We start from the raw sequence: 72089 nt of genomic DNA on the forward strand, positions 1-72089 counted from the left end.
ATGCCTCATAACAGAAAATAGTAAATATGTTTTTAAAGTCACGTTTTCTCGCCATTTTCTGTTTTCAGCAGCTTCTTCACCACCAGTCAGTTCAATGTATTTTCTACTATGTAATGACTTTGGGAAGATTTGTTATGCACCCTGCAAGGGGACTGCTCTGGTCATCAATCAATATGCCCTTTGTACATTGATTTTTGACAAAGCTTGTATAGACAACGCTTTTCCGAATTTTGTCCGTACAGATGTCTGTGCACTGTGAGTGTACGAGAAATGGCAGGAAAAGAGGCCTGCTACGGGCAGGACACCTCCCAGGTATCATGGTAAAAACTGGTCAGGCTTGTAGAACGCTCACAAAACAGAGCACAAATATTGACTACAGTTGTTGGAGTGACGTGCTTTGTAACAAGTCACAGGAGGGAAATAAATACCTTGCTCCATCTACCCACATGCTATTTGCACAAGTGACGTGCTCTTAGACCCTGTAAATGTGAGTCATTTTTTCATGGCAGGTGTGTAATTGTCATGCACATCGATTATGCATTGTCAATGTGCATAGCTTCCTACGTTGCCATGCTGCATGCACACCGCTGTGCATTGCAGAGGTTATTTTATGTGAGTTTTCTCTAATGAATTTCCATATAGTTTCAGTTATTTTCCCCCAATTCTCCATTCTATCACTATCTTTATTCTCTTCAATGGAGTCTCACTCAAGAGGAATAACATCAGTGTTCACATATTGTTTACGGGGCACGCAAATCCATAACATATCTAGCCCCATGCATCTCAAAACTGCCTACGTTTTTCACACTGCTTACTTCAGGAGCCTCGGTGCGGCCTCACTTTTTCACACCACGCCCCTCTTGCACCTCATTGTAGCCTCACAGCTTCACAATCATGGCCTCACACACCGCAACGTGTTCTCACTGCTTGACCAATAATTGGAGGGGTGTCATTCAGCAGAATAGCAACGGTAGTGTAATTGACATCATACAGCTATTGACGTTCGCCAATCGCGTTACAGGAAGTAACATCACACGATCAAGTCTTGTTCGTATAGTGCTTTCCTGAAGCTGAATCCCTATAAGATCGAATTCCTTGCTGACTAACAACGCTGACCATCCTGTTCACCAGACTTGGCCCACTGCTACGAATATTGAGGGCTTCACACCACAGATGACCACCTGCACCAGTTCCCTTGGTTTCTGCATCACAGACAGCTCTCCTTCAAGGAGCACATTGCAATGAAGACAAAAATAGCTTGACACCAACTTGCCCTCCCGTGGAAAATAAAGCTCTTTATCCCAACAAACAATTTCAGATCTGATGTCCAAGCATTGGCCTTCTCTCCCCTGGATGGTGGAAATGCCCTCTTGAAAGATCTTCCTGTGACCACCATGGCACTGAGATGTGCCCTAAATGCTTCAGCAAGACTCATGAAAGACTCTGCAAATTCGACCACATCACCTCAACCCTCATTGAACTGCACTGGCTCCTGCTGCAAGCACGTATCACCATCAAATCCTTTGGCACAGTCTACAAGGTTGTCGCCCTCAGGTCCCCAAGTTATGTCGCTGAGAAGCTCATCATTGCCGGAGGCCTACAAGTCACCAGAAGCAAGGACATGTGCAAACTTGATTTCCACTGGTGCAAGAGGGAAAGAACTAGAAGACAGATCTTCTCTGTCTATGCCCATAGTCTCTGGAACTGTCTCACCGTCAAGAGCAGGCTCATGCCCTTGCTTCTGCATTTCAGGAAGGAGCTCAAGACCCTCCTCTTCAAGGAACAGCTTCTCCCTAACACCTAGGTCTGCATACCCATCCCTGCCCACCTAATTTGAGAGGTGGTGATCTGCTCCCTCCTATTACCTCTCCTGGTTGCTTGTGCATACCTTGGTTCCAAACTGCCTGCCCGCTCCCTTTCCCGATATTAGCGTCCCGCTCCTTATAATACCTTGTAATCTGCCTTCCTCACTGTGTACTTCACCCTATGATTGATTAATAACACCATTGCTTCCCATAGCAAGGTCCACACTCAATAAATATTATAATAATACACATAATAATAATACTAATAATACTAATAATAATAATAATAATAATAATAATAATAATAATAATAATAATAATAATAAGTTAAGCCCAGTGATGGTTCATTGTATGTTTTTTCAACATTGTTTCCTAAACTGTGTGAACCCATCAAGTTCATAAACAACCGACTCCTAAAACTAGCAACAGCTGCAAAACTAGCAACAGCTGCAGGCATGCTCAGTTTGAAGAGATCAGTGGTCGGATTAGTTAAATCACGGGAATTGAAAAGCAGGCCACCTGGATAGCAAGTGGACAGACTGGAGTAGCATTTGCAAACCCTAGTTAGCAGTAAATGATTAATGATTCCCATGTTCGCATTCACCTCAATGGTCTTTCACTCCTTCACTCTGGCCTCATAAACCTCCGTTGGGTCTCACCCTTTAACCAATGTGGCCTCATGCACCTCAGTAGATCCTCACTGATTCATCTCTGCACCTCAGTGGTGTCACACTCATATCCCTTGCTGCTATCATGCACCTTAGTGGAGTCATTGGTCCACACCAACCACAAGCTTCACAGATATCAGGAGGGATCCACTCCTAAGCCCCTCTGGTATCATGCACAGGAGGGCCTCATTTACTTCTCTGGTTTCAGGAACACCTGTGTCTCACTCATTAAGCAAGTTTAATTATGCACCACAGTGGTGTCCGTCATTCAAGTTGTGTACACATCAACAAAGACAATTGTTAGGCTCATCTCAGTAGAGTTTCTTTCATTGACCTCTCTGGACCCACCTAAGTAATTGTCCATTGATTCTCTTATCTTGTATCATGCACCTTAGTGGAGCCTCGCGTATGCACTTTCTTGGTTTTGAACCCCTCAGGTGATTCTCACTTGTTAATATAAGACCATGTCCATCATCATCTCCTAATACCGTTATAAACTCTAAACATGTCCGGGCCTAAATGCTAATATGGCCCTCTGGAGCCCACGACATAACTCCACAACTCTGCCCATTTTCTAGTATGAAATATTAGCACGCTTCATTGGTGAAATTGAGACAGAAACGCACAGAGTGTGACGATGGTCTCAGTTTGAAGGGTCTGCCACCGGGGGCTGCCAGCACTCGTACTAATGCCGGCTGCACAGCTAAATCATACATTATTGATTTCTCAGACGTATTTGCATATAAATGAGCATGATCATTCATACAATCCCTAATGTTGTTGTTCTCCCCTTGGTGTTGTGATCACAGATGAATGAATCCAGTTAGGCACAGCGTGCCGGCGCGCCATTTCGCTGGTGGGGGGCGTAATCTACTGATTTAAAACTACATTTATTGGAGCATGTAAGTGTGACAGCCTATTGCTGAATTTAGGATAATTAGTCGCAAAGACAAGACAAATGAATGCGGAAAGCGATATTGTTGGGGGAAAATGATTTTACCATGCGCCTGAGAGTGCTAGCTTGGGCCTGATGCCTCGAACAATTAAATAGAAATGCAGAATGATGTTGCCATTGTATTTTGAAACACAGGATCTGGTTCACAAATTGACTGGCCACGCTACCCTGCCTTTGCAGTGAATAGGAAATATTGTCTAATTTACAACGTGACATATGGCACATTTGCCCCTGATTCACAGAGTGTGTTCCATGGGATTGCGCCATTATAAAATACTTCTGTGAACCAGCCCCCCAGTGATTTCAATTGGATGGACGCATCCATCCACGAGGTTTGTGTGGCCCAAAGGTCACAGGTGCCACCATTGGAGGTCAATTAAAGTCAAGCTTTCCCTATTTTGTGCACGTTGCTCAAAAAACCTGACTTTGAAACTAGAACATTAATTGATTTGAGGTTGAACAAAACGGGTACCTGGGTAAAGCTGTTAAATGAGACCTAGGTGGAAGTTTAGTTTGCAGTGTGCCTTATATAAAGGGTCAATATTAACACATCACCAGGCTTATTCTGGGCCAATTTTCGGGCACAATCTGCATCAGCCCGTGATAATTATATGTGCCGTGCCCATTCTCTAAATCGAAACAGCAAATCCCAGCATCGCTCCAATGTGACACGTGAGTCTGGACGTGATGGATATGCGTCAAGCGCCCCCTTCCTCTTCCGCTCTCGAGAATGCTGGAGGCAGTGTTAACGCCGAGGAAGCGTTGGCCGCCGACACTTCATTTTAATTCTCTGCAAATTACAGTTGAACACATCCAGAAGTGCCTGTGACAGCCAATGAATAGGAAATGAATTCATTACGATCGGCGCCGTTGCAATGAATAACTAATGAGTCCATAATGAGCGGACACTCTAAACGCCTTCTCGGGCTGCCACCACTGACACGGAGGAGAGTCCCAGAGGGGCTGGCCAGCGCCCAAACCTAGATATCTCCCGACAGCCCGCTCCCTCTGAAAGGTCTATGGGGCTGGGGTCGAGTCAGTCATAATTCTTACATAAACATGTTCTGCTGCGCCGGTCCTAGGTCACTCACACCCAATGGAATACACCTTGAGCGGCGCACTTTCCATGTACATTACTGACCTGATTGCTTACCGGTAATCTTCATTACCCTGAATGACTCTCTTCCTCTTCACAGCTATAAGGGATGGAGTGAACACCTTTCCAAACGAATCATATATGCAGACCCGTTGACTCCCTCGCCCGAGGGTATAAAGTTAGCATTCTTACACAGGGAGCTTAGCTTCCAAGGCAGAGCACAGCGCTACTTCTTTATGCATTGCTATGGGAAGGAAAATGTAGCCACAATCTGGTGTATATGTGTGTCCACTGGATTTTTCGTAGAACCCACCTAGCTGGGAAACAACAGGGGGATGTATTGCATACGTGGATGCTAAAAAGATACAATAGAATGCAATGCTGGAAATGGAAATTCGAGACTGGGGAGACATTTTTTGACGAATCTCAAATCCGGGAAAATTCGGCCCAATGACCACCATTGATAGATGGATAACTTTTAGGCAGAACAATAAGTGTACTGTTAAAGGTATACAAATTTAAGTGTAGGGTGGCTGAGAGGAAATGGAGGGCGTGTTGCTCATCCTCTGACAAGCTGGCCTACCGCCTGCTCCAAAAGCAATACCTACCCTCTGTCCGCACCAAGAAGAGAGTCCACATTCAAGCCCATGTCTCTGCGGCATCTAACAACTTTGGCTGAACTCTTTAAAATCTGAAATGAGCTCTCCAACCCTGCTGCAGTCTTCACCCCTCCTCTCACTTCCCAGGCTCTTTGCAATGCCCTTGCCTCTCACTTTATCTCTAAAACCCAGTACATCCTGTGCACTCTCTCCTCCTCTCCCCCTCCCCTCCCCTCTCCTTCTCTGCTTACTGACACACCTTCAGCTACCCCCTCCCTCTTTTTCCTCCTTTCCTCTTTTTTTACCCCTGATGAGTTCGCTAGACAAGTCTGATCTACGAAAGCCTCATCAAAACAGGTCCATCCCTGTTCCTCTAAAACCTTTAAGGACTACATGGATACCGTTGCTCCAGCCCCTGCCTATTTCTGCAACCTCTCCTTTGCCTCTGGATCTTTCCCCTCCCCTCTGAATCACTCCCTTGCACATCCTCTCTTCAGGAAACCCACAGTTGATCCTTCCTGTCTGCCTACCTATCACCTAATTTCCATCACCCTTTTTGGGTAAACTCCTGGAAAAGCTGCCCATCTCTCAGCTTAGCCTTCATTCTGATTCTGTTGGCTCTCTCCATGACCATCAATCTGGCTTCAGAGATACCAGAAGCACAGAAACGGCTCTCCTGAACATCTGTGAAGACCTGCTCTACAACCTTGACTCTAGCATTCCTTCTGTCCTCATCCTACTTGATCTCTCCTCTGCTTTGGACACAGTCAACCATACCACCCTGCTCAACTGTCTCTGTGACAACCTGGGTATCACTGACCAGGCTCTGGCCTGGCTGACCTCTTTCCTCTCTGATCGACCCTCCCAGGTACAACACCGGTCCTTCCTAACTGCTATCTCCCTCTCTACCTGTGGTGTTCCCCAGGGGATTAACCTCTCGCCCTGGCTTTTCAACCAATACCTGGCAAATCTCACCTACTGCATTTCCATTTTCTGCTCACATTTCCAGTGTTATCCTGATGACACCCAATTGATCTTCAGGCTTCCTTCAGTCACCTCCTCTCCTTCCCTCAACTCTGATTGGCTAATCGCCATTCAAAATTGGTGTGCCACCAATGATCTTTCTCTAAATGCCAACAAGACCGAGATCCTCCTCATTGGTACACCTTCACCAACCTTTCCCCTCACTCTCTGGCCGGCCTCCCTTGGCCCTCTTCCTACCCCCCCTGTGAGGCCAAGAACCTCAGGGTCATCTTTGACTCTACACTGTCCTTCTCCTCACACATCTCTGACGTCTCAAAAAAATCTAACTTCTTACTGCACCTCCTCAGGGGTACTCTGCCTTTCCTCTCCTTCCACCAGAAGCTCATTGTCTCCCAATGTCTAGTACTCTCCAGATTTGGACTACTGTAACAACCTCTTTCTAAATCTAGCTGCCTCCACTCTCCACCCTTTACAACTAATCCAGAACAGGACTGAGAGACAAGCCCTGGGATTGTGTCTCTCCTACTCTGAAATCCCTCCATTGGCTCCCAGTGAATGCAAGGATTACATTTAAAACCCTCTGCATTGTCCACAAGGCTTTCTGGGGCCTGGGTCCAAAATAACTTCAACTATCCCTCGTAAATAGTAAATACCTCCCCTCTCAAGCCCTTCACTCCTCTACTTCTAACTCCCTCAGGGTCAGTCGTTCCTCAAAGAAACATGCTGGGGGTAGATCTCTGTCTTCGGCTGGGCCCTCCCTTTGGAACAGTCTACCTGATACTTTGAAACTTGAGGTGAAACATCTCAGTTTCCGGAAGCATCTCAAGACCTTCCTCTGCCTTTTCCCCTCTTCTGGCCTGCTGATCTGTTCCCTCGTGTGGCCTCGTGCACCTGGCCACCCTCTGTACTTCGGGCCAAGGTACCCGCTTACACTGCCACCCTCCTGCACTGCCTTTGGGGCACCACTTGCACTGGGGTCTATATCTGTAACCATAAAGTCCCCCACCCACTTTTCTTCTGCACTTATCAGATATACACTATCTGACTAACCTAGCACTTGCCACTTGCTGACTGCACTACTGTTAAGACGGATTCCTGAACTCTGTCCTGGAGGCGCAGAGGTTCAGAAGGCCAGCATAGTTTCTTGGAACAGGGTAACCTTTGGACAAGCCAGACCAATCAGGGTAGCGATCGCGGCGGTCAAGACTAGGTCTCAAGAGGGGTGAGGGTGACTGAAAGCCTGCAATGAGCACACAAAGCAAGGACACTTACAAATGACTCCAAACAGGTGTTATATTAAAAATATAGACACATTTATTACAAGGCCTTTGTAACATTGACCATAGCGAATAATCAGGATAAAACTCAAGTAAACCAATACATCACACTCAATACAATATATATACAATACCACAGAGTCTAACGAGAGAGACGCACGAAATATGCAGACCACCAAGATGGGGAGGAAAACAGGCATTGCGAATACAAGTTAGACCCAGTTCGCATTCAGAGACACCTAACTAAAAGGAAGTCCAAGCCCTACGAAGAGTGGAGCCTTGTGCTCAAAAGTACCTTCACATGCTGGTGCCAACGGGCACAAAGGGGAGTCTCTTCGAGGGAATCAGGCAGTTTAGTTCGGTGAACAAATGAAGATGAACAGAGCTCCGCGACTCAAGCGCAGCCTCCACTGTGGGCAGAAGCAGAGCGCGAGTACAGAAAGGCGTGCTGTTTGACACAGCGGGGAAAAGCTATGGGCTCCTGCAGGAGGGCGACCAGTTCCTAGCTATGCTACTCACCGGTCCCCGATGCAAGCAGACACAGGCTTCTCCGTGTCCGTTTCAGTGCTGGCAGGTTCAGATAGGAGCAGGGGACGTCTCGTCGTCGTGTAGATTCCGCAGCAGCTGTAGTTGAGTCGGGGACGTCCCAAACGCAGTGAACCCGCACAGTTTGTTACCACAGCAGGGCAACGGAGCGGCCGTGTGTATTCCAGCCAAATGTACACTCCTCACTTCAGACCTGGGAATGCCAAGTGTACCAATCGTGTGAGAGTGACAAGGACTCGTAATACAACACACCCTGATGGCGGTTACAGAGCAAGACTCCTGGGTAGGCTGGTCAGTCTGCTGGATGGCCCAGAGACACTTCCGAAGGCTTACGTGCAGGAGATGGTGAAGATGCCGAGAATAGTTGTTCCCACTATTCCATGGGTCGAAGTACCAGTACAGGCCTTCTCGTTCGATCCGAGGTAGAAAGGGTTTCGCAAAGCGACAGCAGTGCAGAGGAGCAGTCCTTCCGCGGGTCACCAGCGATTCCTCTGTTCAGCCTCGTGGTTGCAGGATACTTGGCTCCTGTGTTCCTTTGTTCGTGAGAACTCAGGAGATCGACATGGTAGTGGCGTTTCCAGCCCCCTCTTATCCACGGTTCCCTTCGCGCCAAAACGGAGGGGACCCAATCGGAGATCCGCTCATAAAACACTCACACCATCTGTGGACCTCATCATGGACCACGGGGGTCCCAGGCATTCACACCACCCTAGACTCTCTGGCGCCCAGGATGTGTATTGGCACCAGACATCCCAGCCCCCATCCTGGAGGCACACACAGGCCTGTAGAAGCCTGTGAAAGCATCTGTGTTTTGCGGGAAAGTACATGCCCAAATAAGGAAGCCCCCGGGTCGGCTCGACCTGGGGGAGGTGAAGGGGGCAAGACGGTCAGCGGACAGGACAAAGAGCCTCGTGGTCTGGCCATTTTGGGAGCCAGGCCACCATTTTGGGCTAAGTGCGAGAAACGCGCTTAAAATGCCAAAAGGAGCTCAAAAACACAAGAAACGATCGCTGCCACCATCCCCGTCCGTGATTCACTTGCACCGTTCATTTACAATCCAACAAGAGTATCTAGGGCCTGTAGAAGACTAGAAACCCAAGAGAGCAGTAACTTAGCTTACAGTGTATTCTTGTGCCATGTTGCACGAAAGCTGTAACATGATAAAGAAACTACGGAAAACAGCGTTTCCCGGTACTGACTGTCTTAAGGGCATGTCAATTTCCCCGTAAGAATGGAGCGAAAGCCCAGAGGAGTGCGGCAGAAGGCGGCACTTCTCTGGCAAAGTCTAGATCATGGTGAAAACAAGAGCAAAAAGTTTAGGGGTTGCCACATGGAAGGAAAATTAGCCACAATTAAGAAATCTTTCCTAACACTCGCCCCTCCCAGACTATGGACAGGGGGAACTAATCCACCCCTGGATGAGTCTCGTGTTCAGGTCGGTTAAACATTCTGGACAACCCATCAGCATTGCTATGTTGGACACCTGGCCTATGCTCAATAGTGAAGTCGAAGCCTTGTAGACTTATGGACCACCTAAGCAACTTTGGATTCTCTCCCTTCATGTTCATTAGCCACTTTAAGGGCTTATGGTCAGTTTGCACAGTGAAGTGGGTCCCATAGAGGTAGGGCCTCAGCTTCCGTAGGGCCCACACAACAGAGAAACATTCTTTCTCCACTGTGGACCATCTGAGCTCTCTGTCCTTAAGGTGGCGACTAATAAAACCAATAGGGTGTTCCTTACCCTTCTCATCTACTTGCGATAGTACAGCTCCTATCCCAGTGTCAGAGGCATCCGTCTGCACAATAAAAGGTCTTTGATAATCAGGGGCCCTGAGGACAGGGGCCTGGCACAAGGAGTCTTTTAAGCCATTGAAGGCCTTCTCACACTCGTCGGTCCAAGTTACCTTCTTGGGTTTCATCGGAGTGGTGAGGGCAGTCAGAGGGGCAGCTATGGTGTCATAGTCTGCCACGGAGTTGCGGTAATACCCTGTGAGTTGTAAGAAGGCTCTCACTTGGGTCTGTGTAGTGGGGGTAGGCCAGTCTTGTACTGCTTGTACTTTACTGGGAAGAGGCTGTATCCTCCCTCCACCTACTTCATGTCCAAGGTAAACCACTGAGCCTTGCCCAATCTGGCATTTGCTAGCCTTTATGGTCAAATGTGCTTTCTGAAGAGCCTGGAGCACAATCCCGAGGTGTTTCACATGGTCTTCCCAGGTGGCACTGAAAACTGCTATATCGTCCGGATATGCAAAGCAGAATTCGTCCAACCCATTCAACACATGATTCACAAGCCTCTGGAAAGTGGCAGGTGCATTTTTCAACCCGAACGGCATTACCCTGAATTGGTAAAGGCAGTCTGGAGTAGAAAACGCTGTCTTCTCCTTGGCATGTTCTGCTAAAGCTATTTGCCAATAGCCCGCAGTGAGGTCAAACGTGCTGAGGTACTTGGAGGCACCCAAAGTATCCACCAGCTCATCTGTTCGAGGCAAGGGGTGTGCATCTGTCTTGGTGACAGCATTCAGAGCCCTGTAATCCACGCAGAACCTCAATTCAGAAGTGCCTGCCTTTGGAACCAAAACCACAGGGCTGGACCAAGGACTAATAGAGGGTTCAATCACCCCAAGGTCTAACATCTTGTTGACCTCGGTCTTAATGTAAGACCATACTTTGTCTGACATCCTGTATACCCTACTTTTGGTAGGTACACTGTCTCCTGTGTCTATGTTATGTTTGCACCAAGGTGTCAAACCAGGCGACTGTCAAAACATGGGGGAAAACTGCCTAAGCAAACTTTTCACCTCAGCCTGCTGATTAGAAGTCAGGTGAGGGGCCGCTCGGACACCCTCAAAGGAGCTATCTGAAGGACCGCTTTGGAACAGGTCAGGGAGAGGTTCAGACTCCTCTTCCTCAACATCTGAAGCCAGTAGCAGTGCTGCGATTTCGACTCTTGGGACGAAATCCTTCAGCCTATTTACGTGAAACACTTTTGGAGCCTGTCCAGGCCTTCCAAGGTCCACTAAATAGTTAACCTCACCCAGGGGCTCCACCACTGTGTAAGGGCCTGACCATTTGTCCTGTAAAGCTCGAGGCCTTATGGGATTCATGATCAGGACTTGCTGACCAGGTGTAAAGTTGATGAGGGAAGCTTTCTGGTCGTACCAATGTTTCACCAGCGCTTGTCCTGCCTTCAATTTATCACTAGCCAAGCCCATCAGGAGTACCATCCGTTTTCTGAGCCCCAGCACATAATCTACTACGTTGGTAGTAACAGGGGGAGTGGGCATCTCCCATCCCTCTTTGACTATGGCTAAGGGTCCCCGTACAGGATGACCGAACAGAAGTTCGAAGGGGCTGAAGCCAACACCCTCCAGTGGTAACTCTCGGTAGGCAAACAGTAAGCATGGTAAAAGAAGATCCCATTTTCTTCTCTGAGGTTCTTCCAGAGCCCCATTCATGCTCTTTAACGTTCTGTTGAAACGTTTCACCAGACCATTGGTCTGGGGGTGGTATGCAGAAGAGAACTTGTAGGTGACCCCACATTCTTTCCACATAGCCTGCATATACTTCGACATAAAGTTGCTGCCACGATCCGACACAACTTCTTTAGGAAAGCCAACCCTAGTAAATATGCCAAGTAACGCTTTTGCAACTGACTTGGCAGTTACAGTTTTCAATGGGATGGCCTCAGGATATCTGGTTGCATGGTCGACCAGCACCAGGATAAACCTATTGCCTGAGGATGTTTGCGGGTCAAGGGGACCAACAATGTCGATCCCTACCCTTTCGAATGGTACTCCCACAACTGGGAGTGGTACCAATGGAGCTTGGATTGTCGAGCCAACCTTACCAGATAACTGGCAGGAGGCACAACCCCTGCAGTGACTTTCTACTTGCACCCCCATCTTGGGCCAGTAGAAGTGCATGGATAACCTTTGCTTGGTCCTCTTAATACCAAGGTGACCAGCAAGGGGCACCTCATGCGCCAACTGCAGGAGGAAGGGTCTTACAGCAAGGGGAACCACCAACCTCCTATGGTCTCCTTCTGTAGACGCCGTGGGCTCACTATACAGGAGTCCACCTTCCCAATAAATCCAATGCGTCCCAGGAGGTTCACCCTCAAGCTGGGAGCAGGCCTTCCAGAGACGGGCACTCACGTTGGCCTTTACTGAATTCTTCCCTGTCAGGACCACCTTCTACTAACAAGTCTTTTAGTTCCGGATGGTCGTTGGTGTCAAATACTTAAGGCATCGCCACCTCCTCGTCAGGCCCGGGCGTTTGACCAACTTCCTCCATCGCAGTGGTAGGCGAGTTCGGGGGAATGCTCTCTTTCCCTCGTCTTGACTTGCTTACTTCTTTCGCCTTGGGTTTCCCCTTCGGCTGGGGCAGCGTATTGGTCTTGGCCAATGCTGCCCGTGTTTGAGACCTTGTGCAGGGTCTTCGGCAGTGTCTCCCACGAGCCCTAAGGCTCTGAGATCATTGCCTAACAAGACCTTTCCTGGGACGTTTCTCTGAATGCTCACTGGAATCCTGACTGCTGTACCATTTAAAGTAAGATTTACAGGTATTACTGGGAACATGTGAGGTGGGCCGTCAGCCAACTTAGTGGGCATCAGTGTAGCTCTGGCAACTTCCTCTGAGTCTACCAAGGTAGCATCCACTACAGTTTGACTGCACCCACTATCCCTAAGAGCTGGAGTATCCACTCCATTGATTGGCACACTGTCTTTAAAGTAGTGCTTGGTATTATCTGGAATCCTAGCATTAGCCTCTGCGACTTTAAGCTCCCAGGAACCCAGGGAAACTAAAACTACCTCAGCTTCTATCCCGCTGGGGAAGGAGTCTGAGGAGAAGGATGCTCCTGTAATCTCTTCTTCCTCGTAGGAGGAGAAGGCCAGATTAGCGGAGTGGACCCCCAAAGGGTTAACCTTACACCGGGGATCCCCCTTCACATGGTCAGTTGCTTCACAAGTAAAACAAGATCCATTGGGTCTGTTCACATAGGGCGGTTTACTGTAACCAGAGTTCTATTTCGGAGGCTGACCTCCACTACCCTGTGAGTTCTCTTGTGTCTTACCCTTATTTTTCTTTTTGTGGCCCTTTTGAGAAGAAGATTTATCATATTCTCCACCCTCCTTATCTTTGGACTTTTTCCCTTCCTCCTGCTTACCAGGATGAGTTTTGTCCTTAGGGGACACTCAATGTGACAGCCATAAATCTGCGGCAATGGCCAGCTTCTTAGGATCTATCTCCTTCGAATCGGCCAAATGCTGCTTAAGCTCCGGCGAAGAAGATGCAAAAATATGTTCCAGCATGACAAGACTTATCATGCCTTAAAAGGTAGAAACCTTATAACCTTCGACCCAGCCAGTCAAGTTTTTTAAGGATTCAGTTACATAAGATACCCAAGTACCACCTTCTTTTTTCTTATACTCTCAGAATCGTTTTAAATATTGGGCAGGAGTCTTTCCAAACTTTAAAATGAGAGTTTGCTTTAACATTGCGAAATCCGCTCGCTCAGCCTTCGACATTTCCATAATGGCACTACAGCCAGAATGGGGCAGTCTGCTGAGTAACCAGGCAATCTTATCAGCATTGTCAACTTGTTGAACTTCACATGCATACTCAAACGTATTCAGCCAGTCCATAATGTCATTCTTTTCCTCATACACACTGAGCAGATCTTTTGGAAACCATGGATGAGAGGAGGCCCCAGACCCATGTCCAGGACCCTTGGATCCATTTGCAACCTGAAGCTTGGCCAGTTCCAACTGGTGATCCCTGTCTTTTTGTTTTTCGGCCTGTTCGATTCTTAGTTTGGTTATGTTGAACTGAAGCTCCTTCTGCCTAAACAGCAGCTCTTGCTTCTTGAATTCAAGCATGGCCTCCCCATCGACACTGGCAGAGGAAACATTAGACATCTCATCCTCCCTTTCCTCGTGGTCGCGGTGGATCAGTGCAGCGGCAGAACCGTCGGTTCTACCAGTGAGAGCAGCCCCACCTCCTTCTGCACTGTCCTCAGAAGTTATAGCGTCAAGCTGCGCTTCTTGCCACGCCACGATTATTTGGATCATATCCAATTTGGTGCCTTGAGAGGAGACACCTCTCTCCGCACACATCTTTTTCAATGTTTTGGATTTAGAAGCATTGAAAGTTAACAAGGTATTTGTTTCCATACTGTTAGATAGGACTATGGCCTTGTTTAAAGTTATACTACGACAATTCACTACTTTTCCTGGTAGGAATAACTTGAAATGCCTTCGCTCGTGCGCAACACTGGATACCTTCAGTCGTATCCCACCGCTGTACACCAATTTGTTAAGACGGATTCCTGAACTCTGTCCTGGAGGCGCAGAGGTTCAGAAGGCCAGCCTAGTTTCTTGGAACAGGGTAACCTCTGGACAAGCCAGACCAATCAGGGTAGTGATCGCGGCGGTCAAGACTAGGTCTCAAGAGGGGTGAGGATGACTGAAAGCCCGCAATGAGCGCACAAAGCAAGGACACTTACAAATTACTCCAAACAGGTGTTATGTTAAAAATATAGACACATTTATTACAAGGCCTTTGTAACATTGACCATAGCGAATAATCACGATAAAACTCAAGTAAACCAATACATCACACTCAATACAATATATATACAATACCACAGAGCCTCACGAGAGAGACGCATGAAATATGCAGACCACCTAGATGGGGAGGAAAACAGGCAGTGCGAATACAAGTTAGACCCAGTCTGCCTTCAGAAGCACCTAACTAAAAGGAAGTCCTAGCCCTACGGAGAGTGGAGCCTTGTGCTCAAAAGTACCTGCACACGCTGGTGCCAACGGGCAAAAAGGGGAGTCTCTTCGAGGGAATCAGGCAGTTTAGTTCGGTGAACAAATGAAGATGAACAGAGCTCCGCGACTCAAGTGCAGCCTCCACTGTGGGCAGAAGCAGAGCGCGAGTCCAGAAAGGCGTGCTGTTTGACACAGCGGGGAAAAGCTATGGGCTCCTGCAGGAGGGCGACCAGTTCCTAGCTATGCTACTCACCGGTCCCTGATGCAAGCAGACCCAGGCTTCGCCGCATCCGTTTCAGTGATGGCAGGTTCAGATAGGAGCTGGGGACACCTCGTCGTCGTGTAGATTCTGCAGCAGCATTAGTTGAGTTGGGGACGTCCCAAACGCAGTGAACCCGCACAGTTTGTTACCACAGCAGGCAACGGAGCGGCCGTGTGTATTCCAGCCAAATGTACACTCCTGACTTCAGACCTGGGAATGCCAAGTGTACGAATCGTGTGAGAGTGACAAGGACTCGTAATACAACACAACCTGACGGCGGTTACAGAGCAAGACTCCTGGGTATGCTGGTCCATCTGCTGGATGGCCCAGAGACACTTCCGAAGGCTTACGTGCAGGAGATGGTGAAGATGCCGAGAATAGTTGTTCCCACTATTCCATGGGTCGAAGTACCAGTACAGGCCTTCTCGTTCGATCCGAGGTAGAAAGGGTTTCACAAAGCGACAGCAGTGCAGAGGAGCAGTCCTTCCGCGGGTCACCAGCGATTCCTCGGTTCAGCCTCGTGGTTGCAGGATACTTGGCTCCTGTATTCCTTTGTTCGTGAGAACTCAGGAGATCGACATGGTAGTGGCGTTTCCAGCCCCCTCTGATCCACGGTTCCCTTCGCGCCAAAATGGAGGGGACCCAATGGGAGATCCGCTCATAAAACACTCACACCATCTGTGGACCTCATCACGGACCACGGGGTCCCAGGCATTCACACCACCCTAGACTCTCTGGCGCCCAGGATGTGTATTGGGACCAGACATCCCAGCCCCCATCCTGGAGGCACACATAGGCCTGTAGAAGCCTGAGAAAGCATCTGTGTTTCGCAGGAAAGTACATGCCCAAATAAGGAAGCCCCCGGGTCGGCTCGACCTGGGGGAGGTGAAGGGGGCAAGACGGTCAGCGGACAGGACAAAGAGCCTCGTGGTCTGGCCATTTTGGGAGCCAGGCCACCATTTTGGGCTAAGCGTGAGAAACTCGCTTAAAACGCCAAAAGGAGCTCAAAAACACAAGAAACGATCGCTGCCACCAATCCCGTCCGTGATTCACTTGCACCGTTCATTTACAATCCAAAGAGAGTATCTAGGGCCTGTAGAAGACTAGAGACCCAAGAGAGCAGTAACTTAGCTTACAGTGCCCTCTTGTGCCATGTTGCACGAAAGCTGCAACATGATAAAGAAACTACGGAAACAGCGTTTCCCGGTACTGACTGTCTTAAGGGCATGTCAGTTTCCCCGTAAGAATGGAGCGAAAGCCCAGAGGAGTGCGGCAGAAGGCGGCACTTCTCTGGCAAAGTCTAGATCATGGTGAAAACAACAGCAAAAAGTTTAGGGGTTGCCACATGGAAGGAAAATGACCCACAATTAAGAAATCTTTCCTAACAACTACCACTGTTTATCGCTTTTATTTATTTTATTTTATTTATTTTACTTATTAATATTTATTCTGTTCTCTCCTCTGTTACGCACTTTTCACATCTCCCCCTTCCATGAACTTTCCCCCTTTTCCATTACCCATGCACTTGCGCACTCTTAATGTCACTGGGACTAGTAAGACTGTTGTTTTTGTTCTCCCCTTTTCCTCTTTTCCCCTCCCTTTTACTGGTCAAGCTCTGAAACACTTGTGTATGAGCACAATATAAATAAAATATCATTTCATTTCATACAGGACGCAGTGATGCGGAGGGATACAAACCGGGAATACAGGGGCGGGGAAAGGGGTATAAGACCTCTATGTAATCAAGCAACTGTGTGAGTGTACATGCATCAATCTGATTCCTGTCAGTTCTCCCTGCTTTATTAAATGAGAATAAAGTAGTACTTTGACATATTCCTTGAGTATGTCAGACTATTTGGTTTGAAATCATTATTTGTAATTCCATAGGGGCTGGACGGAGGACATGCAGTATTGCACAACCAGTAATACCGCATGCAATTATTATTTTGTGTTGAGGGATTTTCCTCAAAGAAAAAGCAACCAGAAAGGGCGAGTTCGGTACGAAACTGAAAATTTGGCCCGGCGTTAAAACGTGCACTATTTGCAAATACAGCATGTATTACTACTTGTGACAAAGTCATTGTAACCCATGGCCATCTTCTGGCTAGTAGGAAGGGTAGTAAGCACTATGTCTGTGTTGCTGCTTGCAGCCCACCTTGACTACCTTCAGTGTTTGTTAGCTGCTTGCTGTATGTGTTTGGATTAGTCACTGTTTCTCTCATGTTGCTGCCCCGAGTTTGTATTTGCAATTGCTTTAAAGAAACTATATCTAAAATGACCCGTAACATGTGTTAAATGTCACTGATGTCCCTTCTGCTACTCCTGTGTTTTTTGTAAAATTACCGCACCAAGAAAAGGGAAGGCTCTGTGCAAAATCTGAAGCGTCCATAGTACAGTCTCCCCTTACAAAAGAACCTTTAAATCCATGCAGTGAATGACAGATGACTTGAGTACCGGCAAAAGGAAGCGTGTAATGGACAGGATGTATGTTTCCAGAAGTCTGCACAAGAAGGCTGCTTATGATTTTCTTTAGTGTTATTCAGTGCGCTGGCCCTAAAAAGTTCATTTAATTGGCCTTTTCTAATGGAAGAAAGTGCACAGGACAAATGAGCAATTGCCTTTCAGAAAGTGAATCATCAACACCTGAAAAACAACCTCAGAGAGTACATCTTTCTATAACTTTTCTGGCAAAGTACCCAGTGGCATCTCCTCCATAATGGGTGACGGAGCACTGATCCACCCGTTGCCCATTATCGAGGAACCAAGCCAGCCCAGGTAAAGTGCTCCCAAACACTCCTGGGTGTGGTATAGCAGCAGCAATGAATCGCACCCCAGCAGCTCAAGAACTGTTTCAGTATCTACTATGAGTATGACATAAACTGTCCGTCTTGCCGGAAGGGATCAAATTGAAAGAACATCAGATTGTTATACCACTAGCGCTACAAGAGTGAGCACTGTGCCTAGCTCACAAAGGTCATCAAGGTGTCACAAAGACTCAATCCTTCGTCAAGTCAAGAGTGTGGCTACCCAACATCCAATCAAATGTCATAGTCCTAGTAACTGCATGTGGTGCCTGTCAAGGCACGCAGAGAGAGAGTCCTCCAGAACCCATCGCAAATCCTTCCCGCAGTCAACAGAGGTGAGACGCGATAAGTCTAGACTTCTGCTCAGTAGCTAATGAAGTTTACCTACTCATCTACAACAATATTGTTTAAAGGGTCCCTTCCTTCTCCAGTACCTTATTCCTCTGGCTCAGTCATATATGTTGTTTATTCATTACATTTCAACATACTCATTCAAATTTTATATCAAAAATATCAATTTATTATCATGTTTTATAAAAACATTTCAATAAAATACATTTACCATCTTTTCTAGGACCGATTCTCAAACATTTGCTATAAATTTAGACAATGTTGTCCCAAGAAATACATACACAACACATTTTTACCTAGTACATTGGTTCTCTGTTATTCCATACATCAATAGAACAAGTTTTTCATTAAAAATCTATTGTAAACGTTTGTCTATTCTAACAGGGGAATCCAATATTCCCAAGACTTTCTGTTCATCCATACTTCTGTCACCGATACACACAGTCATTCAGCAATCAACACTACTGGACATGTTTCTTTCCTTTGTTGTTTGTCACAAATTTAGGAAATTCTTCAGGGGTTTTCATAATATAACAATTTGTTATCCATTAGCCATTGTGGTTTTCTCGCACTTTTTGGACTTCTTGGTGAAAAAATCCTATGTTCTACTACCATCCATCTTGTGTCTGGGCCAGAATTCCAAGAGGATATCTCCTAGCTCTGTTATGCAAATGTATTTGTCATCTCCGACCTTCATCCCAAGTGTTTATCTCTGGAGTCACATTTATCCGTTGCGCTTTTGCGCTCTTTCTGTTCTGCCGTCATCTAAAGTTGTCCAAGTGTCACATATGGGGCATAGAGACCTCTGCCTTTTTCTTGCTTTCTGTCACCTGCAGCTCTGCATTTACAGCATTTTCCCATCTTTAGTTGAGTGCACAATACATAGCTTGTTGGGAAAACTCAGGAGCCCACTCCCCCATATTATTGACTGAACTACGCGCCTATGATGGAGGGTTACTGCATAAAGCCACTGCCTGTGCGTGCGTGTGTACCTAATCATCACCATCAACGAGTTCAGCAGGTACCCAGAAGTGGAGCCAGTCCGATTCACTGACGTGACCTCTGTCATCACTGCCTTGGAAAAGAGGTTTGCGGTACACAAAATATCCAACAAATTCAAAAGCGACAACAGCCCGCGGTTCAAAGGGCGAGAGCTCTGCAACTTCCTAGAAAACCTGAACATCCAACACCGCAGCATCCCCTCCTACTGGCCCCCTGGCAAATGGAGATGCAGAACGCTTCATCGCATTGCTCAACAAGGTAATTCGCATTGCTGCCACCCCAACACAACGGCAGCGGCACAACGGGTCAAGTTACAAGCTGTGAGGGAGACCCCCAACTTCCATGAGGCTGAGGGGTTTGCTCTACATGGCGTCTACCAACGAACTGTAAGCCAGTGTGACACCCAAAGACTGATGTGATAGGTGCACACTATAGCACTGGATCGGCAAGATGAAAATTGTCATGCAAGTTGGGGAGGGATTCGGTGTGTAGAGGAAAGGCCCTGAGGGCGTTCTGATGTGGCTACGTCAGAATGCACGGTAGGGAATTAAAGGAACGACTGCCTGCCAGAACGGGACAGTCGGTAGTGCACTATAACTCGTATGCGTCTGTGTGCTTCTTTCTCCCTGCCCCGAACGCAGCATGCCAGGCCCACCCTTCCTGAATCTGGGAGGTTGGGCTACTTGCAATATCACATTGGGCTTGGGTTAACTATCAACTATCAATTGTTTTATTAATATTTATTCTGTTCTCTCCTCTGTTACGCACTTTCCACATCTCCCCCTTCCATGCACTTTCCCCCTTTTCCATTTCCCATGCACTTGTGCGCTCTTAATGTCACTGGGACTAGTAAGATTGTTGTTTTTGTTCTCCCCTTTTCCCCTCTCTTTTACTGGTCATGCTCTGAAACACTTGTGTATGAGCACGATATAAATAAAATATCATTTCATTTCATACAGGACGCAGTGATGCAGAGGGATACAAACCGGGAATACATGGGAGGGGAAAGGGCACCCAGTCTACGTCAAGGAGCTTAGAGGCATTTTACCCTTTTCTAATGAATACAAAAATGGAAAATAGTTATGGTTAATATAGATAGAAAGGGTAAGTCAAAAAATATTGGGAATGCTAACATGAAGGTACAGTCCGAAGATAAAGTATAGTCTCTAAACGTTGGGGATGCGAATGCTAAGGTACCAATACTCTATTCTACTAAAAAAAGCCTAGTTGATCACCCTGCAAACGTACTGAATTCACCAAACCCTACTGCTTCACGGGACTCACATTACATATAGAATATATGTGAGCTGCATTATAATTAGAGCCTGATTCATGGAAATGTGCAAATTCATCTCGCAAAGTATGCACATCAAAAATTACTTTGTGCATCCATGTGCAAATGAGAAAATCTGTGTGCTCTGCGTATTCACAGAACTTTCCCCGCAAATCAACCCTATACGCAAGGAGCGCCCTGAATGGCAATGACACATCCCCACGCATAGAAATTCCAGCCACGCATACAGACCTTTGCGCCCTCCTCGAATGCAAATTAATGCACCACAGCAAAACTGCATGAAAAGCCCCACAACCAAGGCAGCACCCGGTGACACTGTGTAGGGTCTCCTATAAATATTTCCAGCATCCCCTCAACATGCGTACAGTGTATCGTAAAAGTTGTAATTTCCTGGTAAATATGTGTGCAAACCCCTACCATGCCTGCACCCAACTACACTGCTTACGCGCACCTCTAAGTTCGATTGGAACCCCGACTGCGTGCATGCACCCCTAAATCCAACATACAATCTTATCTTTGCACAGTGAGAATCCATGTGCAAGCGTCTGTATGCATGCCTTCGGGTGGCGTTTACATAGAGAGATTTGCATGGTCATTTCCCTGACATGAGGTTGCGCCGTCAGATCCATGAATACGATTTCTTCTGCACAGATGTGGACGTGCGATTGCCTCGCATGGGCTGTCCCTCGGAAAGCCCACAATTTCCCTTGTTCTTCCTCATTTTGCATGTTCCGCCTTCTACTCTGGTCACTGCGTAGGCCATGCCCCTGCACTGCTAGAAGTCTCGCACAATGTGATCCGAATGCGTGCAGGACCTGCACAAGAGCTCTGCATAGTACTGAATCTTCACGCAAAGTCAATTCCATGAACCGACAAAGGGGTGGTTTGGACCCAGAATGACGTGCAGTGTCCCTATTCACTGTGCATTGTAAACTGATTCAATTCAACACTACAGCTAAGTCAATGCCTACTCTGGGATGCTGATGGAAACCCTTATTGATATATTTTTATGTCCAGTTCATGTACTCTGGATGACAACCCTTATATCACACCCCTCTCTTAGAATCCCCCTGTCCCCACTGAGCCAAGAAGTAGGTTTGTTTTGCAAATTAAAAGGTTTTATTTGAAAAATTAAACAATATATACATATATATCACACTTCTATAGTAAATTAATATTTGATAGCACACTTGTGAGGATGATAGTGATCAACAATGGATAATGTTACAGTGGTACACTCTTTTTGATGGCTTAGAAGTGATATAGAAAGGATGAAGTAGCTGAGAATGCTTTTATGGCTTCAAGGACAATGCAATGATGAATAAAATGCAGTACAGAAATAACTTGATATGATTTAGCAAAAGATAATATAATCACTTTTTCTCTGGCAATTCACCCCCCCCCTCTTGCAATGTAAGAAATGGAAGGAGTGCACACAGTCTTCAAGAATCCCAACAAAATGCAATACGAAATGCAGTTCCCCCCTAGCAAGCTTAGAGAAAAACAGGTATGATTTTAAAACACAGGCCCAAAATGCTTTGAATGTGGTGGCAATGAAGTGAAATGATGCTAAAATTGATCTTAATTCCCTGTAGGAGGTTCAGTGTGAGTGATATCTAGTTTACATTAGTTCAGGCTCACTTTAGCAATGCTCTATGAGTAACTAGCAGGTTAAAACGAATTTTAGCAAAGGAAAGCAAGGAGTTGCTGATTTTTACACGTGGCTGAAATTGTGCAAAATGTCAAATCGCGGCAAATTTAATCGCGTGCGTCGAGCGTAATTACGGAGGCCCTATAAGGAGTAGGAAGTCTGTTCTAGGTTCGTTTGAAAGGCTAGAATCTTCGCTCCTAGCACAAACGGTTCCGGAGATACGGACGATTTTGTGAAGGTAGTTTTTCGGATTTGAAATTTAAAAGTTCAAAATGACAGATGACAGTTTTCAGCTTTAAAAAGGACAGAATGACACACACGATTCCTATGAGATAGTTCTAAATAGGTTAAAATAGTTTTAATTAGATTATTTTAAACTAAGAGATTAGTCTGGCACAGTCCTAGAGTACTCACACTATCTTTTGGACAGGAATGGCTTTGTCACCGATCGGGTCAGGATTGGCTGGACTTCTGCTAGCGGTTCTTAACAGCGGTCTGGTCTCTGGTTCTGCTCTCAGCACTGCACAGTTCTGGTCTCTCTGGATCTCTGGTCTTTCTGGATCTCTGGTCTCTCTGGATCTCTGGTCTCTGGAGGTTGATGGATTTGAAGTCTGGAGTCTCCCGGCAAAGCGTCCCGCAAGAAAGTGGAAAGTGAATCTCCCTACCTGTCCTGCACTGTCTGCTTTTATGTGTTTAGAAAGTGGGTGTGTGCGTGGCATAAATGAGCCTGCCCCTCTCTACTTGTCATTGGCGCAATTCTCCCCTCTCCCATGATTGGGGGAAGGAAATGGATTGTCATCATGATGAGGTCTGTTTATGGGTCAGAGGATCCTCCCCTGGTCAATTTGCCCACAAATCTAAATTTGATTCAAATACATATTTCCCAGATACACAAGTGGTTGACATTACATGTACATATTACAGATGAATTAAGACAGGCCTCTGTTCAAGCCCCATGTTCCTGCGAGCTGGGATTCAGAAATGACAACATTTTGCGCTTTTTGGTCGGTTTACCAATATCGGACATTTACCAAAAATTACACAAATGTGCGCAAGGAGTATGGACATTAATTGATGAAGTGTCAGATTTTTAACATGCAGACATTTGGAGTAAGACCCTATTTTCCGCTAGCAACCCCCCAGAATACACCACAGGGTCCTAACACCTCTTAAAACGTGCACAGAAAAATCACAAGAATAATGATATTACTTATATAATTCTGACAAGTCCGTACTATGAATTATCCATCTTTTTTTTAAATTATGCTTTGGGCCAAAGGGGTGTGGTTTCCCCCAAGCACATGGTGGAGTTTCTGGTTTGTCCACTTCCCCCAAGCTCAGCTTGCTAGCAGAGGCACTGCCCCTCCCAGTTTCTCCCAAGAGGAAGCCATTTACGACCCCCCCAATATAACATTTGCCTGAGTCCAGGACAGGGCTTTGTTCAACTTCCTGCAGTCCACAGGTGCTCCTCCCCTAACCCAATCAGAGAGGTGTCATCTCATTTTGGCAGGGGCAGCAGGATGCAGCTAGGCCTTGGAAGAGTAGCTGAGCCGGTTTCTCCTGTCGGGGGTAGTTGTCAGGCAGAATTCAGCTAAATGTCACTTTAGTTCCCAGTTTTCTACATTCAAGTCCAACTTACATGCAGCTATTCTTTATATATACATTAAATAATTACTTCCTTCAAGTCATTTCAGAATATAGTTTTACATTGTATCCCCCTCTTAGCAAGTCTTTCCTTGGCCTGGTTTGGGTTCATTTGTTCAGTTTTACACCAAAGTCTGGTGGTTTTAAAACACCGGCTTTCTGATAGTGTTGAGCACTGGTATTGCATCCATTTTTGACATTAAGAAAATGAATTCCCCACAGTTCTGGGTTGCTTTTGGCAATCGGCATTGCCATTCCCAATGGTTTCAGGCTACTGTGTGTGTAGGCCAATGTTGCTTTTAGGCAGTGCCCTCCTGTGCTCACAACATAGGCAAAAATGGGTGGCAGCCTATTCTTCATGTTTTCCCTGTGCCCTCTCTGGGGAGTTCTGGCCATCATGATTTTTTCAATGCCAGTAATGCACAGTTTTATGGTAGGGCTTGGATGCATGGGTAAAAACATCCCACAGCATATTAGTCTATGAATCAGCCCCTAAATGGGACTATTGTGAAGTAGTGGTTGCTTTGATTTAAGGTTTTCATTTGTAGTGTGTTGGACTTTATATTACTAAAAACTTTATTAGTACTTAGTGTTTGTACCTTAAGATTGGAATTCCCAATAGTCATATACTTCATTATATATAGTAATTGTATTTTTTTTTAAAACCAAGATTCTGTCATCAGATTTCATTCCTTTGTTTTTGTATGTGTTAGTGCGTGTGTGTGTGTTTGTGTGTGTGATTATACCAAGCAAATCATCCATGTTCAGGTGTATACGACATATATATGTGTATTGCATTTATGTGTGTGTCTGTGTTTTACATTAGTATGGTTTGTTTATCCCCTGCGTGTATGACAAGCGTGTATTTGTGTATGAATGATCAAACCTGTATTTGTCATTCCATCTGTATTTTCTTTGCCTGTTGCATATTTCTATTGTGCTCATTTGTATTCTGCCGTTCCAATCATATGCATGCTGCCCATATTATCTATGTGTGTTGTCTCTGCATATTGTTTGTGCCTGTTGGATGTGCTTCTTGTATTCCAAGCATATTGTCGGTGCATATGTTTATTCCATCGCACGAAAACATACAAAGTTGTTGTTACCCTGGACCAACTGCATAGGTCTAAATGGATATTAAAAGTGTAATATCTCGGGTTTTTCAAACTTTCAAGGTGTGCACCAGTTTCAGATAATGGCTATTTAGGTTCCAATAATCATGAGAAAGGATTCAGACAATTTCTAGATATGCCTCCAGAAACAATGCTTTTTGAGATGCATGGCTCTCCTTGGATCTAACAACACCTATATTTCAAGATTTCCTTTGCACATGGACTTCGGTCCCCCGAGGGCCTTCACCTACAGCACTTCTGACAACCATACCAATGGGAAAAAGTAATCCCCTCTGTAGAGCAGGTGGATGCTTTCTCACTAGTTCTTGCCCCCTCAGCGCAGTCATATCGGAACAGTAAACGAAGAGCAGTAAATTAGGTCCCCTGTATTGCTCCTATACCGCATTGAGTGTATGAGAGACATTATGCACTCAGACAGCAATAGAGAATGTACCCTTGCACTGAAAGTGTGGAAGGATGCCACATGGAAGGATGTCAGCATGCACCTATGGAAGTCATGAAACATTAAGTGAAATCTGGTACATGTAGAGTGATGTCATGAAGAAGATGTATAGACCTATGCTGAAACGATATGAAAATACTTAAGAGTAACAATGTAACTGAACCACCAAGAGAAATGTATACCTAAGGCTAAAGTCATCGTGACTACAAAGAAGAATCAAGCCGGTCAAGTGGCACAGCGAGTAGAGCGTTCGCTTTGACATTCGTGCAGAGCCTGCTAACACAGGTTCGAATCCCGGCGGGGCCACTCAGCCTTTCATCTTTCCGAGGTCAATAAATGAGCACCACACACCGTATAAGCAGCGCTCAGATACCTGAGGGTTTGTAGCACTATATAAGTGCCAAATTATTATTATTAAGTAACTTACTGATCAATAATTATAAATACGCAGTAAATCAAGATAGAGAGAAAATATATAGAGGCTTGCTATAGAGGAATATATAACGTAGCATAGACGGCCATGATAGGAAAATGGATGATGGCTCATGTTGCATTCAACCAAGCTACCTCATAGACAGACCAAGCTGTAGAATCAGGAGACGCAGAAGAAAGGTTCTGTGTTCAGAACCGAAGATGAGTCAAGGTTTTCCCAGAATTAGGATGCTATTTCAAGGAACAAGCACAGAACTCAAAGGGAGTTACATGCATAAGCTCTGCATCGGGGACATTCCTCATAGATTAAAGAAGAAGAACACATCTGCAAAGGCCAAAGTATTGGACAGGTAAAAGTGTACAATGTTCATATGAGATAGAGTGAGCAGGTTGATAGAGGCCAAGAGGAGTAACAGCAGCCTGCATAATTGAATCAAATAGCAGTAAATAGTAGGTCAAAATTGACAAATGTGCGGCTTCTTCACACTTGACTCAGAAGTAAAAAAACAAGAGCTATTCATTAGAGCCTCAGACAAAGATAGTGGTGTGCTCACACTCCCTTGAATGTTCCAGGACAGCACAGAAGACTTATGGTCGACCGATGACAGATGATGGACTAATTGGGAAAACACAGAGTAGTTTGACCAGATTCAAACACCTAGGTTTTGTTTCACGTACATGCTGCTAAAGAGCCGAAGGTCAAAGGTTGGGATAGCATGCCAACCAATCAGTGAGTCGAAGGGGTGACCTAACAGACAATGTTGCAAAGACCAAACCACTGCTATTTTGTCCGCTATTATCAGAACTATAGATATTTAGAGGTAGTTCAAGGCATGTCCTACAGACAAGGGGCAGCCAATGATGTATTCATTTGTATATGTTCTATGCGTAGCTATGTTCCCTTAACCAATCCCTTCCCTCAATAGGTTTTATAGTTTTCCACATAGAATGAGATGGAAGATGATACATATTGGGGTATAAGACCTCTATGTAATCAAGCAACTGTGTGAGTGTACATGCATCAATCTGATTCCTGTCAGTTCTCCCTGCTTTATTAAATGAGAATAAAGTAGTACTTTGACATATTCCTTGAGTATGTCAGACTATTTGGTTTGAGATCATTATTTGTAATTCCATAGGGGCTGGACTGAGGACATGCAGTATTACACAACCAGTAATACCCCATGCAATTATTCTTTTGTGTTGAGGGATTTTCCTCAAAGAAAAAGCAACCAGGAAGGGAGAGGTCAGTACAAAACTGAAAATTTGGCCCGGCGTTAAAACGTGCACTATTTGCAAACACAGCATGTATTAGTACTTGTGACAAAGTCATTGTAACCCCCTAATAATCTTGCACAACAAAAAACTGGAAAGGCCTCCTAAGGAGAAAAAAATATATTTCTCTGCCCCCCCTCATGACTTTCTCTTTTTCATTATTTTCGGTCCCTAAGAGAAAACACTTCCCAGAGAGTATGGCAGTAAACAAGATATAGGGGGCGCCTTCTCTGCCTCAGTAGGACTTGACATCTATGAGAAATCTGGATGTTATTGGGGAAAACAATTCTATCTTTCCAGGACATGGCCATCTTCTGGCTAGTAGGAAGGGTAGTAAGCGCTATGTCTGTGTTGCTGCTTGCAGCCCACCTTGACTACCTTCAGTGCTTGTTAGCTGCTTGCTGTATGTGTTTGGATCAGTCACTGTTTCTCTCATGTTGCTGCCCCGAGTTTGTAAAATGTGTTAAATGTCACTGATGTCCCTTCTGCTACCCCTGTGTTTTTTGTAAAATTACTGCACCAAGAAAAGGGAAGGCTCTGTGCAAAATCTGAAGCGTGCATAATACAGTCTCTCCTTAAAAAGAACCTTTAAATCCATGCAGTGAATGACAGATGACTTGAGGACCGGCAAAAGGAAGCGTGTAATGGACAGGATGTATGTTTCCAGAAGTCTGCACAAGAAGGCTGCTTATGATTTTCTTTGCGCTGGTCCTAAAAAGTTCATTTAATTGGCCTTTTCTAATGGAAGTAAGTGCACAGGACAAATGAGCAATTGCCTTTCAGAAAGTGAATCATCAACACCTGAAAAACAACCTCAGAGAGAACATCTTTCTATAACTTTTCTGGCAAAGTACCCAGTGGCAGCTCCTACATAATGGCCGACGCAGCACTGATCCACCCGTTGCCCATTATCGAGGAACCAAGCCAGCCCAGGTAAAGTGCTCCCAAACACTCCTGGGTGTGGTATAGCAGCAGCAATGAATCGCACCCCAGCGGCTCAAGAAGTGTTTCAGTATCTACTAGGAGTATGTCATAAACTGTCCGTCTTGCCGGAAGGGATCAAATTGAAAGAACATCAGATGTTATAACGCTAGCGCTACAAGAGTGAGCACTGTGCCTAGCTCACAAAGGTCATCAAGGTGTCACAAAAACTCAATCCTTCGTCAAGTCAAGAGTGTGGCTACCCAACATCCAACCAAATGTCATAGTCCTAGTAACTGCATGTGTTGCCTGTCAAGCCACGCAGAGAGAGAGTCCTCCAGAACCCATCGCAAATCCTTCCCGCAGTCAACAGAGGTGAGACGCGATAAGTCTAGACTTCTTCTCAGTAGCTAATGAAGTGTACCTACTCATCTACAACAATATTGTTTAAAGGGTCCATTCCTTCTCCAGTACCTTATTCCTCTGGCTCAGTCATATATGTTGTTTATTCATTAAATTTCAACATACTCATTCAAATTTTATAACAAAAATATCAATTTATTATCATTTTTTATAAAAACATTTCAATAAAATACATTTACAATCTTTTCTAGGACCAATTCTCAAACATTTGCTATAAATGTAGACAATGTTGTCCCAAGAAATACATACACAACACATACATACACAACACTTTGTTACCTAGTACATTGGTTCTCTGTTATTCCATTCATCAATAGAACATGTTTTTCGTTAAAAATCTATTGTTAACGGTTGTCTATTCTAACAGGGGAATCCAATATTCCCAAGACTTTCTGTTCATCCATACTTCTGTCACCCATACACACAGTCATTCAGCAATCAACACTACCCGACATGTTTCTTTCCTTTGTTGTTTGTCACAAATTTAGGAAATTCTTCAGGGGTTTTCATACTATAACAATCTGTTATGCATTAGCCATTGTGGTCTTCTTGCATTTTTTGGACTTCTTGGTGAAAAAATCCTATGTTCCTCTCCCATCCATCTTGTGTCTGGACCAGAATTCCAAGAGGATATCTCCTAGCTCTGTTAAGCAAATGTATTTGTCATCTCCGACCTTCATCCCAAGTGTTTATCTCTGGAGTCGCATTTATCCATGGCGCTTTTGCGCTCTTTCTGTTCTGCCGTCATCTAAAGTTGTCCAAGTGTCACATATGGGGCATAGAGACCTCTGTCTTTTTCTTGCTTTTTGTCACTTGCAGTTCTGCATTTTCAGCATTTTCCCATCTTTAGTTTAGTGCACACTACATAGCTTGTTGGGAAAAACTCAGGAGCCCCACTACCCCATATTATTGACTGAACTACTCGCCTATGATGGAGGGTTACTGCATAAAGCCACTGCCTGTGCGTGCGTGTGTACCTACTCATCACCATCAACGAGTTCAGCAGGTACCCAGAAGTGGAGCCAGTCCGATTCACTGACGTGACCTCCGTCATCATTGCCTTGGAAAAGAGGTTTACGGTACACAAAATATCCAACAAATTCAAAAGCGACAACAGCCCGTGGTTCAAAGGGTGAGAGCTCTGCAACTTCCTAGAAAACCTGAACATCCAACACCACAGCATCCCCTCCTACTGGCCCCCTGGCAAATGGAGATGCAGAACGCTTCATGGCATTGCTCAACAAGGTAATTCGCATTGCCGCCACCCCAACACAACGGCGGCAGCGCAACGGGTCAGGTTACGAGCTGTGAGAGAGACCCCCAACATCCATGAGGCCGAGGGGTTTGCTCTACATGGCGTCTACTAACAAACTGTAAGCCAGTGTGACACCCAAAGACTGATGTGATAGGTGCACAGTATAGCACTGGATCGGCAAGATGAAAATTGTCATGCAAGTTGGGGAGGGATTCGGTGTGTAGAGGAAAGGCCCTGAGGGCGTTCTGATGTGGCTACGTCAGAATGCAGGGTAGGGAATAAAAGGAACGACTGCATGCCAGAACGGGACAGTCGGGAGTGCACCTTAACTCGTATGCGGCTGTGTGCTCCTTTCTCCCTGCCCCGAACGCAGCATGCCAGGCCAACCCTTCCTGAATCCTGGAGGTTGGGCTACTTGCGCTATCACATTGGGCTTGGTTTAACTATCAATGGGAAACATGCTCAATGAACTATGCAAGCCTGGCAGAGGGGGAGGGATTTGCTTCCCCACTGTTGCACGGCCTATTTGGGATGCAGGCTGCGCATCTGCAGGCCTAAGTGTGCCTAGTTAGTGCTCCTGTGCCTCCCAGCATATTTAGGTCTTCCTTGGTGGCTTTCGGGAAACGCTCTGAGGCCAGATTACAAAAACTTTGCACCGGTACAAGTGCAATGTTTGCACGGTATTAGCACTAGAGCATAGTTTGCCCTATTTTTAAAAACACTGGGACATATTAGAAAACTATTGCACCATGACTGCAGTTTGGCATGGTATAAACACCAGGGCAAAAATTGCTCCAGTGCAAAAAAGATAACTTTTCAATGCGTTTTTTTACGAGGGCAAAGTTTGCCCTAGTGCTAATACCATTCTGTATTAGCACTAGGGCAAACTTTGTCCTGTTGCAATAATGCAGTGAAAATGTATCTTTGTTGGCCGATGGCAGTTTTTGCCCTGGTGCTTATATCCTGCCAAACTACACTTGTCATGGTGCACTAGTTTTTTAATGTGTCCCATTGTTTTTTAAAATAGGGCAAACTTTGCCCCAGTGCGAATACTGTGCAAACTTTGCACTTGCACCTGTGCACATTTTCTGTAATCTGGCCCCAGGTCTCCTGCGCATGCCTTTAAGAACCATAAAGCTCGGCTTCCAAGAGCTTCCCAGCTCTTGAGGGCAGGTGCATGAGACTGGAGAGCCTCAGTGGAAGAAGGTGGTGCTGGGACTGGGGCAGCAGGTAAGCAACATTTGTTTTATGTATGTATGATGTGTGTATGTATTTGCATCTGCGTGAAGGAATGGTTGTGTCTGTTGAATGCATGCATGCGTGTGAAGGTGAGCCAGAGACTGAGACTGCCTCTAATTGTGTGTGCGGAAGAGAGGATGTCACAACCGTTCCCCGTGCACTATCAACTTCTGATTGTGCGCGCAGAAGGGAGGGGTCCTCTGCTTCTGATTGTGTGCCGATAAGCAAAGGGAACACCCTCCTTTCCACACAAACAATCAGAGGCAGGTGTGGGGGTGTGAGACTGCCATGTCATGTGCTGGCATACCACCCCTCAGGGTGAGTTGTGGTATGCCAGGACATGACATCGAATGTTTTAATGGGCATCAAGAGTACATTACTTCATGTTTGCTTTACTCTTGATGCCCATTTAGTTATTAGTGGCAAGACTAGCCTATGTTGGCCGGCTAGGCCAATATGGATATATTTCTTACTGCACAGTAAATCATATATCCAGACTGGCCCACCAACGCAGGCCAGTCATGCCACTAATAACAAGATGGGTACCAAGAGTAAAGCAATACAAAGCAAACTTGATTCATGTTTGCTTTTCTATTGATGCCCATTTCTTTATTATGTGGCAAGACTGGCGTACGTTGGCGGGCCAGTTTGGATATATTTTGTTTACTGCGGCACACTAAAAAATACTCCTGTGCACTGTTTTTTTATGAGTTACCCAAGACAAGTAATTGCAAACTGTGTCACTTGTTACTCGATGTTTCAAAAAAGTGTGCTGTAAACTGCACAATTTTAACCAATTATTTAAAAAATGTTCTTGGAGGGAGAACCTCCCTGAAACCCCTTGAACCCCACCTTGCTTGGTTTGGGCTCCCTCGCAATGCTTGGTCGCTCACGCATATTTGGGGGAAAAATGTGCACCCCTTAAATAATCAAATTGACCTGCCACCACTGCAAAAGACATGCCCATTTTAAATCCAGTAATCCGTATTTAAATAGTGCAGTCACAGCAAAATTTTAATAAGACATTTCCTTCAATCACACTGTCATGTGGTCTAGCCTGTAATTTTCTGATTTGCGAACTTGAGGATCAGGGTGTGCATCTCACCACTGCTTCAGCTAACGGGGACACAGCACTTTTTTTTTTATTTTTTGTTTTATTGTATGTCTTCAAACACCCTAGCGGAATGGCATGATGCAACCCGGCCTCCTGTGCCCACAGCTTCTGCCTTGGTGTCATCACATGCGACCACCTATTATTGGCATGTCCCACACTGCTCCAGTGTGGTGTTTGGCGGACTGGCAATGTTATCTGCCAGGCTTTTGCCGGATATGCTGTCGGCTCAAAGCTTTCCTTTACTTCATAATTTGCATTACTTTCTATATTTTCATCTTCACAAAAGGAAAGGCCAAACCACATTTTGCTGTTTTGTTTGGCTCTTATGGGATCTGCAGAGCCAACAAAATCCCCTCTAAATACTATGAGCAACCCCCCTGCTTTCCCATTTAGATCCAGTCTCCCGAGACCAGCACAAAAGTTGCTGACCAGAGACAACGGTACACAGGTGGGCTGCAGGAAATAGAAAAGATGAAACCTTTCTACAGTGCAGCTTTGTTTTTCTTAAATTAAGTATTTCTCACATTGTTGCGTAGTTTCTCCCCCCAACCACCTCCCTGGGCCTGCCTGATGGTCACCCACCAGACCAACCAGCTCGACCTTCTAGTGCCGTCTGTTTGCACCCCCCAGACCCACTACGACAGTGCACCTAGGGTCCACTGACCTGAGCCACCAAGTCTTCCTAAAATCTGTGCCACCAGTGCTTTCTGTCATCTGCCCCAACAGGGACTCAAGAGCTGTACCACAATGTTCTCGTGAGGCCTGTGCCATCAGGGCATCACTACAAAATGTTGCATACCATTACTGCGAGGTAGAAAACAAACCTCGTGTAATGTGCATTACTCTTGATTGTAAGCGAGGTATTATATGGTAAGTCCCATGTAGAGATGAATAATGGGAAACTGTATATTATTACCCCACTAAAACACACCTTACCGCACCCATGTGCATATCAGGGATATCCAGGGACAGCAATAAGGATAACACCAAGCCTGACCAAAACCAAACCATATGTGTGCCTCCTTTACCAGCGTGAGGGGTAGGCCATGTGTAAATAGGGCGAAAGTAGAATGTTGGTAAGGAAAGAAAACATCCTTAAGCAGCGCCTTTTTGATTCATACCCTATGGTCTGCACACATACCATGCACACGCACATATATGTGAAGTCTGGAGTGATATGTCCGTCCCAGAACAGGCTCTAGAACAGAATCCCCTCTAAAAAAAACTAAAAAAACGGCACTGTACTTACAATGGGTCAGGTAGCCCCTGAGGCAGGGTGTAGTTTACATTAACACTTTGAATAAATAATTGATGTTACACATTTCATTAACATACATAAAAGCCCAGCACTCCAGTATGATCTGAATGTAGCCGTGCCTGCCAGCCATAACGTATGAAGAACTTGCACCACAAAACTCTGGCTATTGTGGTGACCTTCTGGTTTTTCATCGGGTCCCACTTCTGTCTAGTTCAAGGCTCAGGAAGTCAACACAGACCAAATCCATTGGTCCAGAGCTCTGCAGGCGTTGAACAGCTGCAACCGGACGGATGAGCATCTTCCTGGCGATGCAGCAGGCACAAGTTCAGCAGTAGTCCTCTACCTCAGGGCCCAGTCGGGGCCAGTAGAAATGACTTTGGATTAAATCCAGAATGCGTTCCCTTCCCAGATGTCCATGGTGATCATGATGGGCACTGGACGGAGAGAGCGAGGAAGCACGAGACAGTTAATAAGTCACCCTTGACATTGGCTCTCCTTGAACAGCACACCACCTTTTAACACTAAAGTCTTCCATTCTTTGCTGTAGCTCTGTCGATCTGTCACATTGAGATTGTTTGATGGTCCCTCTGCTCCATTCTCTTTTGCTTTGAGCAGCTCATGTAAATCCGAGTCCTTCAATTGTGCTTGTCTAAGCTCAACTCTGGTCAAACATGTCAGTTCTGGAGCCATCAGACTGGTAGTATCACAATAGCTTACAGGAACCCCATTAGCAGTCCCCCTAAGGCAGTCGATGAAACGAGATGGTTCGATATGTTGGAGAGTTTTATTCAGGCAAACTGCCCTCACAGTAGCCACAAATGCCATCTCTTGGTATATAGTGCCATCTTACTCTCTTTCGAAGGTAAGCTTCTGGATAGGGTGTCAGCATCAATATTGTTACTTCCTGTGTGGTACTCTGACTGCAAATGGTAAGCTGACAAGACTGCCAACCAGCGATGGCCTGTTGCATCCAATTTGGCAGATTTGAGGATGTAGGTCAGTGGATTGTTGTCTATCTGTACAGTGAATTCTGCTCCGTAGAGGTAATCACTGGCTACAGGGGGGGCCCTGCAGCCCCTGCGGTGTGGGGGCCTACACATGTTCTGGGAGGGGGCCCCCTCAAAGTAAAAAAAAAAAAACAAAGAAAAATGTTTCTTTTAAAATTAAAAAACAGAAAAAAGGAAATAGTTTATTTTTGATGTCACTCTGCTGTCATAAAGAAATTATTTCTACTGCAGTGTAAGAGAAATGATTTCTTTATGAAGGCAGAGTGACTAGAAAAAGATAATATTTCTTTATGAAGTCCGAGGGCTCCCCCACCAGATGACATCAAAGCTTACAGGCTGGACGCCTCCATGTCATGGGGCACAAGGAGCCCTATGACTTCAAAAAGAAATAGCTTCTGTTTGAAGTCACTCTGTCTTCATGAATAAATTATTTCTGTTCCGGTTTGGTCCTTTAATGGAAATAATTTCTTTATGAAGTCAGAGTGACTTCAAATAGAAACCATTTATTTTTTAAGTAACGGGTCTCTCCTCCTCCCCATGATACGGAGACCTCCAGATGATCTGCAAATGACGGTAACAAACATTCCTGTCTGCTGCAGTGAGCTGAAGGTCTCGTTCTCTGGACCAACAGATTAAAGGTAAGAAAATGTATTTTCTTTACATGTGTGTGCGTTCATGTAAGTGTGGGCATTTATATGTATATAATGTAAAGTGTATCAATGAGTGAGTGCATGATGCGGCCTGAGCATGCTTGTGTGAGTGCATGGTGAAAGGGTGCACACTTAAATGTATGGGTGGCTGCCTGGGTGTGCCAATATGGTGAAAGGGTGCACACTTAAATGTATGGGTGGATGCCTGGGTGTGCCTGTATTGTGAAAGGGTACACACTTAAATGTACGGGTGGCTGGGTGTGCGTTTATGTGTATGGTGAATGATGTGGTGTGCTTGTGTTCAGGGGATCAACAAAACCTAAATTTCGGGGGGGGGGGGCAATCGCTTTAAATGTTGGCAGAGTATCTAACGTCACGGTATGGGGAGGGGCAAACATATTTGTGTGGGGGCATCTAACGTCTTTACACATTCTAATGGGACTATTCTAGTGCACCTTCAGTGTTACAAGCAGTTAACTCTCTCCTTTAAATCTGAAAGCACCCACTATGGACTGCTGTGATAATGAGCCATCTCCTGTCCCCTCTCTGCCCTTCTAATTGCTCCCCTGGCATGCAAGTACTAAACCCACATCACAATTTCAACTGCCTAATAGTTAAGTGAAGTTTAACATCTGTGTCCTGTTCTGTCCGGCAACAGCTTTGTAGGTCACTCAGGTCAAGACAACATAGCCCATACTTTCAGTGGGTGGGGCAGAGGACTGAAGCCCAGTCAGATCAATGGTATTGTTCAACTGCTTGTGTTTAATGACATGATTACTTATTTGTAATCTTCATATCTCATAGCCCCATTCGTACTCGTCCCAGTACTTGTGTATGAGACACTTTGCCTCATTCACAAGTAATGTGATGAGGTAGCGAGGCATGGAGGTAATGCCTGGCTTAGTTACCTGTAACCTTCATTACTCCTAGACTAGACCGACTCTTCCTTGTCCTAGTATTTACCTATGAGGCATGGTGCTTCTTATATAAGCACAGGGACAAGGAAGAGGGATGTGGAGGTAATTCTGGGCCGAGGTGTTGATTTTTGGGGTTGAGGCACAGGGTACGAGGGAGAGGGGCTGTGTGGGGCGTTGATGATTAGGCAATAAATCATAATGGTAATCCATCGCCAGCCTAAGCAGGCATGATATGTGGTATTATTGGCTGGAGAGACATTTTGGTGCAGCCAGTCTAATTATTTCTTAGTTTGGCTTAACCTTTTTTAACTGGGCATCTCTGATAAAGCAGTCCTGCTAAGTGTCATTACCTGGCTAGACTTGCATTGGGTGCTGCCAGTCTAGCCGTTTCTTACTGTGGCATTACATATTTGTCTGGGCATCTGTGATAAAACAACCATGATAAGTATTATTGCTTCGACTGTCAGTACTGTTGCAACCAGTCTAGGTATGTCTAAATGTGGCCTAGCTAGCTGTACTGTAATATGTTTTTCTGTGTCTAGACTGGTCTATAATGTTAAGCTAGTTTGACATGTTTTTATTGTGGCATGACATTTTTAATAGAAAGCATTAAATTAAGCAAAGCATTAATGTTCCTGTGCACTGTTGGTGACTTGCATGCATTGGATTTTTAGACTGGTGTTGCCATATAAAACAATTGCAAACGCTCTGGCTTTTCAGCAAATATTTCTTAAAAAATGTGCTCTATAATGCATTAAAACACACACACACACATATATATATATTATATATATATACATATATATATATATATATATATATATATATATATATATATATATATATATATATATATATATATATCCTTCTCCTAGTACGGTGTGCGGCATACCCCTGCAGCAACACGCTCATGCGTATTGCGCAAGCTTGGTAATCTAGGTCAGCCCAGAGTGGGGCACGACCCATCATTTGTTGCCAAGGTGGGGGGAGAGCCCTCAGCATAGCTTGCAGGGGGGGCCCCCAGTTTTTGTGCTACGTCACTGGAGACAGTCAAGCAGCTTTTCAGTCACTGCCCACTTGAGGGCCAGGAACTCCAGCTTGTGAGTTGGATAGTGTATTTTGGATGGGCTTAATCGACGGCTGGTAAATGCTACCGGTATGATGACGCCCTGCTGGGCCTGATATAACAGTGCACCCAATACATCATAGCTGGCATCTATATGCAGAATATAAGGCAGCTGAGGATCTGCATGGGCCAGAACAGGCACCTCTGAGAGAGTCTTCTTCAACTGGGCAAATGCTCTGCCACACTCGGCACTCCACCACAACCCAACATTTTCCTTAGGGTGATATAGTGCTTTGCAGTTGGTTCGACTACTAGTCGCAGTCTTCTGTGGAGCTAGATATCCCTTGGTGAGTTCTGTGAGCAGCTATATTGGGGAACTCTGGCACAATAATAGTTGCAAATCCCCATGAATCTCTGTATCTCCTGGTGGTTCTGTGGTCTTGGCCAGGTCCCGAGAGCTTCGATTTTAGCAGGGGCCACATTAACCCCTTCTATTGAAACGTTGTGGCAAATATACTTCTCGTTGGTTCGGCAAAAGTGAAATTTCTCTAGAGACACCTTCAGGCCTTGCGGCCGGAGTCGATCACCTTCAACAATCTTTGGTCATGCTCTTCCAGCTTCTTTCCAAAAACGATAACATCATCAAGGTAGACCAGGACCTACAATAAATTAATATGGCCCACAGTGCATTCCACTAGTTGCTGAAAAGTGGCTGGAGCTCCTGATATCCCTCGAGGCATTGGGGTAAATTGGTAGAACCTCAACAGGCAAATGAAAGTAGTCTTCTCTTTGTTTTCTGGCAGCATCGGAATATCCACTCCTTAGATCCAAAACCGAGAACCACTTGCTTCTGGCCAGGCAATCTAGGGCTTGGTTTACTCAAGGAGTAGTATATTGGTCAGAGACTGTTCTGCTGTTCGGGCCTCTATAGTCAGTGCTCAGACACACATCATTCCTCTTCTTCCAAACTACCACTATAGGTAAAGCATAAGGACTTTGGGACTCTTGGATGATTCCAGCTTTTAACAGTTCCTCAAGATTCCACCGGACAGCCTCCACATCAGCCGGGGCTAACCGCCGTGACCTCTCACTGAATGGAGTGTAGTCATTTATCTGGACGGATATGGTGCTCCACTATATGAGCTTTCCCCAGATCCCAATTACTCATGGAAAATACATCGGCTTGTAGCAACAACTGGTCTCGTAGATGATCTTTTTCTCGTTCTGACAAAGGCGAGTCACCAAAGTTGATTTTCTGAATATCAAAGGGAGGGTCGACGCTCTGTGCCACATGAGCCTGGGACACTGAGTCGGTGAGATAGAACTGCACAATCTTCAGGTCCCCTGGGATGTGTATGATCTTGTCAGTAATGGTGGTGATAGGGACTCTGAGGTTCTTCAGTCCTTGGCCATTGTCAGTTACTAAAGTTTGCTGCACCAATAAACCACCAGGCATCACCCTCGGGAGCTTCCATCACCAACTATCTGTAACTGTCATGTTCTCAGAGGTTCACATAGCCATGCACCATCACAGTATTGCCAGGGGATATTCACATCTCCCACGGGCCCTTCAGGTCGATCAGACTTCTCCATGTCTCTTGAAGTAAGCCTGTTGGCAGGCTGGGTGAATCTTCAGAGTTCTGGCAAACTGTGGGACAGCCATCTTTGTACACAGCTTGGCTAAGGTACCAAACATATCCAAGATTATACAGGCTGCATCTCCAACTCGCATCAAATGTAGCCCTTCCAGACGTTCCAACAATAGATACAACATATGCTGACGAGAGTACAGCTAATACACTATGGTGACTTGAGAGACCCTGTCCAATAATGCTGTGGTTCTTCACCCTTCAAGGTCGACTGGGAGGGTCACAGTGAGTCTAATGAGGCCAGCTGGAATGCCACAGTGAAAATGTGCTCGCGTTCTCAGCCGGGAACAGTTTGTTGGCAGCACAGTCTTGGTATTACAGAGCTCACGGGCCGATCAGGGACGCTCAAATGCCTGACCTACCCAAGTCTTATTTTGATGTCCAATGAAATTGAGTCTAGGATTCTGCATTACTGCCGAGTTGTCTGGGTTAGTCTTAGTGGAGCTTACTCAGGTTGATGAGGATCTAGCTGTCCCTCACCTAGAGCCACCTGGCATTTCCCGACAAACCCCCTGCAGGAGTGGGTTTAAGAGCTTCAAAACGAGCATCTACCTGTGCATAGTTTGGACCTCTATCTCACAGGCCGGTTGAATGACCGTCAGCCCCATATCGATGACAGAATCTCCATGGTGGTAAAGGAGCAGAAGACAGTGAAGGAAATTCTCTGGGCTCTTGTGCCCATCGGTATGCCTGATTCTTCTGCTCCCGGGATGGTGGAAAGGCGCCTCTGGCCCTGTCCTTGTTAGGCAATGAGTTCTCCCTGGATGCCAGCTGCATTGAAGCTCCGGACCAACACCTGTAGCTCTTCTACCCGACTCTGCTGATAGGTTGTGCTGTTGGGTGTAGGCGTCCGGCCTTGCACTGGATGACTCTGCACAATAGCATTGCTGCTCTCCGCTTCTATGGCACAAATGGACCTTAACATCTCTTCAAAGGAAAGGGGATTATCCAGCTTCTCTCTCTGTCACAATTGTAGTAGTGAAATCACTGCCTCCCTTGCTCCTCGTAATATGTGCCTGATGCTACAGCGGTTTAACTTCAGGGTCTCCACCCCTCCTTGTTTGTGAGCCAAATGCAAGATCTGTTCAATCCTCACCACATAATCAGACAGCTTCTCCGCAGACAGCAGTGTGGTGGCATGGAACTTCATCATCAGGTGCTCTCCTGGCTCAGTGATTCCAAAAGTGCCCTTCAGGTCTCCTATCACTTGCTGAGAAGTAGGATCAGGGCACAAGGTACGACGTGTGTGTACCGTCTGCAGCGTGGCCTCCCTTAGATTTGCTACTACTCGCCTTCTTTTTTCCTGATCCGACACCCTCCAGCCTTGCAAATGAGCTTGGTGAGATCAGCCTACAGCTCATAGGCCTCCTCTACTTTGGGAACTGGCTTCTCTCCTGAAAATGGTCATAGTCTGGTGTAGGTTCCATGCTCAGGCATAAAAGCTGGTGTAGATTGCCACTTCATTCATACTCTAACAGCCTCTGCCACAGTAGCAGCAATGACTACGGCATCTTTAGTCGAGGTGGTAGGTTCAGGGCGCGGAGGTATTCCTGGCCAGGTGTTTAAAGACCAGGCAGGGAAAATGATCAAAGGCACCCCACCTCTAATCTCAGAGGGCAGGGTTTTACATGCAAGAGAATTAAAACCATAACACAGCATATAACATTTAGTATCCAGACCTGGAAGGCGCCCCATACTTTTTATCTTTCCAGTGAAGGGCTCCAAGGAGCCGGTCATAGCCAGAATTTCATCAGTAGTGATATGTAAGGGTACCTCTCCCACTAAGAAACAAAACTCAGGACTCAGCCCTTCAGCGTGCACCCAGTGTAGCACATAATCATGCTCCATGTTGACCCCTGTGTGAGAGTAACCAATACAAATGACAGACTCTTGTTTTATTTCCTCACTTAAAAAGAAAACAGGAGCTCCTTTAAGCTAGTGTACCTCCCCAGATCTCAGCAGTGCCTCCAAAGTGTAAGTTGCTTTTTTCTTGATTCTAAGTGAGGTCTAATATGGTAATTCCCATGGAGATATGAATAATGGCAGCCTGTATAGCATTGCCCCAGTAACTCACACCTTACTGCACCCATGTGCATGTCATGGAGATCTGAGGACAGCAATAAACATAAAACCACGCCTGACAAAAAATAAAAACAGATTTGTGCCTCCCCTAACAGCGTGAATGGTAGGTCATGGGTAAATAGTGAGAGAGTAGGATGTTGGTAAGGAAATAAAACATCAGTTAAGCAGTGTCCTGTTGGTTCATACCCTATGGCCTGCACACATACTGTGTACATGCACATATATGTAAAGTCGGGAATGATATGAATGTGCCACAAAAAACGCTAGAACAGACTCCCCGCTCAACAACAAAAAATAATGAAACTGTGCTTCAATGGGTAAGGTAGCCCCTGAGGCACTTTGAATAAATAGCATCATTAACATACATAAAAACCCAGTGAGGGTACACCAATATAAATACGAAGGTATAAATATATTCATTACACAGCCACAGTAGTGGCTGTGTAGTTATGGTTAAGTTGCTGTTTCCATAGGAAGAGCACTTTTTGGCCGGCTTATAACTTCGCTCCCCCTGGACGAATTCTCACCAAACTTTGCAAAGTATATGGGCCACTATGAATTTTTTTTGCTTTGCAAAGTTGGTGATGTTTGGTCCAGGGGGGGAAAAGTTATAGGGGGGTTCCCAAAACGTCTTTTTTCCCATAGACTGAATGGGGGAACAACTTTGTGCATGCCTACAGCCCAAACCACTGGACAAATTTTCACCAAATTTGCGGCAGGAGCTTGGTTCTGAAAGCGTGCTTTTGTAAATTTGGTGCCAATCCGTCCAGTAGTTTTCATTAAAACAACCAAAAAGTATGTTATGTCTCAAAAGCTTATGAATATTGCACCTCCATCATGTATGCTGCACTGGTCAATTGTAACATAGTTCCTTGTGAAAGAAAATACATTTATAAATTTAAAATAAGCAAACATATCTTTACTTCCAGTCGTTTTCAACATGAAAATCAATGTGTGGCACTCTTACATGGCATTTTGATGGAAATCTCTTCTTTGGCATAGTTTGAGTTCAATGTTCAACTTTACACATGATAGGTTTTAAATCTTCGGCTTCTTACAGAGGTGAGTAACGGTACTACACCCATTTTTGACAGCTTTCTTTCCATCAAGTATCTTTAAAAGAGGATTTTGTTCTGATAACATATGATTCTTGCTGACATTGTATTTATGTGGATTCTTGCAGTAGAATAATGTGGAACACCCAACAAGGAGGTTGGATCTTTTAGGTGGTTTGTGAGCCATGAATTTTGCACATTGCAGTGGTGTGTAAACGGAGGTGGGAGTAAAATTGCCATATTCCCCTTTAAGAATGAACAGAGTGTAACACAGCTTTGCCAAATCTAGTCTCTTGGCTAGAGGAGGAATCCAGATTGTAGAATTTTGTAAAGGTATGTGCGGACGACCATGTGGCAGCCGCACATATGTCTCGAATCGGTTGCCCTCCTTGGAGGGCCAAAGAGGCTGCGATACCCTGGTTGAATGAGCCCTAAGATTTTGAGGGGGCTCTTTCCCCAGCCAATTTGTAACATTCTAGAATGGCTTAAATAATCCATCTGGAAATGGTTTGTTTTGTGATTGGCAAAAATGTGCAAACTTTCGAAGGAGTAGAAGTTTTAAGAGTCTAACCTCTTTCGAGCCTCCCCTTAGGCTCCTTCAAGGCTTTCGCCGTCATGGACATGCAGTCCTCGCATTCTGAACAATGGTGCACATTTTTGACAATCAAGCAAACGGATTTCCAAACAGAAAAACAAAATTGAGGTGTGCCGGTGTGGTGAGGCGCTGGGTTAGAACTAAATTTGAGAAGACAAACTAAAGTCAATGAGACCCTTACAAACCAAATAAGATTGGGTTGCTGCACGAAAGAGGGACCAGCAGTCACCTCATAAACTGCTAATAGATACAAACACTTGAAATTGTCACCTCTAAATGATTGCGCAGCCCTGAGCAAATGGTAAATGTCCTATTCAAATTGAGTGTGTAACTGGACAACAGATACGGTGAAACAAAGAGTCCAAAGCAAGTAGATTCTTCAGTCAAAATACGCTGTTGAAACAGATTTTATGAAATGATGCAAAAACAAGACTGCCGACACGTGTTTCGACCCAGAACAACGGGTCCTTTTCAAGGCAAGACTGTGGTGTTAGTATGATTCATATGCATTCAAATACAGCAATATATTATGTAATCATGCCATAAAGATAAGAACATTTGAAATTTAAACAAAATTAACCAGCAGAGGAAGAAGAGGAGGCCAGGGTTAAAGAAGAGAAATGCAAACAAGAAAGAAAAAAGCCCATATGTACATTACATCATGTCAAAGAGCAAAGCAACCATTTCAATGTGAAACATATTCCAAGTAAATAAGGAGTAAATAAAAAACATTTCATTTATTACCATATATTGTCGAACCAAAAATTGCGGTCGAAGTGCCAATATGTGAATGTCCATATGATGAAAACAAAATAATATGTAAAAAAGAGAGAGAAAAAAAAAAAAAAAAAACCATAAGCCTGAATCCTAAATGAATAAACAACTGGTACATTTTTACAATTAGTTAATCCCATGTACACGCATAGTGCAAAGGTAACAAACTATTGTGCCAAGGATCAAAATGCTCATCCCTCATGCGCCTCATGGTGGTAAAATGTATTGTTACATTGTCACCCGTGTGTGATATAAATGTTAGAATGAATAAATGTTTTACCGTATGTTATTCAAACTGCGTTGGAAAACCCAAAGCCCTCCTGGGGGGGCAGATATATGGGCCAATTCTAAAGTAGTTGATTCTCCTCAAGAAAATAAGCAGCAAATAACTGAAAAATACATAAACAAAGAAGCCCAAGGCATGAGTTGCCTTGACAAGAGATCGACTTATGACTTGAATGGGTTGTCAAAAAAATCCAAATGCGTAAAAATAATGGACAGCAATACCTGAAGCAGTCTCTGTTACTGATACAGTGTGGTACATTCCCAGAACATGGGAGTTTGTTCAAACGTTGCAACTGCCAAGGAAAGACAATGCATCAAAACCCAATTCCGCAGATGGGTCAAATAACATGAATATTTGTGAAAATCGTTCTAACAGTGAGATACTCTGAAGGTACTGTCAAGCCCATACCTGTGAGTTCAGGGGCTGGTTCCCCACTGTGGCCAAAGTCCAAACGCTTCACGAAATCAGTGTTGTGCAGTTCATTCCTTCCATGTGTTTAGAGAAAAGAACCTAAAAATGTGTCACATGACTCAGTCATGTGGTTAAATTTAGTGCATGGAATTGTGGTAATGGTAGTCCTTGTATTAAATAAGGCAAGCGCTTGCATTTTATATGTGCCCTAGAGAATGTCTACATCCGTTAGCACAACTAATAAATATTAAATAAAAGTCTAATGCATAATAAGCTGTAATGGCAGTGTGCATGCAAATAGAAATAATAAAAATATATTAATTGAAATGAAAAAAAAAAAAAAAAAAAAATTGAAAAAATCAAAAATCTCTGGAATATTCAATGACAGCAGTGGACAGATGAGCAATTAGAAACTGGCAGCGATTCCTGACGATCTGGGTTGTTTAAATTTGACTAAAAGTGAATACATAAAAACAAACAGGGAATAATGAAAATGCAGTTACTGCAAGTATAGGAAATGTGCACCAGCATTTATGTAAAGCATTACAAAAATACATTTAGTTCCGTGTCCGTGTTGAGACCAAGACTGGTACAACGAAGTTTGGCGATGGTGCGTGCCTCAAGCTGGCGTAAAAGTAATTGACGGTCCCCGCCTCTTGGGTGGGAATGCGCTTGAATGAGCCCAATGAACTTAAGATCTTTTACTGAATCCATTTGATGATTCTGTTGCCAATGAAGTGCAAGAGGCAGCTTCGGATCTTGACTCTTCAGGTGTACAAAATGTTCTCGAATGCGAACTCGCAGTTCTCTTATAGTAGAACCAACATATACTTTGCGGCATATGCATAAAATAGCATACACCACAAATTTCGATTTACAATTAATAAAATCAGAAATGTGAATTAACAAACCATGGTGGCAACTAAATGTATTTTGAAATGTTTTTTATTTACTCCTTATTTACTTGGAATATGTTTCACATTGAAATGGTTGCTTTGCTCTTTGACATGATGTAATGTACATATGGGCTTTTTTCTTTCTTGTTTGCATTTCTCTTCTTTAACCCTGGCCTCCTCTTCTTCCTCTGCTGGTTAATTTTGTTTAAATTTCAAATGTTCTTATCTTTATGGCATGATTACATAATATATTGCTGTATTTGAATGCATATGAATCATACTAACACCACAGTCTTGCCTTGAAAAGGACCCGTTGTTCTGGGTCGAAACACGTGTCGGCAGTCTTGTTTTTGCATCATTTCATAAAATCTGTTTCAACAGCGTATTTTGACTGAAGAATCTACTTGCTTTGGACTCTTTGTTTCACCGTATCTGTTGTCCAGTTACACACTCAATTTGAATAGGACATTTACCATTTGCTCAGGGCTGCGCAATCATTTAGAGGTGACAATTTCAAGTGTTTGGATTTCCAAACAGCTCTGTGTTTCTTTTTGGCAATCAGCATTGCTTTTTCAAGCGATTTCAGGCTACTTTGTGGGTAGCCCAATGGTGGGTTTTGGCAGTGGTCTCCTGTGTTACCACTGAAATAGGCAAAAGTGGATGGCAGCCTATTTTTCAGATCTTTACTGCGCACTTTCTGGTGATTTTCAGAGAGCAGCATGCTTTCCGGCGGCCATTATGATGTTTCTGCTGCAAGCAATGCACAGTAATGTTTCAGGGCTTGGACTAGTGGGTTGAGACATCCCACATTTCAAGGGTTTTTCGGTTTTACTTCGAACCATAACGTCCCGTTAACAAAGTTTTTTTAGTGAATATATATATATATATATGCATATATATATATATCTATATTTTGAAAATCAACTGTTTACCCTGAGTCAATGCGACCCTGTCGCCTTTGTTAAAATGTAAAAGATATATCATTATCCAAATAACCTATATGGACGCTCCTTAACACCTGTAGTCACACTATTAGACCAAATGTCCATGTTCCCCTTCTTTGATACTCCTCGTGGCTCCAGGGCTAACCTTGTTACCAATCCCAGTTGAAACATATGCTAAACAATACACTTTAAGGACATTAAAACACTGGTATGACAGCACATTAGTAACATGTTATGGCCCCTTGAAAGGGAGGGAACCCTCTTCACTGCACCCTCCTTTAGTGTATTGATTCTACATCCAGACTCTTCTATATGACAATCATTCGAAGCCTTTTTCACTCTGTATATTCCCTGGCTGTGTAGCCTTTGGTCACCGAATCTGTGATGACTAACACACACATTCTATGTGAAATAAACATAGTAATAAAGTGGCAACACTGATGCCTACCCCAGATAGCTGTCGACTACCACACATCACGCACTGAAAGACGCCATAGAATGGATAGGGCAAGGCCTTACACCGGGGCAATGGTTGTTGATTTGTCTCAATGATTACCTTTTCTCATTGAACAATGGGGCGGAAATGCTGCAACACTCATACAATGGTCAAAAAGGCCTTACTTGCATAAGCAATGGTTTTGTGATTCAAATCATGTTTTTGAGATAACACTGCTGACATACAATGTTCAGTGAAACCTATTTGTATAAAGAAATCCCTGTTTTTATGGGGTATGCTAAACATGGCATCTTTATGAGACATTCCTTTAATTTAGCAACTGCCTCAGATTGCTCCTTTTCCCATTTCCAGGAATTATTCAACTTCAATAGTTTAGTTGAGTAATTTCATCATAATTTTCAATACATTTCCTGTTATATCCTGTCATTCATAATACACTTTTTAAACCTTTCACATTTCTAGGGTCTTTTAATTCCTTTATGGCCTCCACCTTTTTCTTTTGTGGGTTTAGTCCATGTTCAGTTACTTCAGGGCCTAGAAAGTTCACCTTTTTCTTGCACCATTGTGCTTTCTGTAAAGATACTTTGGCACCCCCCTTTTGAAATTGGCCAAGAACATGTCTAATTTCATCAGAATGGCTTTTTAAGTTTTCATTTCGTATCAGGGCATCATCCACATAAACTATAGTTCCTCTTTCCGCTGCATCAGGCATAACCTTTCTCAAAAATATGCCAAATTCACTCCCACTATTGACGTACCCGAATGGTGTTCTAGCCCATGCGTATTGCGTTTTATCAATTGAAAATGAGAATAAATTCTGAATATCCTCTGCCAGTGGTACACACCAATATGCAGATGTAAGATCTAAGGTAGTAAATACCTTTGAGCCATGCACCTGAGCAAGGCCTTGATCAATGAATGGCAGTGGCCATCTGGACACTGGCACTCTTTTATTTAACTCTCAAGTCTGCACACAGACGCCATTGAGCATTTGGCTTTAATACACCCAAAATAGGAGTGTTGGATGTACTATGAATGGGGCAGATAATTCCATGAGACTCCAAGTTTTTAATTATCTCTGCCAATGACTCTAAACATGCAAGTGGTAACCGGTATTGGCGCACAAATACTGGATTTCTAACCACACCCCTCTGGTAATGTGGCAACATGTAAATTAGTTAGGCCGCAATCATATGCATCTTTAGCAAAAACGTCTTGAAAAAATTCCATAAATATTTTCCTCAATTCATTTTTACCCTCATCGCTATCACCTGCATCTGATAACAAAATCTGCTCCTCTACCATTTTTGAAAATTCTGGAAAATCCTCCAGTGGGGGAATCTCTGTGCTTTCTTCCAATTGTGTGGCTGTGTCTCTCTGTAAAGTTGCTACTTTTACATATCTTGGTATATCGGCCTCCACTTCAATATGCTGACTTTCTATTTCATTTTCATTTAAGTCAAATGCTATACAATTCTCCTGGTGACAACACACTGTCTCATTTGAATCATAAGGGTACACAGATCGAATTTTAAAGATCCCTTTCGGCTGAGAATCCAGGTATTCTGGCAACACTCCCTGTGCATCTACATATCTCTCAGGGATATTTCCAACTACCATGTTATTGAAATCTGCAATATAATTTGATTTTTGTATGGCCATTCCTAATGAAGAATTTTCCTCTAAATGAATATCCTGACACCCTTTATTGTTCACCATAATGTTGGCAGATCCTTCCCCAACATCTATCAATGGGGTGTATTAATAATCCAGGCCTTGTTCCTTCATGGATTCATTTAAGCAAACAAATGCATCAGAATCTTTCATTTGCTGTCCATTCTTGCACTTTAGTGTTATAGTAGCCTGCTTGGTGAATACTGGAATGGTAACATCCTTCTTCACCTGTAATTCAATTGCATATGGGACCAGTTGTGCACAATGATAGGCCTTTCTCTTGTCTTCAAATTCAGGTGCAGGACCACCTAGCCAGGACCATATTTTTTGATTAAGGAAATCTAAGACCATACACATTCTGTGCATGATATCATTGCCCATGTAAAAAATCATTTTGTGTTCCACTTACTATCCACACATTGGGCCTCATTACAAGTACTCCGGTCCGGAATTAACACTGCCGGTAAAACCATACCGGCACCGTTTGCATGTCCGCGCAATCATGACCCGCGGCCCCGGTAATAGCACCACCCTAAACCGCCACCGCGGAAATAGGGTTCCCCTTAATTCCGCCTGCACGGAAACCCCTCCGTTACCGGCAACACGAAACACCGTGAGCATCACAACTAGCGCGGACACGGAAATACCGGGAAAAAAATGGCGGAAATACCGTGATCACGGTGGCGGAACCGCCGCCACCGCGAACATGGCGTTATACACTGCCGGCTGAACTGAATCAGGGCACAGGTGCACCAAATCAGCCCAGCTGGACCTAGCAGGCCACTGGGAGCCTACAAAAGGGCCACACCCAGCCCAACACAACACAGAACCATGCAGGCAGCAGGGCTAGTAGCACTGGGACTGGGCCTACTCAACCAACAGGCAGTACTGCACATGGTGGCAGCAATGGCGCAGAGGAGGAGGCGTAGGCGGAGGAGGCGCAGGCGGCAACCAGCCAACCCTGCAGCTATGGCAAACCCCATTGCCCAGCCAGCCCGACCCCGCCGCCAGCCACCAATACCACGCATCAGGGCCTCACCCTGGAACCTCACCCCAGGACAGATCCACACCCTATACCGGCTGGACCGTGCAACAATCATGCACATCACCGCCATGATTGAGGACAACATCAGCAGCCTAATTGACACCCCCACCGCCATCCCCCCCCTCTTGAAGGTTGTCTCAGTTCTGCATTTCCTTGGCACTGGCACCTATCAACACACGGTTGGTGAGCTGCACGGCATATCACAACCGTGTTTCTCAAAAGTCCTGGTACAGGTACTGGATGCCCTGTTGCGCCATGTGTCGGAACACATAGCCCTACCCCGCACCCTCCCCGAGGTCATTGCCACCAAGTTGGCCTTCCATGCCATGGCAGGCATGCCAAATTGCATAGGCGCAGTTGACTGCACCCACGTCGAGCTGACAGTACCACATGCAATTGAGGCGGTGTTCCGCAATAGGAAACAGTATCACTCTTTGAATGTCCAGATGGTTTGTGATGCCATGCAACTGATTACACACTGCTGCGCACGTTTCCCAGGCTCATCACATGACTCAATGGTACTGCGGAATTCCACGTTGCCACGGTACATGGAACGCTATGCCGGACAAAGCACATGGCTATTGGGTGAGTACAGCTGACGATGCTAAAACCCTGTCGGAGTGGTGTGTGTGTGTCCAGGCAATGAGCATTGTGAGTGTGCCGCTGTGACCGCACATGCATCACCCCCCTTCCATCTACCAAATACACAGCGGATGCCAAACATCATGAAGGAAGACATGACAGGGCACCACAATGTGCCCGTGCACACGCTGCCACAGCCAATCCCGTCACTGTCCCATGAACCCTGTGCCACTGCAGACACCCACCCTCAATTGAAACACTGCCCCAAAAAGCACGAGAGGCGTGCAAATGATACGACGAGTATTTACTACTTCCGTACAGTGGAGTCACTCTGCCATGTGTGGACAGCACTGCACCATGACATGCACACAATCAAATGTCACCCGCAGGGCACAGCAAACATGCAAGTTAATGTGTAGGCCCATATGCAGTCAGCGACATTCCTCGTGATGGCCAAAACATACCTCCAGACACTGCATGGTTCATATGCATGAATGAATGATGATACAAGAATGCACAGCAGCAGATGAGGACATGATGCCACAAACACTGACATGTTCCCCCATCTACATCCCATGTAGGTGATGCGGGATATGCACTCACGCCATGGTTGATGACACCTGTACGGAGACCAAGGAACAGGCATGAAGAGGCATACAATAGGGCACATATCCGCACACGTGGAATGATTGAGAGGACATTTGGACTGCTGAAGGCCCGTTTCCGCTGTCTGAGCAGATCTGGCGGATCACTGCTGTACAGCCCAGTGAAGACGGGCAAAATCACGCTGGTATGTGCCATGCTGCACAATATATGCCTGCGCAGGAACATCCCAATGCCACCAGACGCAGATGAGGAAGATGGGGATGGGGATGGGGATGGAGATGGGGATGGGGATGGGGATGGGGATGGAGATGGGGATGGAGATGGGGATGGGATGGCACCGCCTCCCCCTGGGGGTGCACATGATGGCCAGAGAGCACGGGATGCCCTGATTCGCATTTACTTTTGAGTCACAGCACATTCACAGTAATGCACAAACATGGTGACGACAATGAATTAATAGTTGCACTGCAAAATAAATGATCAATGTCCACACATGTATGTCTTGATTTGAAATGGTGATGTATTGATGTAATCACAACAGGGAAGAAGGTGCATTGGTTAGGGAAGCTGTACACCCGGGGCCACCCACCACCCAAACGTGCCCACCCCCACCCAGAGCCCATTGTCCAAACCCCCAAAACTACCTACCCCACCACCCAAACGTGACCACCCCTCTCACACCCTTGTAGTCCACATGTGTCCTGCACTGCCCCACACACATGCCATCACTTCCGTGTGCGCTTCTGTGCAACCTTGCCCAAGGGACCCGTTAGCCTACTCGAGCGCCTCCTTGGACTGGCAGTAGTGGAGCTGGATGGGGTGGTAGTGTTTGATTGGCCAGAATCAGGGATTGAGGGCATCCGTGCCAGATTTGCCTGTTGGCCAACCAACATGGCCTCCACAAGCCTGGAGGTGTGGTCATTGCCCTCCCGCACATGGCGTGCAAGGGTCACTATGGTGCTCGCAAAGCGTCCTATGGACCTCGACAGGCGACGCACTGAGGCGCTGTAGCTCTCCCTCTGCAGCCTGGATTCCTCTAGCTGCCTCTCCACCAGCTGGGTGAGGGTAGCCTGCTGGTCCTCCATCCGCTGCATGCGGGCATTCAGTTCGGCCATGGATGGGGTGGGCGACCTCATGGGACTCCCCAGTGAAGTGGGGCTGAACCCCAGCTCATGGAAGGAGCCCAGGTCTTCCAATGTGGGCATCTCCCCCTGTGGCCCCGTTTCCGAGTGCTCTTGTGGGGCACTGTTATCACTGCAGGCCGCCCCCTCTGCAGTGCTGCTGCCTTCGGTGTTGTGTTGGGTGGCCATGATAGGTTCCTGTGGCACCTGTCTGGACTCAGCCAGTGTGGAGATGGTGGGGATGTTGGTGGTGGTGTGCTGCACATCTGTAGTGGCTGGTAATGTGGCCAGAGGTGCAGAACTGCCGGCAGCATCCTCCTGTGTGGTGGCGGTGGCTAGTGTACTTGCCGATGCTGATTGGCTGGCCTGTTGTGCAGTATCACTGTCACTTGAAACGGCTGTGGGGACACAAAGGGCATGCAATTAGTGTTGTTGTGGTGGCAGATGGGTGCATCACATGCGTCATTAAGATTGTACATTGAATAGTGTTAGTCACATGCATCTGATTGCTGGTGTCTGCATTCAGTGATATTGGTTGCCATACGGATCATAATGGGTCCTTTGGCCCACACATGCACTGCCTGGGGGGGGGGGGGTTGTTAATGGGTTCTTTGGCCCACACATGCACTGCCTGGGGGGGGATTGTTAATGGGTCCTTTGGCCCACACATGCACTGCCTGGGGGGGGGGGATTGTTAATGGGTCCTTTGGCCCAGTACTCACAACTGCATATTTACATGTGGCATTCATGTTTGGGCACTTACCGGCATCTGCAGGTGGGCTCACTCCTGCCTCAGCCTGCCCAATCCCATGGATTCCCTCTAGGTGGAGGACGCTGCTGCAACGCTCCTCCCATGCTTGCAGCCTCAGTGGGGAAGGGGGTCCTCCGCCTGTCCCACTGCTGCGTTGGCGGTGCGTGGAAATGAGGTTGCGTACCCTCAGCCTCAGGTCGTCCCAACGCTTGTGGCAGTCCTTCACGCTCCTCACTGCCACGCCCACAGCGGTGCACTTGCGTGCAGCTTCGGCCCACACCTCCTTCCTCCGCTGCTGTGTGGCACGCCGTTGGTCGGCGCTGAACAGCATCTCAGCATTGTCCACAATGTGCTCCACCAAGACGGTTAGCTCCGCCTCGCTGAAGCGCTGTTTGCGCTGCCTCTGAGCAGGAATCCTGGCAGACATGCTTGTGGTCCCTTTTGGCTTCTCAGAGTCAGGATTGTGCTTGTGCTGGCTCTGGATGGCAATGGATTGTGCTTTTATATGATGGCCGCCTCTCTGTTTCCTGTTTTGGCGATCATGGTATTTCCGGTTCCGTGTCCGTGGCGGCGGAGGCGGAAACGGGTTTTGCGCCACTTGTGGCTTCGTTATTTCCATTTCCGTGGGGTATTCCGTGACGGCGGTAACAACGTTTCCGAGTCCGTGTGGTGCGCGCGACCGACAGCGTGTAATCGGGCGGTTTTTCCGCACCCTTGCGGACACGGAAACGTTTTTACCGCCATCACGGATTTTGCACGGTCCCGGACTGGCAGGTTGTAATGAGGCCCATTGTGTTAAATGATTTTCTGTTCAATATTAATCTTTAGCATGCATCTTCCTGCAATTCGGTTTTCAAAGTCTGGATTGTCCAAACCAGAGACATATTGGTTTTTAATTCTAAATTTTGGGATCTCCTCCCACTCCATTATTTTCTGCAGTAATTTCACATTAATAAAGCTCCTTTCATGTTCAAGCGCTAAGGTAGCTTTTATAACTTTAGAATGGTTATTTATTCCAATGTGAACCCATGGCTGCTCATCTTCCATGTGTATTTCAGCAAGAGTGCTAATGTGTTTTTCTGTGTCTGTTTTAGGCATAGTATTCTGTTTGCATATCTTTTCTTTTCTTTTAAATAGAAGCGCAATGTGTGCTTATCTATTTCAGTTTGCCATTTCTTTCTGGGATCCAAATAAATCTGCACAAATTGTTTGTTTTTTCCGTTTGCATTTTATCCTGACACATCAAAATGACAGTGACGCTAGGTACACAGCTATTCTGGAGGTATACCTCCACTGCTTCATTCGTTTTGGCAACGGTGTGGCATTCATTTATACTGCTGTTTTGTGATTTTATTTTCTTAGGTCTCAATGGTTTTTTGGTTAAGGACCACCGTACTCTCCATTCACCCCATCTATGAGAGGAGACAATCTTTTCAAGCAATCTGTTCCCATTAGGAATGGAATTTCACAAATAGATGTGATCAATACTTCAACCTGAGTGACACCCAGGATAGGCACCTCCTCACCGTTAAAGTTATGCACTGGGCCTTCACTCTGTCTCACTGTGATCTGATTCTGTGGAGATCTCCCTTCATTGATACTTTTTACCAATTCTTTGGACATAATTGTGGCCTGTGTGCCGGTATCAATAATTGCAAATGTATTGCATTTCTCTTCCACTGTAATGGGAGCATAATGCCTGTCTTCAACTTCTTCTAACACACACAAAAAGTGTGAATTCTTACTAATTTCAGGATTCACCTTTCTCAGACCTTTTTCACTTTTGGCTAAGCACATTGGTAAATTGTTATGACTTGATGGTTGTGAAGATTATGGGGCCTCTGTCCACAAGTTCCACTCAGAAAGATACAAATAACTTCCTGAGCGATCCTTGAGGCCACAGGTTTTTTGAGTGCCGAAGAACGCCAGGAACCAGGAACACCAGTGACCCCTCGACCACTGTACAGCAAGCAATGGCTCAGTACAATGGCAAACAATACACTGAACAGCGAGGTAACAAATATCAAGGGGCTTACCAAGGATCTGGGGACGGGAAGAGCACGGATGAGAATGGAGGTGTTCCGTGGGGCTGCAGAGTGTAGCAAGCGGCAGCGGGTAGGCGTAGATTGTTGTAGAAATAGGCACTGCAAGACCTGTATGGAAAGGGTACTCCAAAAGGTAACAGAAGGGAAATCCGAAAACAGTCATTAAGAGTTCCAAGGTCAAAAGCCAGCCAAGTTCATCGAAACCAGGGGTAATCCAAAGGAATCCAAAAACACAGTTCAAAGGTCCTGAAACAGCAGAGCAAAACAGTATCCAAGAGCTTGACAGAGGAATCCAAGAAGAACAGTCCGTAGTCCAGGATCAAGATGTGGAGACAGGAAGACGCCGAACAGGGCCTGATTAGGTCAGCTGTGAAGCACTGAATGAGCGTTCCTTCTCCAGTTTTAAAGGGGCCTAGGAGTGTCACATGACCCCATCACGTGACTGATGATGTAGCATGTTTCCTTGTCACATGACCCAAGTTTTCAAAAAATGCTGCCAGGTCTTCCTGGGGGCGTGATGAAGCAAAGAAAAGGGCAGACATCTCCGTCGACTGTCTCCAAGACGCTAGGGCAGCTGCCAGCGTTGCAATGGGTGAGTATGACCATAGCGCATTGGATGCCCTTGTGTGTTCTTGTTGTAGAGCCACTGCCGTGCTGCTTGAGGGAGTGAGGACATGAGGTTAGAAGGTGAAGGCAGATCAAGACCTGGGATGGAGCGCTTAGTGGCTGCATGGGTAAGGTGACCAGATGATGGTGTAACTGAGCCCCCCCCAAAGGCCCACAACCCCGTGGGCAAGCAGGAAAATCTCGATGAAACTGGGCCACCAAACGAAGGGCATGCACATCCCGGGCAGGAACCCAAGGGCGCTCCTCAGGACCGTAACCCAACCAATCCACGAGGTACTGGAGCTGCCCCCTGAAGAGACGAGAGCCCAGAATACCCCCAACCTCATAAACATCAGGGTCATCCAGTGATACAGGGGCAGGGTGAGAGACCAGGCGCGTACGACCAGGGCATGGTTTCAGGAGGGAAGTATGAAAAACTGGATGGACCTTCCAGGTTAAAGGAAGGGATAGGCGATAAGCCACAGGACTCAGGACACCAGACACCCGAAAAGGACCAACAAACTTGGGAAGCAATTTGCGACAGCCAGGCAAGTGTAGATAGCGGGACGACAACCAAACTCGGTCCCCCACATGGTAAACAGGAGCAGCAACCCGTTTCTTATTGGCTGAAGCTTTCATGGCCAACTGAGCTTCCTGCAGATGGGCAAGAGTCTGGGCATGAACCATGGCCAAGTCGCGAACAGAAGATCAGGCAGCAGGAGCACAAGAGGATGCATAATCGGGAATGGGCAATGTACGGGGTGTTGGCCATAAAGGGAGTAGAACGGAGAAAAGCCAGTAGAAGAGTGCAAGGAGTTGTTATGGGCGAATTCAGCGAGATGTAGCAGTTGTACCCATGATTTCTGATGTTGTAGTGAAAGACAGCGTAAATATTGTTCCATGGCCTGATTTACCCTTTCTGTCTGGCCGTCGGTTTCTGGATGGTAAGCAGAGGAAAATCATGCATCAATACCCAATAATTTAGTGAGCACACGCCAGAAACCAAGACCGTAGGGAGCCCAAACAAACAAAAAATGGACTTGAAAAACAAGTTTGCCAATGTAGGCGCAGAGGGTATACCAGAACAAGGAATAAAGCGAGCCATCTTTGTGTAGGCGTCTACTACAACCCACACTGTATAATAACCCTGTGAACGAGGGAGATCAGTCACAAAATCCATTGTAAAGGTATGCCAGGGTCTGGGGGGAATCGGCAAGGGCTGTAAAAGACCCAAGGGGCTTACACTGGGCACACACTGAGCATGTGTTGACATAAATCTCAACGTCACGCCGCATCGAAGGCCACCAGCACCAGCATTTAAGCAGATCCAGAGTACGCTGTTGTCCTGGGTGGCCATGGATGGCAGCATCATGAGACCATTCCATAGCTAGATTTCGAGTGTCACTAGAGGATAGGAACAACTTGTTGTGAACAAAAGGTAGACCATCGTGATAAACGGGATCACATTCTGCTAACTGTTGTGGATGTTGGGAAACCCATGTGCGTATGGCTGACAACAGAGGAGGCGAAGGAGTGCATAAGCATACTACATGCCCGTGGACAAGCACCGTTTCTGGGAAGACCGGAAGCGACACCCCTCCAGGAGAGCGGGGCAGAGCGTCTGCTTTACCATGAGACAGACCAGGACGGTGTTTCACAACAAAGTCATAGGCTGCGAAGAATAAGTGCCAACGCACCTGATGACTGTTGACGCATTTGAGGGATGCGAGATCCTGCAAATTCCTATGATCAGTGAAAACTGTGACTTGGTGTTTGGCCCCCATCAAATGGTGTCTCCATACCTGAAATGCGTCTTTAATCGCCAGGAGTACCTTTTCGGTAACTGTATAATGGGACTCAGTAGATGTAAACTTGCGTGAATGGTATGCTACAGGGTGTAAATGACCAGAGGTTGGGCAAGGTTGTGACATTACCGCTCCCAAAGCAAAGGATGATGCGTCTGCCTCGACAATGAATGGCAACTCCGGATCCGGGTGTTGTAGGACCGGAGCTGAGGTAAACGCAGATTTCAAGGACTCAAAAGCGGCTTGATGTTCGGGGGTCCAGATAAATGGGGCACGTGGACTGGTCAATTTGGTTTATGGTGCCACTATAGTAGAAAAACCAGGGATAAACCGCAGATAAAAATTGGCAAAGCCCAGGAAAAACTGTAAAGACTTCAAGTTTACCGGGACCGGCCATTCCAAAATGGCTCGTACTTTAGACTGATTCATAGTCAATCCACCCGGTGAAATGTGGAAACCCAGAAATTCTACTTCTTTGGTATGAAACTGGCACTTCTCAGGTTTGGCAAATAGCGCATTCTTGCGCAAACGGGATAGTACTTCTTGGACGTGAAGGATGTGTTCGTCTAAAGAGGACGAAAAGATCAGAATGTCGTCCAAATAGACCACTACATAATTGTCCAGAATACCCCCAAAAACCTCATTCATAAACCGCTGGAAGGTGGCAGGGGCGTTGCACAAACCGAAGGGCATCACTAGGTATTCAAATAAACCATGTCGGGTGCAAAACAACGTCTTCCACTCATCCCCTTTGCGGACACGTATCAAGTTGTATGCTCCCCGGAGATCTAATTTGGTGTAGATGGAGGCGTGTGTTAATCTATCCAAGAGTGGAGAGATGAGAGGGATGGGGTATCTATCTTTGATAGTGATGGCATTCAAACGTCTGTAGTCTGGACAGTGGCGAAGATCCACTTCTTTCTTTGGAACGAAGAAGATAGGGCATGCAGCAGGCGAGGAGGAGGGCCGAATGTGGCCTAAACATAATGCCTCCTGCAAGTATTCTTTCAAGACTTTATCCTCTACTGGTGATGAAGAATAGATTCGGCTCTTGGGGATCTGAGCGTCAGGGACCAGATCTATGGGGCAATCGTAGGGTCTATGTGGAGGTGAACTCTCTGCGGTGCCCTTGTCGAAGACTGACAAAAACTCATGATAAACTGGAGGTATGTTGGAAAGGACAGCACCAACCATGTGCGAAGTGGAAGAGTGATGTTCATCAGTCTCGGATAGGGTCAGATGTGCTACCGCACCCAACGCTGCAGCAGGTGTATCGATTACCTCCTCTCTCTCGATAAGACAAAAATGTTGACAAACTTTGGATTCAAAACAGACCTGGCCAGTACCCCAATTGATTAGCGGATTATGTTTTTTTTAACCAAGGGATGCCGAGAATGATACCGAATTGAGGGGTGGTTATGAGGTCAAAGGCAAGTGTTTCCCTGTGTGTTTCCTGGATGACTATTTCCATGGGAGCAGTCTGTTGTCGAATAGGTCCAGAAGCAAGGGAAGTCCCATCCACAGCCTGTACAGGCTCGGGAAACTCCTTGGTAACTAGTGGAAGGTTCAAGGCATAAGCCATTTGTATGTTGATAAAGCAGCCAGTGGCCTCAGAATCAATGATAATCTGAACGGGGTGCATTGTGTCAGGAGTAGGCTTTAATAAGGCGTGGACTGTGACTGGTCTAATAGGCTCAAATGCCGGAGGAGAAGAAGAGGGGGACTGTGGAGAACTCGTCCTGGCCCCCATATTCAGGGATGAGCAGTCGGAAAACCCGGATTCTTTTGCTTTGGGCAGCGTGGACAAGTCTTGACGTAATGTCCATTAAGTCCATAATAGAAGCAAGCGTTGTCGGTTCTCCGCCTTTCTCGTTCCGTCATAGTTATAGGGCTGCGTATTCCACCCACTTGCATGGGTTCTCTGGCTACATCAGGAGAAACCGACAACTGTGTACCTGAGAATCTGACTTCTGCCTTGCGCTCGGTGCGTCGAGCGTCTAACTGGAGTGTTAGATCAACCAGATCAGAGTACTGAGTCGGAAGCGACAGCACCACTGCCAAAGCATCCTTAATGGAGCCACTTAGACCTCTGTAAAACACTACAGCCTTCTTGTTTTTGGGCCAGGATGTTTCTGCCGCTAACTGGTTGAATCGTGTTATATATTCTATAAGGGTGCTTTTCCCCTGAGAGAGATCTAGTAATTCCAAATCTCTGGATTGAGCCTTGTGTCTGGTGTCAAAAACCTTAGACATTTCAGTCACTAGCAGGTCAAAGTGATAAAGGGCTGGATGATTGTTTTCAGGTAATGGGTTGGCCCATGTGGCGGCAACGCCAGACAAATAGGAAAGCAAAAACACAGCCTTGGCAGGTGCATCAGGGAACGCTGAAGGTCTACAAAGGAAATGTAATTTACATTGATTCAGAAATGTACAGAATTTCCTGGGGGTCTCCCTGGAATCTCTCAGGGGGTGCTAAAGGAAAAGGAGTGGGAGCAATTACTGGTGTGATGATGGAAGGGGTGGCAGAAGGACCAGGGGTTGGAGGTATGGGCTCCCAAAATTCGGAATCAGGAGGTAGGGGATGGCGAGCACTCTGAAGGGAGTCAAGGCGGTGGTGTAACGCCATGGTGGCTGTGGCCAAATCGGCCCTCAAGGTAGTAACTGCTTGCAGTAGATCGGCCACGGGGTCCCCAGCCGATGCCTCCATAATCTGAACGACCTGTCGGCTTCACAGCTGTTATGACTTGATGGTCGTGAAGATTATGGGGCCTCTGTCCACAAGTTCCACTCAGAAAGATACAAATAACTTCCTGAGCGATCCTTGAGGCCACAGGTTTTTTGAGTGCCGAAGAACACCAGGAACCGGGAACACCGGTGACCCCTTGACCGCTGTAAAGCAAGCAATGGGTCAGTACAATGGCAAACAACACACTGAATAGCAAGGTAACAAATATCACAGGGCTTACCAAGGGTCTGGGCATTAGGAATGGAATTTCACAAATAGATGTGATCAATACTTCAACCTGAGTGACACCCAGGATAGGCACCTCCTCACCGTTAAAGTTATGCACTGGGCCTTCACTCTGTCTCACTGTGATCTGATTCTGTGGAGATCTCCCTTCATTGATACTTTTTACCAATTCTTTGGACATAATTGTGGCCTGTGTGCCGGTATCAATAATTGCAAATGTATTGCATTTCTCTTCCACTGTAATGGGAGCATAATGCCTGTCTTCAACTTCTTCTAACACACACATAAAGTGTGAATTCTTACTAATTTCAGGATTCACCTTTCTCAGACCTTTTTCACTTTTGGCTAAGCACATTGGTAAATTGTTATGACTTGATGGTTGTGAAGATTATGGGGCCTCTGTCCACAAGTTCCACTCAGAAAGATAAAAATAACTTCCTGAGCGATCCTTGAGGCCACAGGTTTTTTGAGTGCCGAAGAACGCCAGGAACCAGGAACACCGGTGACCCCTGGACCACTGTACAGCAAGCAATGGCTCAGTACAATGGCAAACAATACACTGAACAGCGAGGTAACAAATATCAAGGGGCTTACCAAGGATCTGGGGACGGGAAGAGCACAGATGAGAATGGAGGTGTTCCGTGGGGCTGCAGAGTGTAGCAAGCGGCAATGGGTAGGCGTAGATTGTTGTAGAAATAGGCACTGCAAGACCTGTATGGAAAGGGTACTCCAAAAGGTAACAAAAGGGAAATCCGAAAACAGTCCGTTAAGAGTTCCAAGGTCAAAAGCCCGCCAAGTTTGTCGAAACCAGGGGTAATCCAAAGGAATCCAAAAACACAGTTCAAAGGTCCTGAAACAGCAGAGCAAAACAGTATCCAAGGGCTTGACAGAGGAATCCAAGAAGAACAGTCCGTAGTCCAGGATCAAGATGTGGAGACAGGAAGACGCCGAACAGTGCCTGATTAGGTCAGCTGTGAGGCACTGAATGAGCGTTCCTTCTCCGGTTTTAAAGGGGCCTAGGAGTGTCACATGACCCCATCACGTGACTGATGATGTAGCACGTTTCCTTGTCACATGACCCAAGTTTTCAAAAAATGCTACCGGGTCCTCCTGGGGGCGTGATGAAGCAAAGAAAAGGGCCGACGTCCCCGTCAACTGTCTCCAAGATGCCAGGGCAGCTGCCAGCGTTGCAATGGGTGAGTATGACCATAGCGTGTTGGATGCCCTTGTGTGTTCTTGTTGTAGAGCCGGTGCTGTGCTGCTTGAGGGAGTGAGGACATGAGGTTAGAAGGTGAAGGCAGATCAAGACCTGGGATGGAGGGCTTAGTGGCTGCACGGGTAAGGTGACCAGTGGATGGTGTAACATAAATGAAAGGACATTTTTCCCTCCTTTTTGTCCATTTCTGTGTGAAAAACCTTACTCACTTCCCTATATTCAGAGGTCCGTTGGAGTGTGGTGAGTTCACACTACAATCCTTCAACTGAATATGCGTAGAAACATTACTTCATGATTTGTCATTTTCTAATTCTGGGCATTTGTGGATATTTAACATGGAATTAATCTTTTTAGCTTCCTCAAAAATCTGTGGCTCAAAGAATTCTTCAGGTGATGGATCTGCACCCTCCGTTTGAGTATTTATTCTTTCTGCCTGTGTTTGATTAGTGTTTTGATTGTCCAGGGAAAGTGTTCTATCATCCCCACTTACTCCCTGTTCAATTGTATTCCCCATGCATGAGTTGTCTTTCTTAAATCCCTTTGTTCTTTTGGAATCTCATGTTTTCCTTTTTCATTTGTGCAAATCTACAATGTTTGATTTAACTCTAGGTTAAATCGAACTTCTTTTTTGATGTTTTTGCAATTTCTGTCACATGTTCATTTGCAGATATTTTTGTTTTTAAATCATTAAGCATCTCAGAGTCATTATGCAAAACCAAATCAGGGCAATCTTTTTTCTTAGCATTACAGGTATCATTAATATTTAGTCACTTATCAGAAACCACCCGGTCATTACCTTCTGCCCCCTCCTTTGATGACTGTTTTGTGCCGTACAGAGCTTTCCTATTTGTTCAAACAACATTTTCACTTGGGCCTCGAGACACTGGAATCTTTCCATCTCTCTAGAATCTTCTCTCTGTGGCCTTGGTCGATATTGGTTATTTTCCCCCTGATTCAATCTATTCTAATATCTCTCAGGAGAATAATTTCTATTGGGATTGTTTCTGAACTCTTGATTCATATGTGGAGGGGAGTGAGGTGCACCCATCCTTTAGTTGTAGTCCCCTGGTGGTGGTGATTCATTGTATTGACGTGTGCCATAATTCATACTCTGCCTCGTGTCCTGTCTCTCATTTTGTGAGTATTGTCCCTTATGCTGATTCCCATTTTCAGTAAATCGATCCACGTATCGGGGTCTATCCTGATTACCATATATCATGTTATTAGGATCAAATCTGCTTTGTGTCCACAATGTCTGGTAGGGCCCATTATTTCTTTAATCCTGACTTTGTCTCTGATTATTGTTCATACCTGACATATTAGGCCGATATCCTGCCCGGGCCTGTATCCTAAGTACCTAGGGCTAATGTAGCTCTCCCTATTACTAGGATCATGTGATTGAAACATTGGTGCAGGGAGTGACAACCTCTGTTGATTACCCCTTTGTTCAGGTGTCACATTATTTTTACCTGGACTTTGAGCAGACTCAAGGGACATTTTGGCTGACCTGATCTCCATCACTGTTGCTGAGGATTCTTTATATTTTGGTCTAGTGTCTTTCATTTTATCATTCTCTCGTCCCTGACAATATAGCACCTCATATAGTTCTGTACTTTGGGCAACAATCCATTCAAGGGACTTGTCACGGTCAAATTCACAGACTAAATGTGATATGATGTCTTTCTGTAGCCCATAGTGGTAGGCAGTTATAAACTCATTGGAATTGGGGTCAAAAGATACATCAAAGTGAGAAAAAGCTCTTTTTAAGTCTTGCAAAAATTGGCGAGGTGACATATTAGGCCTAGCCCTAATTGTGTAAGCAACCTTTTTTGCCTCTTGTAACGATTGGAAAGGAGAGAAATGATGTCTAATTTCCTTTTCAAACTCTGCCCATGGCATGTTCTGCTATTCATTTAACCCTCTAATGATACTGGCTGTGGGAGCATCCAGAGTTAAGTGAAAGTACTGTCTGTATTGTTCCTTAGGTATCTGGAGGGCTTTAAATATATCATGCACCACCTCTAAGTGATCCTCTATATAGCACTCCCCTCCTTTTTTAAATGGCTTGATCAGAGCCTTGATTGATTTCATTATTTTAATGGGGATACTCATTGTCATGCATGGAATTGCACTATTCTGTGATTCAACCCTTGTTTCAGGCGTATGGGATTGGTGGCGGCCCCCAATGGGTGTATCAAATCCCCCAAGAGCGCTGAAACCAAATTCAGTCACTGGCCCAGCCACTGGGGCACCAGTTCTCTGTGCAGAAATAGAATTCACATCAACTCCATTGAATTTGATGCCCTGTCGTCTGTCCTGGGACCTGGAAATGCATATTTGCTGTTCCAAATCCTTGCACTTTTTAAGGAGCCTATCTGCCTCCTTACGCAAATAGTTGTTTTCATCACTCATCTTATTAATTACCTCTTGCATATCGCTCAATTGCATTTGGCATTCATTGAATTCTTCGTCTCTCTTGTCTCTTTCTTGAAACATTTCAACCATTTCCTATTCAGCATTTTGAAGATCACTTTCTTTCTCAAAGTCTTCTTTTTGTAAAATCTGCATTTCCAAAACAACTTCATCTTTATCTTGTCTAATTTGACCTACCAACACTTTCAAGTGTTTTAATTCGTGCTCACTATCCTCAAACTGTATCTTTCTTTGAGACAATTGAATGTCGAGATCTTTACATTTTGACTGCATGTCCTTTTGACATACCTCCAGTTCTGCTCTTAACTTTTCCTCTTGTTCACTAGCTCCATCCAGCTCAATTTTTAATCTGCTAATCAGCTTGCAATCGTAGAGACCTATTTAAAATGAACGATGTCCCGGCACATAGCCGTATCAGACAATCTTTCTCTGCATGTTTATCAGCTGCATTTAATAGTCTCAAAAGGCAGACCTGAATTATGCTGCCTTCTGCAAAGATGCTGTCTAATGGTTCTTTTTGTACTTCACCATATATGCGGTCATGTCTTTCTGTGGCATTATTTGATGACCATGTCCCATGTGCATATAGCTTTGCCTCCAGATATTGCACTAACTCTGGGAATGTGGTCTCCATTTGAGGCATTCTGAAATTCACTTCTAGTGTCACACTGCTCTCATAAAATGGGTTCCCTTTAATGCATGTATGGTAGTGTTAGACACACTTGCCACGCCCAGTAGGTGCTCTACAGCCACTTCCCCGGCCAACGCACCATATATGTGGGATATTTTGTTTTATTGGGGTAAATTTGGGGTTTGGCTGTATTTTCTTACCGTCAAAATACGAGCGGTAGTTGGTAGTAAATTAGCCTTGCATTTAGATTGGGTTTGTCCTCATATTATTTTAGTGACCATTCCTTATTATATTATATTCGGGAATCTAGTGATATATTGTTTGCGGTATTTAGTGGTATATATTTTTTGCAGTATTTAGTAGTGAACATAGTTTTCTTCCCTATATTATAACCCCATCTTAAAACAAAACCTTCCTTTCTATTAGAGTACCTCCCAGTGTTCTATAGAGAGCCTTGGACCTATGCACATGATAGAAACCCAACAATTTTATATACAGTGCCACCTACAGGTTGTGGCCGGTATCACTGGCTTATCTACATCCAGCGGTCTATGCGCCCTTGGTATCACTCGTTTATCTACATCCAGCGATCTATATATTATATCAGATTCCTTACAACCAACATGCAAGGAAGGCGCACACACACACACAAACCTGCTTTATCACTGAATATTATAAGCTTATTTTGGATTGTTATTTTACCTGCATGGGCAAATTGACAAATGCACTACTAAAGAGAATGAATCTCCTCCATATATTTTATAAATTCACAGATGCAAAAATGACACTAAACCATTTGTTTTTAAATATTCTCATTATATTATATACAAATACAATTCACAATTTTTAGTTCTTACCATAAAAACATTGCATCATCACCTGGAAAACAAAAGAAAGAGAATACAGAGCAAGCAAGCCTTTTAAAACATGAGGTAATTCTTCCACATTCTGAACAAGATGAAATAAAAATGCAGGGGATTTCCTATCCTGTCTATACTGTACTATAATTCAGTCATCCATGTGACCGTACACAGTGATCTCACTTATACTTATCTCGTTACCAAAAGTGTTTGTTTGAAGTTCCCCACATGACCTTGTTTCACTCGCCTCACAAGACAGGCCCAGTCAGCACAAACTGCTCCTGTACTCTTGTGTGTCTGGGAAGCACAGCGAGAAACTCTCAAGCCAGCGCTCTGTGACACCTTGAACTTCTCTCTTCACAGCCCAGTCAGCACAAACTAATCCCTCTCTGTAAGTCTTGCCATTAGCAGAACTCGGAACCTTCCTACTTTGTCTACGTGGTATGTCTGCAGACACTTTCCTCCAATCAGGTTAAAAGCAGCATCACCCTTCACTTTTATACAATGGGATCCTTGCTCACTGAGCAACTGTTTCAATTTTATTTCCTGCCGCGCATACTTTCTGCTTTGTGCAACCCAACACAGAAAGAGAGAGGAAAAATAAATGCCAGTTTACATTTAAAAACAAATTATAGCAGTGCTACTAAAATATGTATTTTCACCTCATTTTGCACATGAGACTACGTTATGATGTTAAGGAAGTTAGAATTAGTGTTTAGTGAATGTTAATTAAGTTAGTCAGTTATATAAATAATGTAGTCTTTTATGTATGAGGTATCAAAAGAAAAAAAATGGTGCACTTTACTCTGCAGTTTCACATTGGGCTTTTGCTGTGTTATGAATTCTGTACCTTGCATGCCACCAACAACATATTCACATGTTATGCTGGCAACACAAACATTACTATATATATGTGTGTGCCATATTGCTGCTGACAACAACAAAAAATAAAATGCCACTGCATTTGCAACAAAACACCATAAAATTGCATCATATTTAGTAAAATGCTACATATACTCTTACAGACCTTACATATACCACGACTGATGACTCAAGAAATCGAATCCAACACATGCGGCCTCACGTTCGCGGTCCAACGTGCTCACCGCCCAGCACGCCACACCCGGGAGCGGACAACTTTCAAAGCGGCATTGCTGCGAAATACACAACCCGGGAAGGCCTTCTACAAGATGCTTGCGCGAACTCCACACCGTGTCACACCCTGCGATTTTTTTCTTTCTACCCTCTCCCTTATATAAGTTCCCCCTCAAGCACCTACCAACACCCGCCCGAGGGGGGACAGCTGTCAACATGCAGAACTTTCTCCTAAGGCAATGGCATGTTCCCCCTAGTGGAGGAAGAAACCACTACCCCACATTGTACTGCAACAGCAATGACTGACCCAGGAATGCCAAAATGGATAAACGGCTCTGAAATATAAATACGACTGCAACGTTCTACATTCTTTTTTAAAACAGAATGGAAATTCACAAAAAACCTATCGAAATCTGAATCTCACACGTAAACAAATAACAGATTTACCTAACACCCACATCTTTATTGTATTCTCCAATATAAAAGCATGTATACTGGGACAGCATCACTATAGTTCTTTGGACTCAACGGCTTTATTCACCAAATCCGGGAGTCGGGGTTAATGTACACCCATGCATTTTAATGGTGGGTCACACTTGCATGTATAACAATGTTTTCAAATGAAAAAATAGATGGGGGGTTGGATTGGGGTATTTATTAAAATGTGGAGACATGGGGCAGGGTTGCGGGGGTCTCCCCTGTGTTTTTAAAATTAAAAAGGTTTTATATTCGAGATTTTCGTCCTTGCAGTAAAACATGTGCTGTTTTGATGTAGATCCTGCCACCTGGACCTTCCAAGAGTTGCACCACCCGTGCTTGCTGGCCTGCAGCACCTGGCCCTCCAGACCTGTGCCCGTAGGGAAAGCGCTGGCCTGCACCTCCATTTTCTCCTGACCTGGGCAGATTGTATCACCAGCGACTCCCGACCTGCACCACCAGAGTCTCCTGACCTGCGCCACCGGTGACACCTGACATGCCCTCACTGGGACTGCTGATCTGCACCACCATAGCCTCCCGACATCCGTATCACCTGAGCTTCTGACACGAGCAGGTCATTACACAACTGTGCCACCAGTGTCTCAAGATCTGTGTCATTAGGTCCTTCTGCTCTGCACTATCAGGGTATCCTGACAACTTAACTACCTGACACATGTGCCACACAGGCCTCCTGCTCTATGCCGCCAGGGTTAGCTGAAGTATGCCAACAGGGCCTCCTGACACCTGCGCCACCTGGCACCTTTGCCACCAGACCTCCTGAGTGAGTCAGTGAATGAGTAGTATGTATCATGCATATATCACACACTGCATGATCAAATCATCTCATCACTCCAGAGAGGTAGCTCACAAAGCCCAAAAAAGAGAATACTGACGGATTGAGCACAAAACTCCCTCAAGGAGATCCTTGAACTTGAGACAATTCGATTCAGCCCAAATAAGGTGTGATACAGACTTCCACTGGCTGGGTTTCCAGACACAGAAACTCTGATGGCTTCTGGGGATACATCACGATTTGGGGGCCTGAAATAAAATGTATGTAGGGCGATCTTAAGGAATGGTTGGGAATGTAGAGATGAATAAGAGTCTAGCAATAATAGGGTGCTGACCCCCAAGAACATCTGTGTATAAAATAATAGTATACTGACATATATTATGGAAAAAAAAACATTATGAAGTGTGTTTTACTGTGACAATTCTGACATATATTGTGACAAAGGCATTTTTACGTGTCCCCCTAGAGAGCCAATTCAATTGATGTGTACCCAATCTTTTCAGAAAACGTATTCTGGAAAATCCATTATTTTAACCAATTATTTAAAGTTCCCTTTGGTTTTGTGGGGTTCCGTTGCAATACTTGGTCACTGACACTCATTATTAAGAGACACACCTTAACTATGTTTTGGAGTTTGTGCTAGAGTTTGTGCTAGAGCTATTAACAGTCTGAAGAATTGGGGTAAATCTATTTGCTCAGAGAGGTGTGCGGTTTTAGTCTAATGAGATGTTGACATTATTTTTAGGTGCACGGTATTCTTATTACATTTTTCCAACATTTTTCTCCTCTGCTTCTCTCAGAACTTTCCCCCTTTCCTCTCCCCTGCACTTGCGCGTTCTCAATGCCACTGGGCCTAGTAAGATCGTTGTCTTGCCCCCTCCCTGTTCCCCTCCCTTGCCTCGTTGTGCCTTGAAACACTTGTGTATGGGCGCCTCGTTGTGGCTTGAAACACTTGTGTATGGGCGCGCTATTAATAAAATATCATATATCATATCATAAAGAGCAATGGTCAACTATGTGGACATAACAGTGGCAAAAGCGGGGATGTTGGTGTTATTTTAGTAATTGTACATTTATTGTGGTGGTTTCCACCACTTCTGGTGATGTCACCTTCTGTGAAACCATTGGTTATGCTAATTAGTATGATATGATATGATATGATAGTTTATTTATATAGCGCCTATACACAATGTGTTTCAAAGCGCTTCAAGGAGGGAAGGGAACAAAGGAAAATACAGTTACATTCAGCAAAAGTCCTTGAAACAGTACAGAATGTAAAAATAACTATCATAATAGGCCTGTCGACATTTCTGATAGTGCAAGTGCATAGCACAAGTAAGGCAAGAGGTAATGGATAGGAGGAGAACAAAGCAAGCAGTAACATTACTATGTCTGACGACAATTTACGCAGTGCAGGTGGTAACAAGAGGAGGGGTGGGAGGGGGGCAAGGGTACAGAGGGGAAAGGAGAACAAGGCACGATACTGAACAAAAGTGTCGGTGACAAATTTGAAAGTAGGGGAGGGGGGAGGAAGAGAACAAGGGGGAGGGAGGGGGGACAGACAAGCTGCTATCGAGAGTCAAGGAACAAAAGATAGGAGTAAGTGCTAGGAGGGGGAAGTCTGAGAGGAGGGAGAAGGAGTGGGGAGTAGGAGAGGTAGTAGAAGAGGATGGATGTGAGGAGGAGGGAAGGAGGCAGGAAGGGGGGTGGAACGAGAGCAAGAGACTCAGAGGGGGAAGGGGGGCACACAGGCACTCACGGAGGGGCAGGGGGGCACACAGGCACTCACGGAGGGGCAGGGGGGCACACAGGCACTCACGGAGGGGCAGGGGGGCACACAGGCCCTCACGGAGGGGCAGGGGGGCACACAGGCAATCACGGAGGGGCAGGGGGGCACACAGGCACTCACGGAGGGGCAGGGGGGCACACAGGCATTCACGGAGGGGCACACAGGCAATCACGGAGGGGGGGCACACAGGCAATCACGGAGGGGGGGCACACAGGCACTCACGGAGGGGCAGGAGGGCACACAGGCACTCACGGAGGGGCAGGGGGGCACACAGGCATTCACGGAGGGGCAGGGGGGCACACAGGCACTCACGGAGGGGCAGGGGGGCACACAGGCACTCACGGAGGGGCACACAGGCAATCACGGAGGGGGGGCACACAGGCAATCACGGAGGGGGGGCACACAGGCACTCACGGAGGGGCACACAGGCAATCACGGAGGGGGGGCACACAGGCAATCACGGAGGGGGGGCACACAGGCACTCACGGAGGGGCAGGGGGGCACACAGGCACTCACGGAGGGGGGGCACACAGGCAATCACGGAGGGGGGGCACACAGGCACTCACGGAGGGGGGGCACACAGGCAATCAAGGAGGGGGGGCACACAGGCACTCACGGAGGGGCACACAGGCAATCATGGAGGGGGGGCACACAGGCACTCACGGAGGGGCAGGGGGGCACACAGGCACTCACGGAGGGGGGGCACACAGGCAATCACGGAGGGGGTGCACACAGGCACTCACGGGGGGGCACACAGGCAATCACGGAGGGGGGGCACACAGGCAATCACGGAGGGGGGGCACACAGGCACTCACGGAGGGGCAGGGGGGCACACAGGCACTCACGGAGGGGCACACAGGCAATCACGGAGGGGGGGCACACAGGCAATCAAGGAGGGGGGGCACACAGGCAATCATGGAGGGGGGGCACACAGGCACTCACGGAGGGGCAGGGGGGCACACAGGCACTCACGGAGGGGGGGCACACAGGCAATCATGGAGGGGGGGCACACAGGCACTCACGGAGGGGCACACAGGCAATCACGGAGGGGGGGCACACAGGCAATCACGGAGGGGGGGCACACAGGCAATCACGGAGGGGGGCACACAGGCAATCATGGAGGGGGGGCACACAGGCACTCACGGAGGGGCAGGGGGGCACACAGGCACTCACGGAGGGGGGGCACACAGGCAATCATGGAGGGGGGCACACAGGCACTCACGGAGGGGCAGGGGGGCACACAGGCACTCACGGAGGGGGGGCACACAGGCAATCGTGGAGGGGGGGCACACAGGCACTCACGGAGGGGCACACAGGCAATCACGGAGGGGGGCACACAGGCAATCACGGAGGGGGGGCACAAAGGCAATCACGGAGGGGGGGCACACAGGCAATCATGGAGGGGGGGCACACAGGCACTCACGGAGGGGCAGGGGGGCACACAGGCACTCACGGAGGGGCCTGCGATCCGGCGTACCGCGGTGGACAGCGGTAGACAGGGCCTTAGGAGTGGGCCTTGTGAGGAGGGCCGGCCAAGCCTGCCGGCCTCCCCATTGGCCCAGATGATCAGGGCAGCAACCAATCCCACATCCCCAGCAGCACCATGCCTAGCACTCCGGTGCAGGCACTGAAGACAGCCATCTTGGAATGGCGGAATCCAACAAAGGAACAAGTATGGCAATTGACTACACATGAAAAAACTGAGCATTATGTAGGCCCCCAATGCATTTAAATACATACTGGTGCAAAGAGCCAATGCAGGCTGAGTCCAAAACACAATTTAGGTCCAGTTTCAGGCGTCGCCGCTCGCCGCTTTTTTAAGCCCAAAAGTGTGGGGCTTACCTTAGATTAGTGTCCGCACTGCGAGTGCAAGTGAAAGTCATGGCAGGAGAAGGTGAGAAGAGCTGCAACCGCTCCGGCGGCCCAGCAGTGAAGGGAAAGCAGAGGGAGAGTCAAAGCAGAGTACAGACTGCGTTGCTTGCACGTGCTGTTGTTTGTGTCCCACTCTGCCCCAAAGAGTGTACGCACTGCCCCAAAGAGTGTACGCACTGCAATTGAGCCCTGGCTTGCATGGAAAGGGTAAAAAACACATTCGGGTCATGAACAGGCACGCCTCGGGGACGCCAATATATTTGGCGTCTTCAGAGGCTGCGTCTAAGGCCAGGGGGCTCCCGTGAGGCAGCCCCGAAAACCAATACAGAGGTAAAAGGGACACAAAAACATTCCTATAGCGTCTCATCAACATGTAGACGTGTTAAACCATGTGCCACTTTATGGCTAAATATTAATCTGCTCTTTATTGCTCTGTAAGGCTGTTTTGACAAAAGTTCATTATCAAGACTACTAAATGCTTTTACGGCATTGATTGGGGCACTGATTACATCACGGTGATGGGCACGGTGCGCGAGGAAGGATGGCAGGGAGCAGGGCGGCTGAAATCATCCCGATTTTAATTGTATTGATCGGCAGAATAAACGAACTTTAATTGAATCCTGAAGAAAATTGAGAAGTTGTTTTCGAGTCTCTGTCAATACATATTATTTCAATTATGGAATGATAAGCACACCGAGGGATGCACAAGCTCCAAGTGAGGGCAATAAGGATTATAAGGGGGAGGTGACTTTTTGGAAGGATGAGTGTGTATGTGTTTTCCTATATGTGCAAGCACGTGGTTGTGTGCATAGCAGCCAAGTACCTGTAGGGTTTGGGGGGAGGGGCAACTATCCGCCTTGTGCTTTAGCAAGGGGGTGGGGGCCCACTTTGAGATGTTTACAGTTGTCAGTTTCAGGCTTATACTTTGCATACTTTGCATAACACTGTCAGGTGCGTCGATTTTGCTGAAGATGAAACCTCATTGTGTTGTTTTGTCATTTCCAGGAACTGCATTCTTGGTAATGCACTGCTACTAAGAGGTAACCATTGGATGTTGATTTTTTCGAAAGTGTCCTGATATTTCCGACATCACACTGACGGCCTGTAATCCCCATGACTGTTTTCAAATGTCTTCTAAATAATATGCTGTAGAAAGCATAACGTTGAAACATTGTTTAATTGTTTTGAGGGGGTACCGCCTACCAACACATCCGACAGGAAGAGCTCTGTCTTCCTTAGGTTGCTTAGTCACTTGCTCATGTTCAGTAGTGGATGAATGATTTCTGCCCAGTTACTGACAATGAAAAGTTCTGCCCAGTTCTGGCTGCTTATTGAAAACCTCTCCATGCCTGGTGCCCAGCATTTCAGGTCTCACTCTCTTGTGCCTGGGTTAGGAGGTGGTTTAGGTGCATGTCGGAGGCAAACCAGCCTATCTGGAAATTGACGGATTTCGGTCCCAATACTGTGGTGATCTGAAAGGCTGGTAAGGGTATTTAAATGACTGTACGCTTGCAATACTGGTCTTTCAAATGCTCTACTCAGTACCTAATCATCCTATTGCAGTTGAAATTGGGGGACTTCTTTCGCTGTCGCTTTCGGGCCCTCTTAATTTTGGCATTTTCTTTGCCTTATGTAATAGGATAGTATCACAGATCCCTGATCTGGCAGCCAATGGGCACAAAGTAATCTCTCCTGGCAAGCCTACATCTAAGCTGCGGTCTA

This window comes from Ambystoma mexicanum, chromosome 3p (genome assembly GCF_040938575.1).
Source record: "Ambystoma mexicanum isolate Mex_15411 chromosome 3p, UKY_AmexF1_1, whole genome shotgun sequence".
Classification (NCBI taxonomy): Eukaryota; Metazoa; Chordata; class Amphibia; order Caudata; family Ambystomatidae; genus Ambystoma; species Ambystoma mexicanum.